Raw genomic sequence first — 72,089 nt, 5'->3', positions numbered from 1 at the left:
TTAGCTATGCATGTTACCTTGTTTGAATTCTACATGAGTTTTTTTTTTTAAATTTTTATCTCAGATGTGGTGAAATTAGTGGTGGTGGGTTTAGAGAAGGGGAGTCATGAGAGATGGTGATGTATGTGTTATTGGTCAGGGAAAATAGGTTGATCTCTCAAATTATCATTGGTAGTGTTATGGTACATAACGGTTTACAAGTGCAGATATAGATGAAGCATTTTGCAGACCGCTATTGATCTGATCAAATGGTTATGCAGGTACACAGTGTTGGAGTAATAGTTATGGTCTTTAGGGAACAATGCTGAAATTAAAATCCGGTGGGACAACTACATACAATCTGACTAACCCGATCAACAATGGGCAGGTGAAAAACTAGGATGCTCTGGAAAAGTTTTTGGCAACAATGATCCATGATGGATCATGGATCACTACATTTTGTTGATTGAGTGTCAATTGACTCCTTCCAGAGGGCACTCTGGTGAAATTACGTCTTGCGGGGATACACTACTTATAAGGTTAGTTGGTGATATCCTTAATCATTTTCATTTTGAGTTTAATCACTGTTTCGTAACTTCTTTTTTCTTTTTTTTTTTTTTTCTTAATGTCTACACCATAATTTTTTTAATTGATATATGTTTTCTAAAAACACACTTTAAATTTATACATGGGGCTGTTGACCGGTTCAATAGGTCACCAAGGTACCAAACTTGTATAAATTATTATATATAACAATTTAGGAAGCCTTAGCTATAGTAAGGTTTTTTGTTTTTCAATTTCTACCACTTAAGTTTCTTACTTTTACGTTTAGCCCCATCACACTCCCATAATAATTTTTTTGACTTTTATATGTTTACCACATAACTTTTGGGTTTTTTGCTTTGGGCACAAACTTAATTTTCTTTACATTTTGCACCTTATTTGCTTTTTAAAAATCTTTATCAAACTTTTATAACTTTTATTTTTGACACAAACTTTGTTTATTTTTTCCTTATAACTATAGGAAACTTGAATTGTTTAACATTTCTGTCATGAAACTTTTAACCTTTTTACTTTTGGCACAAAGGTTTTGTTTTATTTAGTTTTCAAACTTTTATTTTTCTAACTTTTGTCACGAAGTTATATTACCACATGAAACGGCTCAACCAGAAAAGACCTTTTTTTATACTTGACTAGTTCCAACACTTGGAAAAATATTGCCAAATTTCGCTGAAAATCAAAATGTTATAATTCAAGAAAGGACAAATTAAATGTTCTTACAATGGTATAATAAGACTAATTTACAAGTTTCAGAACTCGAGAAGTTCAAACGAAGGCTTGGTAAAAAGCGAGGTCGAGGACATTGAATGGAGGATGGTATGGCGGATGTCCGCTTTTACCAGCGGATGCTCTGGCGGATGTTACGCAGCCAGAGGCAGAGCTAGGAATTGATGTTAAGGGGGCTTGAGGACGAAAAATAAGCTATTCCCATATTTAATAATTTTTATCTACCGATATTACCTCTTAAAAACCTTTTAATTATTAATTTTAAATTAGAATTAGACGAATAATTATTATTTAATCTTTACCAATCAAGAACGATTAAAATTATTAGAGTTAAGTTTGTTTTTCACATGGATCATGGAGAACGTTTTGAACATTAAATTGGTTGTTATTATAAACTACTAGCGTTGAACCCGCGAGATGTAGTGGAGAATAAGATAAAAACGCCGGTGGTTTGATGGTGGTCTGTGGGGCGGCGGCGATGAAAAAGAAAAAAAAATAAGCCGGTGGCAGTGGATGGTGGTTTTTGGGGCGATGGTGGATGGTGTTTATGGGGGATAGCGTACATAGAAGGTGGATTGCGGTGGATGGTGGTATTTGGGGCGGTGGTGGATGGTGTTTATGGGGGGAGAAAATCAGAGAAGGGGGGAGGGAGAGAAAATCGGAAATCGGATGAACGTATGTGTGTGTAATGAGCGTGATGGAGAAAAAATAGGGTAGTGTAAATTAGGAGGGCATAAAAGACATTTTAAAGGTATAAGTGTTAAAAAGGGGGTGAGGTAGTTTGCTTATTAATGGAGTATAGATGATATGTATTTGTCTTAAAGTATATCGAATATGTAAAAAGCTACAAAGATAAGGACTAATGTAAAACTTAAATGGATGTATAGGGGGGTTTACACTGGGTAACAAATATCTAAAAAGTCTTATCTTCTCCATCGTATCCTATATTCAGTATTCACACATGAAGAAACCTCCATTAAAGGTACCTAACTACCTTCACCTTCACCTGCATCTTTTTCTTCTTCTTTAATTATTAGTTTAAACATAACATAAAACATACATCAATCACCATGAAAATTATTATAGATCTAATATAATCTTTAAATCACATCAAATTAAATCCCTAGATTTGGAGATTGGGGGTGGCTAGATTCGCAACATGTTTGAAATTGTGAACCTTGTAAAAGGAAGGAACGACAGTTTAGCGGGGGCTAAGCACCGGCCAGCCCCCCTGCTGGCTCCATTACTGTACGCAGCATCCGTAGTTTTTGCAGTAACACCAATTCGAAAACACTTCTTTAAAATATTCTTTTGACCAAATTGGCATACCTTGCATTTAGACATCTAAACAAGTTATGAACCAATATACCAACATCCCAAAATCCTCCATTTGATTAAGTATGCATTTTTACACAAAAAGATCATTTACCCAATTTACCAAACAACCAAAGTTACCTTATTTCATCAAGATACAAATGACCATATGACCAGGTTATAAGTACAAAAGCATACATATTTTACTCGCCAAAACACAACCAATGTATCAAGAGACATAATGAGCTGGGATATCTAAGTGTCTACCCAAAATACCATTCTTCCATGAATGGCAATACCTCAAAGCCTTCCAAAAGCAACTTCAACTTCAAATCAACAAATTCCTAGTTCCTTCTTCCGGAACCGCCTATAAAAAGGAAACAACTAAAACGTAAGCGAATGCTTAGTGAATATACTTGCATGCATTTATGAACACGAAGGAGGGCAGCGCACAAATGACTATTATATGTAACCTATGACACCATCGTGCCATACTTACATACTTACCTTTGTACTTTAACGCTATACATGGATCGATATAAGCAATTAAACACAACAACATCACATACTTGGGATTCTTAGGCCCCATTCACAAGAGGTTCTTAGGCCTCATAGACAAGGGATTCTTAGGCCCCATTTAACATAATGCCTCACATGGGCTTTAACGCCAAATCGATTTCCATACATGAAATCCATCATCATGTGGAAATCAACTCAACGTATACATAAAGGTATGCAGATATACTCACCTCCTCCGCGACTCGAACAACTCAATATTATTGGCAATGCACAAAAACAAGCTTTCAACCTATCATCATATCATAATATGCATATAAGCTAATATTCATGATCTTGACTAACTCAACTTAGTCATTCTAACATTTCACTAGCATTCTTAACCCATAATCAACTCACTTTGTCATTGAGTTGCTTTTCATTCAAATATTTTGTTTATTGAATTCAACCCATCATCAACATCATCACTTTTATCTTTCAATAATTTAACTAGTAATAATCATCACTTTCTTAAGATCAATATTTTCATCTCAACACACATATTCTTAGTTAAATATATTAAGCAACTCAATAACAAACTAGAATGAACAAGAATTTGGGGGAATTTATACATTAATCAATTTCTAACAAAAATCCCCAAATTGGGTTACTCCAAAAACCCTAATTTCTATACAATACTAAAACTAGGTTAAGGAAATCAATACCTCAAGAACGGAAAATAAAAGATTAGGGTTTCCAATCAAAATTTCTTCCCCTTTCTTTCTTCTAAATTTTGACCACCACCACACAAGCCCTCATTTTTTCAATTTCTAATATGATTCTTATTATTAATTCACTAGAAGAATTCTTTGATTGATTTTGATTAATTGCATGAGTGAGATTGATTTAATTGAAATGGAATGAGATGAAAGTTGAAGAAGGTTGTAGAGAAGACAATGGAATTATGAATCATTAGAAGAAAAATGGCTGGCACACTGTGGGGTTGCCACGCCCCTTTTTAAAATTTTGTGGGAAAATACCCACTATCCTTTAAAGTTCCAACTAAATTAACCCCATATCTAAAAATAAAATACTAAAAAATTATTTTAATGTCAAAACTATAAAAAGGGGTTAATTCTTTTACCTAAAAACTTTGGGGTGTTACAACTCTCCCCCACTTGAAACGTATCACGACCTCGTGATCCAAGCCATATGTAGAGATGGATAGTAAATGAGGACATCATGCTAGGATTCCCACGTGCAATCGGACATTTTTCTATGCTTCCACAAAATTTTATAGGTCCTCACCGTTTGTATTTTGAACCCTCCTAAGTTCTTCCTCTACTATAGCAATGGGCTCCTCAACATAATTTAACTTATTATCAACTTCAATTTCATTCAAAGGCACATAAGTAGATTCGTTGGCAAGGCATTTTCTAAGATGTGACACATTAAAAGTAGGATGAATTCCCGAAAGTTCATCGGGCAACTCCAAATGATAAGCAACTTTGCCAACCTTAGCTAAAATTTTAAAATGACCAATAAAACGAGGACTTAGCTTTCCACGTTTCTGAAATCGTACGACACCTTTCGATGGAGAGACTTTTAACAAAACACGGTTACCAACATTGAATTCAATCGGTCTCCTCCTTTTATCCGCTTATGACTTTTGAAGATCTTGAGCCGCTTTGAGTCTCTCTTTGATCACATCAATCTTCTCAATGGTTTTCAATACCACCTCCGTGCCTCCTATCTCACGTTGTCCCACTTCTCCCCAACAAATTGGAGATCGAAATTTTCTCCCATACAACATCTTATAAGGTGGTATTTGAATACTCAAATGGTAGCTATTGTTATAAGAAAATTCTACCAAGGGCAAGTGAATATCCCATGTGCCTCTAAAATCGTTTATACATGCCCGTAGCATGTATTCAAGCGTTTGGATGGTTCTCTCGCTTTGACCATCCGTTTGGGGGTGATATGCGGTGCTAAGGTTAAGCTTGGTGCCCATTTCATCGTGAAGTCTTCGCCAAAAATAGAAGTAAACCGAGTATCTCTATCCGAAACAATGGAGATTGGGACTCCATGTCTTGCTATAACTTCCTTTACATAGATCTTTGCCAACACCTCAGATGATGATGCTTCACGAATGGAGAGGAACAAGGCACTTTTAGTCAATCTATCAACTATTACCCAAATTGTATCAAATTGATTTCTCGGTGTTTTGGGCAGTTTAGTGATGAAGTCCATGGTGATATGCTCCCATTTCCACATTGAGATTTCCAATGGTTGCATCATACCACAAGGCTTTTGGTGCCCGGCCTTCACTTGAGCACAAGTCAAGCACTTCTTTACATACTTCACTACATCATGTTTCATTCCGGGCCACCAATATTCTACCTTTAAATCATGATACATCTTAGTAGCAGCGGGATGAATGAAGTAGTTGGATTTGTGAGCCTCATCAAGTAGAACTTGTTTTACCTCACAAGAGAAAGGGATCTAAAGAGAAAGGGATCTAAATCCTCCCAAAACGTAAGGTAAGGCCACGAGAATCCTTGGTAAAATATTGGATTTGACCTTGAATTCTTTCTTTCTTAGGATCTCGTTGTAAGGCCTTTTCCTAAGCTACTTTAATTTGGTCAAATAAATCATTTGTGATCAAAATCCACAAAGGAGAAACAACTAAAGAATGATGGGAACTCTTTCGGCTCAATGCATCCGCTACAACATTAGCCTTCCCAGGATGATACAAGATCTCACAATCATAATCTTTCAAAGGATCTAACCATCATCGTTGGCGATTGTTAAGATCTCTTTGTTCGAAGAAATACTTGAGGCTTTTATGATTGGAATAAATGGTAAACTTGACTCTATAAAGGTAATGGCGCCAAATTTTCAAGGCAAAGACAATTGCCGCTAACTCCAAATCATGAATAGGATATCGTATTTCATGTTCTTTCAATTGTCTTGAAGCATAGGCAATGACTTTACCTCGTTGCATAAGAACACAACCAAGGCCATTAAATGATGCATCACAATATACCATCATGTCTTCTAAACCGTCGGGCAAAACAAGAACCGGTGCTTGACTTAGTTTCTCGCGGAGTTGTTGAAAGGCCAATTCTTGCTCGCCTTTCCATTCAAACTTGATATTCTTTCGAGTCAACTTGGTCAAAGGAGAAGCTATTTTAGAGAAATCTTGAATAAAAGGACGGTAATAGCCCGCTAGACCAAGGAAACTTCTAATCTCCGATGAATTCTTAGGTTGCTCCCACTTTATCACCGCACTAATCTTGGCCGGATCTACCATAATTCCCTCACTATTAACATGGCCAAGAAATTGTACTTCTCTTAACCAAAATTCACATTTAGAGAATTTGGCATGGAGTCTCTCTTTGCGTAATGTCTCCAACACCTCCCATAAATGAACTTCATGGTCGGATGAACTTTTGGAATAAATAAGAATATCGTCAATGAAAACGATCACGGACTTTGAGATCCATGAAAGCCGCGGGAGCATTTGTGAGACCAAAAGGCATGACAACAAATTTAAAATGACCATAGCGAGTACGGAAAGCGGTTGTAGCAATATCTTCATCACGTACTTTGAGTTGATGATAACTTGAACGAAGATCTATTTTTGAAAAATATGAAGCTCCTTAAAGTTGGTCAAACAAATCGTCAATTCTAGGCAAAGGGTATTTGTTCTTTATGGTCACTTTGTTCAGTTCACGATAATCAATACACATTCGCACGCTTCCATCCTTCTTCTTGACAAAAAGTATCGGTGCACCCTAGGAGAATTACTAGGTCGAATGAAACCTTTATCGAGTAATTCTTGGAGTTACTTCATCATTTCTTGCATTTTTGTTGGAGCCAAACGGTAAGGAGTACCCCGGAATCTAAATCCTCCCAAAACCTTTAGCAATGGGGTTAGCCCCCGGAATAAGATCAATAGAGAATTCAACTTGCCGTTTGGGAGGAATACCCGGCAAGTCTTAGGAAAAAACATCGGCAAATTCACGAACAATAGGAATATCTTCAATAGATAAGGATTTCTTCTCAACATCAACGATGTGAGCAAGATAGGCTTGACGTCAAATAACGTTGAGCACGAGCAAAAGTACAAACGGATATTGGACGTTCTTTTCTATCACCATACACCACCAACAACTCCTTACCCTTAGAAGTCTTCAATCGAATAGCCTTTTCGTCACATACTATGTTAGCATTATGAGCACTTAACCAATCCATCCCTAAAATAATGTCAAACTCACCCAAAGGAAAAGGAATCAAATTGACTTGAAAAATATCCGAGTCAATTTTAATCTCACAATTACGAAACACATCATCAACCAATTCAACTTTACCATTTCCTACTTCAACTTGTAAGGAGCATCTAATTTAGATTTAGGACGAGTAATAGCACATGTAATTCTAGTAGCTACAAAAGATCTGTTAGCTCTATAATCAAATAAAGTCCGCATTGAAATACCATGTACTAAAAATATACCTGTAACAACATCATTGTCCTCCTTGGCTTGATCCACCGACAATTGAAATGCCCTACCTGTTTGATTTCCTTGAGTTTGAGCATTCCTCCTCTACGCCTCTTTTCGCCTTTCCTCTTGCCTTTCTTCCTCAGTCAACGATGGGAAAGAACTCTTCATGTGTCCGTCTTTAAAGCATTTGAAACACCAAAGGGGTTTGTTTGGTTTAGACTTGCAATCACGGCTCACATTTCTCCGCCGCCCTACATACCCCGAAGTAATTCTTCTTGCATTGACGACAAAAGGGAATGTTTTTTCTTGGAGAGTTATTACCAGAACCACTCTTTTGATTGAACCGCTTATTCGGGGAGTTATTTTTATCTTCATGCCTCCTTTCACATCTCCTTCATCGACTCTTAGATTGTTCAATTTCGTGGTCTCTAGCTACCTCCGCCAACATGGAGAAAGATTCTTTTGACGTAGACTTATCTTCTCCCTTATTTTCTTCCTCAATTTTAAGTAGAATTACTCATTGAGCAAATTATCTATTTCTAGAAATTCTGGACAAAATTGAGCTTTATCTAAGAATTGTGAACGAAACTCATTCACACTAAGATTCCCTTGACAATCATCGAGAATATTCACTTCTCAATTTGGTTACCTCCGCCTCCGATCTAAATTCTTTGAAGAACATGTCTTTGAATTCAGGCCATTCAACTCGTGCCATCACTTCACCTTTCACAGTCAACAACCCATCCCACCATCTTTTTGCACTATCACGAAGCATGCCCACCACAAATACCACCTTAAGATTCGAAGGACATTTGGCTAGTACGAAAAGCTCCTTCAATTTCCGATATCCATCTTGTGCAAACTATAGGATCACGGTTACCGTGATGCTTGGGTGGGTGACATACTTCAAAATCCCTAAAAGTGAATCTCTTCTTGCAAATCTTCTCCCCCGTCACTTCAACATCCCTCTCATCATCGGTCTTCTTACCCTTATCCTTGCCATCCCTTGTCTCGAATTCCCTTTGTACATTGATGGCCACTTCTTCCCTAATCATTTGAGCTATGTTATTATTCATAGCTCCTTCCATAGTATCATTAAGCTTTTTGAGCAACAAAGGAGTATATTTCTCCAAAGCTCTTCCAATTTGATCGGAGATATCCATGCTATCCTCATTAAATATTGGTTCTTCTTCATTGTTGTGCTGTTCAGCCATACTATAATAAGAGAAAGTAGTTGATTCAAACATAAGATCTACCTCTATAATCTATGAACCATTCGCTAAACCTACAATTTTATACTAGACCGTTCCAAAGTTTGATGTGGTCGGATTATAAATTTGTTAGTAGTTCAACCACAATAATGCCGGCCTTATTGTTCTTTAATACTAACAAGTTTATAAGCTAACACACCATCAAACACTCTTTTGGGTCCCATATAAAATTACCGACACCTAAGGTCAAGTCATGTCTAAGGTTTAAGTCTAGGCATACACTAAACAAGGGAATACCTAAATCCCTTAAACTTCGGCTTTGATACCACTTGAAACGGCTCAACCCGAAAAGGCCATTTTTTTATAGTTGACTTTAGTCGACCAGTTCCAACACTTAGAAAAATATTGCCAAATTTCGCTGAAAATCAAAATGTTATAATTCAAGAAAGGAAAAATTAAATGTTCTTATAAGGGTATAATAAGACTAATTTACAAGTTGAAGAACTCGAGAAGTTCAAACGAAGGCTCGGTAAAAAGTGAGGTCGAAGACATGGAATGGAGGATGGTATGGCGGATGTCCGCCTTCACCTGCGGATGCTCTGGTGAATGATACGCAGCATCCGCAGTTTCTGCAGTAACACCAATTTGAAAACACTTCTTGAAAATATTCTTTTGACCAAATTGACATACCTTGCATTTAGACATCTAAACAAGTTATGAACCAATATACCAACATCCCAAAATCCTCCATTTGATTAAGTATGCATTTTTACACAAAAAGATCACTTACCCAATTTACCAAACAACCAAAGTTACCTTATTTCATCAAGATACAAATGACCATATGACCAAGTTACAAGTACAAAAGCATACATATTTTACTTGCCAAAACACAACCAATGTATCAAGAGCCATAATGAGGTGGGATATCGCAGTATCTACCCAAAATATCATTCTTCCATGAATGGCAATACCTCAAAGCCTTCCAAAAGCAACTTCAACTTCAAATCAACAAATTCCCAAGTCCTTCTTCCGGGACCGCCTATAAAAAGGAAACAACTAAAACGTAAGCGAATACTTAGTGAATATACTTGCATACATTTATGAACACGAAGGAGGGCAACGCACAAAAGACTATTATATGTAACCTATGACACCGTCTTGCCATACTTTCATACTCACCTTTGTACTTTAACGCTATACATGGATCCTTATAAGCAAATTAAACACAACAACATCACATACTTGGGATTCTTAGGCCCCATTCACAAGAGTTTCTTAGGCCTAATACACAAGGGATTCTTAGGCCCCATAAATCACTTATCAAGAGGTTCTTAGGCCTCATACACAAGGGATTCTTAGGCCCCATTTAACATAATGCCCCACATGGGCTTTAACGCCAAATAAATTTCCATACATGAAATCCATCGTCATATGGAAATCGACCCAACATATACATAAAGGTATGCAGATATATACTCATCTCCTTCGCGACTCGAACAACTCAATATAATTGGCAATGCACAAAAACAACCTTTCAACCTATTATCACATCATAATATCCATATAATCTAATATTCATAATCTTGACTAACTCAACTTAGTCATTCTAACATTTCACTAGCATTCTTAACCCGTAATCATCTCACTTTGTCATTGAGTTGCTTTTCATTCACAAATTTGTTTATTGAATTCAACCCATCATCAACATCATCACTTTTATCTTTCAATAATTTAACTAGTAATAATCATCACTTTCTTAAGATCAATATTTTCATCTCAACACACATATTCCTAGTTAAATACATTAAGCAACTCAATAACAAACTAGAATGAACAAGAATTTGGGGGAATTTATACATTAATCAATTTCCAACAAAAATCCCCAAATTGGGTTACTTCAAGAACCCTAATTTCTATACAATACTAAAACTAGGTTAAGGAAATTAATAACTCAAGAATAAAAAATAAAAGATTAGGGTTTCCAATCAAAATTTCTTCCCCTTTCTTTCTTCTAACTTTTGACCACCACCATAAAAGCCCTCATTTTTTCAATTTCTAATATGATTCCTATTATTAATTCACTAGAAGAATTCTTTGATTGATTTTGATTCATTGCACGAGTGAGATTGATTTAATTGAAATGGAATGAGATGAAGGTTGAAGAAGGTTGTAGAGAAGACAATGGAATTATGAATCATTAGAAGAAAAATGGCCGGCACACTGTGGGGTTGCCATGCCCCTTTATAAAATTTTGTGGTAAAATACCCACTATCCTTTAAATTTTCAACTAAATTAACCTCATATCCAAAAATAAATTACTAAAAAATTATTTTAATGTCAAAACTATAAAAAGGGGTTAATTCTTTTACCTTAAAAACTTTGGGGTGTTACACCACATAACTTTGGTTTTCTAACTTTTGTCGCAAAAGCTTCATTTTATGTTGTTTTATACATAGCATTGAGTTTTCTTCGCAAATAACTTTCGGTTTTTTTAACTTTTCGCACAAAAGTTATGTTTAGTTTTTTATACCTTTTGTTTTATACTTTCGACACGAAAGTTTCATTTTCATTACTTTTTACCACATAATTTTGTCAACAAAGCTTCTTTTTTTTTTTAACTTTTTACCACAAAGCTTTAAGTTTTCAAGTTTAGCCACCAAATAAACTACAAATATTTGTTGCCAACAACCGGATAATCACAGACAAATAGAAGAATATGAAACGGTGTCTCTACTATAACAAAAAACTTAGCCTTTTATTATTGTTGTTGCACTACTTTTTATTGTTCGTTGTATACCTTTTAGCCTTGGTACACTTTTGTAATATACATTTATTGGTAAGAATGTATTACGACTTCACATAGTTACAAATTTTACGCATTCCTATGTTTCCCGAAAAAACTAGTTCAAAAAATTTGTAGGGAACATATACCATTATACCAATAAGAAAGTTTACGGTATAAGTGTATGCAACCATGAAGAAATAAAAAAAAAAGTAATGATGGATTGATTAAAAACTGGTATTTTAATCATACCGGTGTGAAAAAAAAATTCCAATATTACTTGAAATACCGGCTGGTAAGACGACTTTAGTTTATTTTGTTATTATTCAACAAAATTTGTTATAAATTGACGACAATAGTAAAAAAAACAATTATAATTTACTCAAAAATAATAACAAATAGGTATTTCATAATAAAATATAAGGTTTAAAGTTCACAAATAACAAAAATTAACATTAAAGTATCATAGAAGAATATTTAAAAAATTAAAAAAAATAATTAAAGTACACGAAATACCGGGATGGTAATACCGGAAAATATCGGGAATACCAGAAATACCAGCCGGTACGAAATAGGAAAATACCGGAGTTAAAATACCGGATATCCTCAAATACCGGTAATACCAATAATACCGGCCGGTATACACCGGTATTTAAAACATGAGCTACCATCCATATAGGAAATAACGTGTAACATCCTAAATTATTAAGCCAATGAAAATTAACCTCTGTTATAGTTTTGACATTAAAATAGTTTCCTACTATTTTATTTTTGAATATGAGATTGTTTTAGTTGGGACTTTAGCGGATACCGGGTGTAATACCCTTTTAATTTTAGTAAAAACGTGGCATGGAGATTGAGTGTCCAGCCATATCAAATTGTGAATCATCTTCCACTCCTAACTAACATCTCATTACAATATTCATATTTCTTCTCAAATCTTCCATGGAGTGTGTGTGAGTGATAAATTCATCTTCCAAACAAAATCTAATCTTCAATTCAATTAAAGAATTATTCAAGAACAATAATAATAATTATCTCATAAAATTGAAAAGTGAGGGCTTAATTGTGGTGGTGGTGATGGCCGAAATTAGGAAGAAGAGAGGGAATAAATTGTGAATTGAAACCCTAAGCTAATATCTTCCATTCATTGAGGTATTATTTCTTTAACCTAATTTTTAATTTCCTTTTTGTGAATTAGGGTTCATGCAAGTATGGAAAATTTGGGGGTTTTATTTATATTGAGTAAATTGATATAATATGAGTTATGGTTCTTGTAAGTTAATCAAATTAGGGTTTTAATTGGGTTGCATGATAGATTTTGATAAATACTAGTAAGAACAAAGTTGGAAATATTCTGTCCCTGAGTTTGAAACGAGTTAAACACCCCATGACAAAATTTTCACTTGTCGAGTCCTAAAAAGAAAATGTAGGTTATTGTGTTAAGTAAATTTTGCCACCGGAATGGGTTAAAAAGACGAAGTAGAGCTCTAGATATGAATTTTTGAATTCAGAGGCGCAATGCTGATTTTTCAGCAAAACTGATTCTATGTCTGTCAGGAAAACGGGTAAAACACATTCTTGCAAGTTAATTAATATCTTGCTCACTGAATATAAAATGTACCTAAATGTGTTAAGAAGAAGTGACCACTGGAATGAGGTCAATATATGGTGTAGAACTCAAGTTATGGTCATTTGAAGTCAGTAAGGTCAAAACTGTTTTGTTAATGAAAACAGCAGCAGTGTTGGTTTTTAAAACAACCAGAAGTCATCTTTGAAAGACAATTCACATGTTGGTCACTAAAGATAAAATGTAGATATATGTGTCTTATAAATTTGGCCACTGGAATCAAGTAAAAAGAGTAAGTAGAACTTGAGTTACGCTTGTTTGAAGGCAGCTTAGTCAAATATGAAAATGGTACATTTTGTATGAAAGTGAGTTTGGCCATATGAAAATGATGTAAGAGATACATGTTATGTGAACTAACCCAAGATTAATATAAGATTGTAAATGATGGGTTTGGTGCTAAGATACTATCGAAAGTGGCTAAGTGACCTTGTATGTGATTGATGACATTCTATTTATTTGTGAATCCTTGCTAGGTTGATGCATACATATTGTGTACTTGCGGTCTTGTTGATTTATGATTTTAGTTGTCGCGGAGGAGGTGAGTTTTCTTGCATACTTTTATATATGCCTTGGGTCAATTACCATTCATGTTGAGTGAGTCCATGGTGGTAATTGATTTGACGTTAAGTCTCATGTTTATGGTTGAGTTTGATTACAGGCCTAATTGGTGGCCATAGGCTTATGTAGAGCATTTGTTATTGTTAAATTTGATTGTGATGGTAATCATTTGCTTATATGGATCCATGTAATGCCTAGCCCAAGGGTGAGTATTATGGATATGACACGACGGTGTCATAGTCCATCTGCAACAGTCCCTTGAGCATTGCCCTCCTTCGTATGTATAACGTATGCAAGATTATTCACTAAGCTTTGATTACTTTTAGTTGTTCACCTTTTTTATAGGTTGTCCCAGATGTGGAAGAAAGTTAAGTAATCTAAAGATTGAAGTTAAAGTTGCTTAATGGATATGCTTGCTTTAGCTAAATGCGGATAATGGTATTGGTATTATGACCCTTAATGACCCCCTTTGAACTATCGACTCATTGTACCCTTGTTATGTCTTTTTGGGAAAAAAAAATATTATGATGTCTAGCGTAGACCCGAGTTTTTGGGTATTTTTCAATGAGTCGTTTTGTAGTAGTGATGTATTGATCATGATTAAATGTGTTTTGGTAAAATTCATAATCCGTAACAGGTTTGGATGATGATTATACGAATGGGTCATGCCGAAATTTCTAATTTTATTGTTTGACTTTGGTTATTTGGCAAAACGGGTAGATGACACATTTGGTTGTAAAATGAATGCTTGGTCAAACGGATACTTTTGTTATGTTTATTTCCGAGTCTAAAACTTATTTGAAATTAGAAATGTTGTATTATGAAGTTTGGTTTTGGGTTGGAAATTGTAAGTTGATCGAGTGTCAAAAATAAAATTTGGTGTTGTTGCTGTACAGGACTCCCACGCAGTGGGAATTTACGGTCCGGGTGATGCTTTGTTTCCACTGCGGTGCAGTGGGGAATGCACCCTCCCACTGCGGCGTAGTGGGATATCTCTCAAAAAAAAAAAATCTTTGTTTTTCTATTAGTTCGAGTTGAGTCGTTACAAGTTGGTATCAAAGCCGTGGTTTAAGGGATTTAGGTATTTTATTATTACACGGATACCTAGACTTAAACCATAGATGTGACTTGACCTTATGTGCATAGTTTGGTTTCTAGTGGCATATGGATGTATTTAACGCAGTTCACTTGAGGTGTTATAATAAGTAATCATGATAATGACTGCAACATTATTATGATCACATATTATAATAGCTTAAGTTAAGTCCGTTGAATATGGAAGTATGTTAGTGTGAAGCCATAGGTTGTAGACCATATTTGATAATGTGAATTGTTTTATGTTTTTACTAGGTGATATCTAAGTATGATTATTTATTAGCTTTGCATGTTAACTGGTTTATTGAATGGTTAAAATTGAAAAATTGAGATTGGTTTAAGAGTTTAATATATTGTTTGATGATAGTAAAAAAGAAGACATGATAAATACATGATAAACGTGAAATGTATGCCAATGTGATAGAGCATAAGTTTTGTTTGAATAATCGGCCATGAGGTCGTAAAAGTGAAAAGTTGAAGTGATTTATAAGTTTAAGAGATGGTTTGTCGCTTATAAGGAAAAAGTATGTTGAAAAGTTGATGAATGTTGAATGTATGCGAATGAAGTGTGATGTTATTTTGTGTAAGACCATTGGGTAGTGAGACCCGTGGCATATATATTGTGTTAAGAAGGCCATACGAGAGATGGCGATGAAAATCGGTTGTGAAGTGATGCGATTTAAATTGGTCGATTAATGTTATGAAGGCACATAATGTGTGTTAATATAAGATTGTAGAGTTGGAGACTCATAGTCTAAATAAATTTGCGTAGATGATATGTTGAAGGACCATGGGAAGTATAATAAAAAGTAATTGAGTAGTAACATGTTTAAATTGGCAAGTCTAATGTAATGAATGCATGTTACACATTGGTATAAAGTCGTAGAAATTAGAAATTCTAATATAACGATGATTAATTTATGTGTATGATAAAAGACCATACGAGTATGATGAATGTGATTTTGACTTTGATTGACCTGTTTTTATTGAATGAGTATTTGACTACTTGATGCATGATGATAGAAGTTAAGTTGAAATTGGCATAGTGAGAACATGGAAATGATATGGTAACAATGAATTCGTAAATGATAAGTATGGTAGTTATAAGAGTTAGAAACCTAATCGGGAATCCTTCGAGCCAAATTGTTTTTCTTTTCTTTCGCAAGCGTGTAGCGCAATGTTTTAGAATGGATTGGCTAAGTGTGAACGATGCCGAAATTCGTGGGAGGAAAAGGCGACTTAGTTGAATGTCCATATTTTAGTGAATGTAATTGTCTTTGGCGGTAGAAAGGAAACAGTCGACTTTTATTGGTGCTTTCGCCCGTACGTATTGATAATCGCTGCATGGTAGTCTAGTCTCATGTGTTTGGATCATCGACGCCGAATGGAAACCATGGTCTATGGAAAATGTTCTTGTTCAGGAAATTCCTCAATGTCTTTTCCGTTGATTTTATTCGTTCTAGTCATTTCCGAGTGGTATAAAGTATCCTTTTTGATGAAATCAAAGATGGCATTATGCGCATGTGTTTATCTTTCATGAGTTAAAAGAGGTGACAGTCGAAGAAGAGTACCCGTCGACAAGAATCATGTTCTACTCGATCTTCTTATTACTTTAAGACGAATTTTCATTCCTTTTAATCAACTTAAGACGAGTGATGAAGATGTTTCCGGAAATGCTATCTATAAGGTTTAAAGTTCACAAATAAAAAAAGTTAACATTAAAGTATCATAAAAGAATATTTAAAAAATTTTTTGAAAAAAATAATTAAAATACAGAAAATACCGGTATGGTAATACTGAAAAATACCGGAAATACCAGAAATACCAACCGGTATGAAATTGTAAAATACCGGAAAAATACCGGGATTAAAATACCGGAGTAGCCTCAAATACCGCTAATACCGACCGGTATATACCGGTATTTAAAACAATAGCTACCATCCATATAGGATATAATGTCCAAAAAGGTTGTGACCTGCTATAAAATTACAATATTAGAGAAACATATTATAGACACCATGATAGTTTTGTTTATAATAGTTATGTATTAAAAGAAATCTTTTTTAATGATTAAATAGATGGTTATATACATACTTTTTGGTGGATTGTGATATAGAAAAAAAAAAATAATGGGCGTATTGCTAATTTTATATTTTATTTTTTTGTTAATTTACTACTTTAGGATCGCTAATTATAACCTATATAAAAATTTTTCACGTGAATAGTGAAGCAGCTTGGCTGACTGCTGATTCAGCCGCCTGCCTGATTAGTTTTTTTTTTTTTTTTACCATTTCTTAACTAGTGTGTTGTGTGAATGTAACTTGTCTTCTTTGTGTTTTATTGATATCAGTTGCATTCTTAGTGTTTTTATTTTTTATTTTGATTTATATCATTACTGTTCAAGTAGTAATGTTTTAATTAACTGGTAACTTCTTTCTAAAACTTTTGTATTTTTACCATTAAAGTTTATTTTCGATGATTCATGGTAATACTGTTTTAGTTTTTTTTTTCACCGTCAAAAATTTTATCTTCTAAGAAAGGTTGCTGTAATAACACAATTTCTGCTATTGATTTGATCTCAACAATGGCGTTTCAAGTGTGTGTGTTCTTGGTGTGTTTAGTGTGTGTGATTTTCTAGAGAGAGAGAGAAAGAGACGATCTATATATGTTGTATGTGTAAAAATGGATAAAAAGGATTAAAGGTTATGATTTCCAAGGTGTTAAGAGACTATTTATACTTCAACTATACAATTAGGCTAATTAACACTCCTAGTCCCTAAACCTTAGAAATCATTTCACCATGTCTTAATCAACAACAATGTCCACTAACTTAAATTACAATTTATCTCTATTTTTGGATTTCTAACATTCTCCCCCTTAGTGATATATTGTAATGAATGAAGTACGTGTTATTTTGTCTTGTAGGAATTAAGTTGATGAGCCCGATGGTGAAGACAATCGGTGTGATGAAACAATTCTTCAAAGCTTTCTCATTGTCTCTGGAGAACTTGAATCAATCTTGGTCTTGGACTTTCTTGTAGTTAAAACATGATGAAATTCTCAATGTTCTGTTTGAACAAAGAATAAAATGAATGAGTCTAGAATCTTTGAAAATTGTAGAACCGTGAATCAGAGTTGTCTTTTGAAGTGCGGAAGGTATAAATTTGGTTCTTCAATCTTTGATTCTTGAATGAAAATTTGTTTTCATGGAATGAAGTATCAAAAACTTAAACTCTCCCCCTTGATATATGCATTGAAGCTTCTTGATTAAAGATCTTGAATGAAATGTGTTGATGAAGTCTCTTTCGAAGTTTTACTTCTTTGTCTTGAATCTTCCAATCAATCTTTTAACTTTTGTAGCTTTGATCTTTGTCATTTTGACTTAAACACTTTGGAGAGTAAACTTTTGAACAAAACTTTGAATTAATCATGCTTCCCCTCAATTCATGAGTGTAAGCATTTTGGAGCATCTTTGAACAATATCCTTATTTTCGATCTCATCCTTAAAATTTCACTTCAATTTCAATCACAATTACATTTCATTTCATTCCACCTTTACTTTATCAAATAATCTTTTTTGTTTCTCAATCAATCATAATCTTTTTCTCCCCTTCATAATAACAAAGTTGGGAACCAATGTCATTATGCAAACATTGATTGATAAAAAGCGAAAAGAAACCTCTTGCATGGTGGTTTTTGTGATTGTGAGATAAAAAATGAAAGACCGGATAAGGATGATCCGTTAACATGTTCAAAAATCAAAATGATTAATGAAATGACCGAAAGAAATGTATGACATTTTTCGGATTTCTTATGTATCATTGAATTATTGCACAAAGCAATTTTCTAACATAGTTCGGTCTTGTAGCTTTTCAACTACGAGATTGCTTCAAAGAATAGAAATCATGGTCAGTGTCACTTAAGGCGTTCGATAACCACAATCTATTATCCTTAAAGACTTTTAGGTAAGAACCGAGGTCACTGTTAGACTTCTCGTTTACTCAAAAAATACAGAAATGCAATTATGAGACATACGTTCAATGTTGAAAAATATGTTAGCATTGGTAGGATTTCCATTTGATCATGGTGGAATATCAATTAAGATATCACTACAAATGTTCCGGCTATATCACATAGATATGCAATAATATCACAAAGATATGACTCGAATGTGTCTTAAGAAAAAATAAAGATCAAATCAATGATCAATCAAGATCGCTCTAGACACAAAGTGATCAAATGAAGTCGGGGACCGGAGCAGAATGTCGCCCTTATTCAATATTAACATCTTCCAAATGAAGAGTCAATAGAAATGTGAAAATCTCCGTAAAAAATAAAACAAGTATTTGTTAAGAAACACTTGAGTGGTTTAGGTAAAGATGTGCATCGCTTCATTGGGTCTATGAAGTCTTAATCAAGATATGAACAAATGACATCCGATATAAATGTGTTTTACCCAACGATTTGAGAGTTTTAGGGAAGGGTATCATTTCTTTTAACCCTTTTCTCACAACATATCACCATAACCTCTCACTTTTCAACTTTACTCCCTCCATCCTAGTTGCACAAAATCATCACCACTCAAAATACCCTCACTATCTAATGAAAGAAGTGAATACTACGGGGTTAGAACTCATCGGCGATGATGAAGTCCATGGAGTAAATTTTGAGAAAACCTAGTTGCTCATGTGCAAACTAAACACCGAACTTCAATTGATGAAAATCATTTGAAAATCATCAAATGTATGTAAGAAAATGATTTGAAAACACATTTGAAGTTTTGAAATTTTTGAAATCACAAACTCCCCCTTAATCTATGCAAAGGTAGATCTTAAAAGTTTTCATAGAAAGGTAGAGCAAAAATTGGTTTTTGTGAAGTAAAAAAAAATAAAAGTGAACAAGATTTTAAGGAACACAAATTTTTCGTCAACAACAGTGTTCATAGTAAGACTACTCAAAGGCGTTCAATCCTTTGCATCTTACATCAACAAGTTGGATGCAAATAAAACATTTAAGCACAAATTTAATTCAATCAATTTGTTCAAAATGAGACAACTCAGGAGTACACAAAGGCGTTCAATCCTTTGCTTCTTATATCAACAATTGAGAGTTTTTTGAAACATGAAATTCATTTGAAAAATTTGGCGTTGTTTGTAACAAAATCAAGACTCTTGAAGAGAATTTGTTTGCAATTTTAAACAAATGAAAATTTGCTATTACACATATATATTCATATAAGACTTCTTGGAAGTACACAAAGGCGTTCAATTCCGCGTTATCTTATATCAATCTATATGTATAATAACACATTTTATACCATTTTTGAAATATAAATAATTTCAAATAAGAACGGATTATGCACAAAGTATGCAGAAGCCATTTTGAAATAAATAACTCAATGAAGAACGGGTTGCATACAGAATATATGCAAGCAATAAAGATATAAATAAAACTATGAAGCCCAGGCTACATACATAGCATATGTAAGCCACTTTGATAACAAAGAAAGAAAAGAAGAAACAAAAACTAAGAAAATCTTTTTGTTATTTTTCAAAATTTTATATTTTTGTATTTGATTTTTGTCTTTTCAAATTTTGTATTTTGTTTTTCAAAAAAAATGTACCAAGAACAAAATAAGTTAAGGTTCAAGATTTAACATGCCAAGCTTAGAGATAAGAAAGTTAAACCTTTTCTCATCCAGTGGTTTAGTGAACAAATCTGCAAGTTGATAGTCAGTTCCCACAAAGTAGAGCTCGATGTCACCTTTCTCAATATGATCTTTGAGAAAATGATATCTCACATCAATATGCTTTGATCGAGAGTGATTTACTGAGTTGACTGCAATAGCAATGACACTTTGAGAGTCACAATAGATGGGCATAATCAGTAAGTTGAGTCTTCATCCATAACACTTGAGCACAACAACTAGCCGCAGCCACATATTCAGCTTCAGCGGTTGATAGTGACACACAATTTTGTTTCTTGGAAGACCAACTCACAATTTTGTCACCCAAAAATTGTAAAGTACCAGAAGTGCTCTTGCGATCAAGCTTACAACCTGCATGATCTGTGTGACAACCGTCATCTGACCGTACTTTCCGAAATACTTTTCTAGTCATTTTTAGTTGTTTCGTTATGTACGTCGTTAGATTCTAAGACTTTATCATGGAATAAATGAAATTATGTTTGATTCGGGCTTTATGAGCATTTAGACTTTAGAAAAATTGTACGTGGACTTGAGAACAAGGGGAATACTAGTTGTCTTATGGAAATGCCAAATTAAGTGATATATATAAAATTTAATCAAATAAAGATTTATTAAACAAATATGGTCATGTTTATATCCGTTTGAAAGCTATTGAAAAGTTACAATCAAATATGTCGACAAAATGAATTGACGGGTCTCGGGGTTTCTTAAACTGTCGGGTCAAACGACTTATTAGAAAAGTCAAAGGGGTGAGACAAGGGAGTCTAAGACCTAACAAAACCTTAACTCTAGCCTACACACCCCTCCCCCCTCTCATTCTCACAAACCCTTCTCCCTCTCTTTCTTCTCTTCTCAGCCGCCCCCCCCTTTTTCTTCCTCTCAAAACCCGATCGGCCAAAGAGCAACCACCACCGAACCACCATCAATCATCTTCATCTTCTTATTTTCTTTGAGTTCGTGGTAAGTATGGCACGAATCAATGATTGATTTGCTTGTTCTTCATCAAAAAGTTAAGATTTTCGTATATATATATATATATATTCGGTTGTATAAACCCGTTTTTAGTCATATATGTATATATATACATGAGATTTTTATGTATATATATATGTACATTCCGGTTATAAATCTCTTTCTTCCTCTTTTTAGATCCGAATTTTTTCTCTATATATATATAATATATAATCGGTTATATATATATGTATGTATATATAAAAATAGATCCGAAAAGTTGTATAAATATATATATAAATCGGTTTCTTGAAGATTTTCATACATGTATCTATAATTTTCGGATTGTGTGTGTGTAAGTAGCCATAAATCCGATCTCTTTGACAAAATATATATATACTTTTCGGGTATATTTGTGTATGTATGATTAGATCCGAAAAGTAATCCGAAATCTTGCATTATCTTAAACGAATCGGATGTATATATGTATGTATATATATATAAATCCGAAATCTTCTAAACCTAAGAGCTATGGTTCGAAATCTTTCTAGATCCGAAAAGTATGAACCGAAAACTTTTAGATCCGAATACTTTGAATCCGAAATCCATGTTCTTGTCTAGATTTAAAGTGTGTTTTGTATTTTCGGTCATTTAGAACTTGTATGTAAATCGAAAAATTTAAAACCGTGAGTAAGATGTGATTTTTTGATTGTTTTCGGTTAGAATTAGCTTGGATCCGATCTAAAAACTTGATTTTTGGTCTTGAAATGGGTTATGGTTCATCTTAGTGACCGGAATCTCGTTTTTCGTTTCGGTCAACGCCGGTCAAAGTTAGTCAAACCGGCCAGAAATGTTTAAGTTGGTGATTGAGTCAAATTAAAGTTTTAAATAAAGTTAAATTACATTTTAAACAATTTGATCAATGTTATTAATCCCAAATTTTTATAATAATTAAATTAATATATATATATTTATATATATATATTAAAGACTAATTTAAGTGTATATATATATATAAATGTATTAAAAAGACGTTGAAAGGATCATTTATAAATTATACCTTCGTATAACGACAGTTAATGACTTATCGGACTTCTTATACCTTATAACGACTATATATAAAGGCAAAGATTAAAAGACTTTGTAAAGACGATGTACCAATTATATGACTTTCCGGACTTAATATATTTTATAATGACGTTGACACGAAGACTTAACGTATATAAACAATAAAACGTGACATTTTTAAATGAACTATTTCCTTGAATAACTTATAAGGACAAACGGCTATTATATGGATATATATATATATACACATATATATATTAAGACATTGGATAAGACATAATGGCATTTCCTAAGACACTAGTATAGGACATGGACTTGTGCAATTAAGTAAGTACTTTCTAGGATAATTGTGCTTGTGCTGCTTTCAGGTGAGTTTCGTAGCCCCTTTTTTTATAAGTTTTGGGGTGGAAAGTATACTTATTTATTTTAAAACAGTTTTGTCGATTTCTGTTTTATGTTCAATATTGAGCCTGTGCGTATAGAGTTACTTGTGCCATTTGACGTGCTTTGATCTTGTTTGTATGTGTGTGATTATGTGTTTGTTTGTTGTGCTTTGGACGTACTGATTGTATGAGTTGAGACTTGAGACTTTGGACTAAGGCAGGTACCGTAAGGCTGGACTTTGAGACATTAAGGCATTTGGACTTTTATGGCGTAACTCTGCTCGTTATATATTGAACTATTACTTGTTTAGACTTAAAAGAATCGACAAAAGACTTATTACTTTGACTAGACTTTGACATAAAACCTACGAACTCACCAACCTTTGTGTTGACACGTTTTAGTATACTTTTCAGGTGCTCAGGCTAATCAGGGATAAGGACTGCTATGCTAGACTGGACTTCGGAGATTAGTGCTCCTTAATAATTGTCAGACTTTGAGGCTACATGCCTTGGATTATTTCTTTATGGACTTGGTTGTAATAAGCTATTTTAGCACTGTTATGACTTTGAACTCATGTTTTTGGGAATATATTTATTATATTCTATTTCATTTAGCAGTATCTATATAATTCCATGTCGTGCTGTACTTTTCATGACACCTCATGTTTCCACCAACGGTGGGGTGTTACAGAATGGTATCTGAGCCGTGGTTGTAGAGAATTAGGTAGAAAAGCCTAGACTATAACCTAAGAACCCCGTATAGCATTTACGGTAGGAATCATAGATGCATTCTAGACGTGCTAACGTCGCTTATATTTTGAGTTCATATTCTATTTAGACTTATTATCCCTGTATCTATATTGACTATGGCTATTTTTGGGTGGTTGTGTGCTTCCGGTGTTATTGTGATTAATTATGTGTATTAGAGCAAGATGAAGTGATGGCGCTAACTAGTATCGCATAGCGATAATCATAGAAAAGCCTGATCAACTGTTCTATGATTACCTCCATGCCTTGCGACAGTTATTGACATCAGTGATTGCACTTGTAGTGAGAGTGTGGTAACTACTCTTAGATGCTTAATGGGTGTTGGTTAGGTGGAGGGTTAGTCGCTAGTACACCCTGTATACATACCCGACCAATACCTAGAGAGCATATCAGTACTGTGATCCGACCTTGCATTAGATGTACTAGGGGTGTGGAGGGTTAGCCGCTGGTACACCCTGTATACATACACCACTAGTGCAACGGATGTAGGTGTTAGATTTGGACCACATTTTAACTGCAATTTAGGGTTATATATTATTAGTATATATACGTATTGCATGAATAGTTTAGGTTCTAGATAGCAATCCTTAGACCATAAGACAAGAGAGCTTACTTAGAGTATCTTGTGATATTAACATCGTCGAGTATATTCTTCCCCGACTAATGATGCGTGGTTATAGGACAATGGCAAGAACAAGAACTAGTGCTGGAACTAGCGGTGGTCGTGGAAAAGGCCGTGGTGAAAACGAAGACTCTGGTCAAGGTCGTGGTAGTGGTCGAGGAACTGGACGGAGTGGAGGCCGTGGTATTGGTAGTGGCACTGGGCCTAAAGTAGTTCAAGGTGTTGGCCGCGGTGTAGGTCGTGGAAATGAACAAGCTGGAGGTCGAGGTACTGTTCGTGGAGTTGGTCGTGGTGCAGGCCGCGGTGGCGGCCGAGGTAGTGGTCGTGGACGCGGTCGTGGTGAAGCTAAAAATGAAACTACTAATGAGCAAACTGGAATGCAATCTGCATCTGAATAGGCAGTTAAATTGAATCCAATATCCCTTGGATACCAGAGACCTAAATTTGGGTGTACCCTTCAGATAACGAAATATTCGTTTCATAGCTTGAAAATGTAAATCAGTTGGAGCAGCTTGATACCTAGCACACATACATGTTGCAAACATTATATCTGGGCGAGATGCTGTAAGATACAACAATGAACCAATCATACTTCTATATCTCTTTTGGTCAAATGGTTTCCCATTTTTATCAGCATTAATACTTGTACGAGCAGCCATTGGAGTTGAAATTGAAGAACAAGTAGTCATATCAAACTTTTTCAACATGTCATGAATATACTTACCTTGTGATATGAAAATACCATTTGGTAGTTTGATTTGGAGACCCAAAAAGTAGTTCATTTCCCCAATCATGCTCATTTCAAAATGATTAACCATTAAAGATGAAAAGTTTTGACAAAATGTTTGACTGGTTGACCCAAAGATAATGTCATCGACATATATTTGGACAAGAAGAACATGCTTACCTTGTTTGCGAATGAATAGGGTAGGGTCAATTGTGCCTTTGGTAAAGCCACCTATAATCAAGAAAGTAGATAAGGAATCATACCATGCTCGGGGTGCTTGCTTAAGACCATAGAGAGCCTTCTCTAACCTGTAGACATGGTTTGGTCTTTTGGGATCAACAAAACCTTCTGGTTGTTCAACGTAAACTTCTTCTTTGAGATCACCATTCAAGAAAGCTGTCTTCACATCCATTTGAAACACAGTGAAGTTTCTGAATGCAACATAAGCTAAGAAGATCCGAATGGCTTCCATTCTTGCAACTGGAGCAAAAGTTTCGTCGAAATCAACACCAGGTTGTTGGCAATAACCCTTTGCGACTAATCTTGCTTTGTTCCTTACTACCACTCCATTCTCATCCTTCTTGTTCATAAAAATCCACTTTGTACCAATAGGTTCATTTTTCCTTGGGTTAGGAACTAATCTCCATACTTTCAGTCTCTCAAACTGAGCGAGTTCGTCTTGCATAGCTTTGACCCATTCTAGATCTCGAAGAGCTTCAGAAACAGTTTTGGGTTCAATGTTGCTAAGAGAAAGTGCAACAAGACACTCATTCACTAAAGTACGAGTAGTTACTCCGGCTTGTGGATCTCCAACAATGTTATCAACAGGATGATCTTTTCGCATACGTGACCATTTGCGATCATGAGGAAGAGGATCTTGGTGATTGACATCAACATCATCATCATTAAAACCAGACTTTTGCTGAGAGATGGAATCATAGCTTGGTAGAACAGCTTCCTCGTAAGATGGATGATCGAAATCAAGAGACACATATACATTTGGAGTGTTTATCGGATTGGTAGTCTGGGTAAATTGGGTAGGTTGTTCTTGAACATTCACTAGCGAAGAATTATCAGGAGAGGATTGAGAAGAAGAATCATTAGAAGAGGATGAAGAACTACTACTTGAAGAAGTAGCAACTTGCTCAGCAGAACTTGATGATGATTCATGAAGGTTGTCAGGAACTGGATCATTGTTCGGAATTGGTTCAATGATGACTTGAGGTTCCTCATCATGAATCGGTTTTGAATTGTAGAATTCTTCAAAAAGAATGTCTAACTCATCACTCGTTGGAGCTGGAAACTTCTTGAATTTGGATGCTAAAGTAGAAGTCCTTGATGAAGTACTTGAATTACTTGGACCATTATTTGTTGGTAGCAAACTTTCTTGCTCGAAAATCATGCCTGACATCTCATCAAACCAAACATTCATTGTTTCTTCAATCGTATTTGTTCGGCGATTGTAGATTCGATAGGCAATTGATGTCTTGGAATAACCAACAAAGTAACCTTCATCACCTTTCTTCTCGAACTTTCCAAGATTTTCCCGATCATTCAGAGTATAACAAACACACCCAAAGATATGAAAATAGTTGATATTGGGTTTCCGTTTGTTAACAACCTCATAAAGAGTCTTCTCAAAACGCTGATTAACAATGGACCGATTCTGAGTGTGACAAGCAGTGTCAACAGCTTCAGCCCACATATTGGAAGGTAACTTAGAATAAGCTAGCATGGTTCTTGCAGCTTCCACAAGCGTTCGATTTCTCCTTTCAACGACACCATTTTGTTGTGGAGTACGAACCGACGAGAATTGGTGAGTAATGCCTTTAGATTTACAAAATTCATCAAACACGACATTTTTGAATTCAGTTCCATTATCCGAACGAATGTATCGGACTGGAAGTTGAAGATTCACTTGAGTTGAAGTGATGAAATTGATCAGAATCTGAGTTGTTTCATCTTTTGAGGCAAGAAACTTGACTCAAGTGTATCTTGAATAATCATCAACGATAACCAAAATGTATCTCTTCCCATTTCGGCTTTAAACTTTCATTGGTCCACAAAGATCCATGTGAAGCAAATGAAGAGGTGCTAAAGAATTTGGAGATTTCTTCGGTTTATGAGAAGCCCGGTTTATCTTCCCAACGGCATAAGAAGGACAGACATGCTCACTTTCATACTTATAGTCTGGCAAGCCTTCAACAAGATGCTTATTGACTAAAGTATTGATGGTAGGAAAATTTAGGTGAGAAAGTCTTCTATGCCACAACCAAGAATTCTTTGAAGTAGCCTTTGAAATGAGACAAATATTATCGGTTGGTTGGTTATCATCAAGATTGACAGTAAAGAGGTTATCATTGCGGTCGCCACACAAAATGTCAACTCCATCTAGAGTTTGAACCTTGTAGAGAGATTGTCGAAAAAGAACTTGAAGATTGTTGTCATAGAATTGTCCAACACTGAACAAATTATGACTTAATCCTTCAACATAGTGAACTTTCTTAATGACAATTCCATTGCGTTCAATGTCGCCATAGCCTAAGATAGGAGCGAAATTGTTGTTACCAAACCGAACAGTTCCCATGAATCGTTCGATAAAGTTCTTGAGCAATGCTTTATTGCCAGTCATGTATTTTGAACACCCGGAGTTGAGTATCCAAACACAGATGGTTATTTCCTGCAATCAAATAGAATTAACCGACTTTAGGTACCCACTTGAAGACGGGTCCTTTGTGGTTAGTTAGCACAGGCAGGGTATATAACTTAGGTGATGCATACAAACATGCTTTCGAATCAACATACTTATTAACAAACAAATTATCAACAAGCACATTTAGATCAAACAAACGAATATTAACACACGAATCAAAAGTAACATGTCTACCACCATTCAAACCATACAAATGAAAGCGAGAATTAACATTGTTTACAACATCACAAGGCATTGCCTTGGCATCATTAACATTTGTTTTCAAAGATGACTTAAAAGATAAATTGTTCGAAACATCAGAAACAAACTTCTTCTTACTACCCGCTTTTCTCCTTTGCCTTTTCTTCTTTTTCTCAACTTTAGTGATCTTAGGTACTAATGACTTAGCTACCCATTTAGACTCACTAATCAAGCTCTTTCCACCTGTGGGATTGACACTAAGAAGATTAGAACGAGAATTTTGAAGAACTTTTATCTTTTCAGTCTCTTTTGAGGGTGCGAAAACTTCTTGTTTCTTAGGTTTATCATGAGAAAACCAGCCATATCTATCCCTATACCTAGTTGCACCATTTGAAGCATCCCTAGTTAGCAAAACTGAGCTAGATTTAGATACTTTAGGTAATGAACTAGATTGAGAGTTAGATGAAGAAACATTTGAGTTGATTTCCAGAAGTTTCTCTTTGTTGTATTTGATTTTGGGAATGGTCTCAACTTGTTTGGTTTTGACATGCTTTTCAGAGGTAGGACACTTTGTTTTTAACTTATTGATTCTTGGTTTTTTGACAGTCTTTGGTTCAGTCTTGACAAGTTTTGGGATGACTTTTTTTTTAGAATAATGTGAAGTTTGATATTTGGAAAACAATTTTGGAGATTCCTCTTTTGATTCAACTATGATTTTGGTAGATTCAATCTTTTTCTTAGTTTCAGAATCAAAAGCATATTCTCCCTCCATGAATTTATCAAAATCATATTTTGTGAAAGGTTCAACCGGAGATATTTTTGAAAAATCAGGAATCTTGGTATCCAACTTTACACTATGGGTAGTCTCAGGAATGAAATCAACTTGAACTGACACATCTTTGGTTTCATAAGAAATTAAAGTAGAAGTATCAACACCTTTACTAGCACTAAGCTTAGGGTGAACAACTAAACTATGTGCAAGTTCGTCATGAGATAAATCAGATTGCACATAATCATCAGCTATAACAGTAGCAGCATTTTGACATGAACACTCAAGAGAATCAGTCAAGGTTTGGGTGGAGGAAACAGTAGATGAAACACAAGTAGTCTGAGTGGAATGGTCTACTAATGCACTTAGGTCAGTTTGAGTAGAAACATCCATACAAACTTTCTTAGTATCCACAACAACTAATTTATCCTCTGAATTCAAACTTTGAGACTTAAGTTTATCAATTTCATTTTGTTGAGATTTCACCGTTTGTTACAAACCTTCTATTTGTTTTTCCAAAATGGTGGATGGAACATACATTTTAATAGGTTTAGGTGAATTACCAACTGACTCTTGGTTTTGAAAATTTGATGCTATTTCTTCTAATTTGAAAATTGAAGATTCTTTCGAGTTATTTGAAGCATTAATAACATCATAGTTAACCAAAAAATCAATTTGTGGTAATTTCTCAACTTCATTAGTCTCAAAATCGTCATCCAGTGGACGAATAAACTGTTGTACCATACCAAGCCGAAGAAATCTTTCATCATACAAGGGTTCGATTTGTTCTTTGGCTTTTTGTAATGGAGAGATATTCTCAAATCCCAACCCATGAAGAAGTTCCGATCTGTCAATCTTGGACTTGTTGAAATAGGCGGTAAAATCCAAAAGAGGATTTTGTTCGACTTTATATAACTTCTCTTGATAGAAAAGTATATTCTTTTTAAATTCCTCTTTTTGGTTTTGAAGAGTTTCAATCTCAACGCCTTTCAAAAAACAAGTATGATTTAAATCAGAAATCTTTCGTTCAAGCTCAACATTGTTAGGTTTGGATTCTAAAAGTTTCTTGTTAAGAATATCAACATCCATTTGTCTTGCATTGGCCTGAAGCCATTCATTGGTCTTTTGAATTTCAAGATCTTGATTAGCTTTTTCAAGATCATGAATGGTCTTTTCAAGTTTATAACACTTATGCAATAACTTAGAATCAGGAGATGCATTTAACTCACACTCTTTAACCAACATTTGATCTTTGTAGGTTTGAAAATCTTGTTTAATAGTATCATAATCAAAAAGTAATTTCGAATGTTCTTCAAAAAGTTTTGAAAATTCACTTTTAGAAAATAAAATACTTTTTTTCAACTTATTTTTGTTGGCTAAAGATGTAATATGAGTTGTCAAGTTAGATAAAGCTAAATCAAACGACTCATTATCTTTGATTAAAGAAAAAGTAGAGTGTAGATTTATCTCATCATTCGGGTACTCTTCATCAGTGCTTTCAGCTTCGAATGCTTTGTTCTTGGCCAACCTCGCCATGAAGCACACATTTGCAGAGAGATCTTTATCTTCATCATCTGATAGCAAAAGCCACTTGTCATCTTCAGCCAGCAATGCATGACCAGCTTCCACTTGCTTTGCTAAAAGCATCTTCTGCTTGTAGTACTCATAGTTTCTCTTACGAGGTTGCTTGCAATCAATTGCAAAATGACCAGGAATACCACAGTTGTAGCACTTTTTATCAGAAGCTTTCCCCTTCTCAACAACTTGTTTGTCATAACCTTCAACTTTCTTTTCCACATGCTTGGATCCACTTGATTCACCTTAACTATTATTCTTTGAATGATAGTGTTCCTTCTTGGGAAATGCACTTGTGGAAGAAACGGAGATTGTTGTTAGTTGGCCTCGCTTTGTAGTACTTTTTCTTGAAGTGTTTGGTAACTGCGACAAGAGCTTGATATAATTCGTCAGAAACACCATCTATTGGAGCCAACATATCATCTCCCTCCTCATTAGACGAAGAAACAACTACCATTTGCCTTTTAAGAGCTTCAGAGCCCTTCTTTTCAACAATTAATGCCAAAGGATCAGAAGATACAACTTCTGGCATTTTGTTTGATGAAGCTTTGTTTAGTACTTGATGTTCATTGGATTCATGAAGATTATGGATGGAGAACTTGGCCAGATTTTGATGTTGCTTAATCTGAGTTCCATACTCTTCCCACTCAGGACCAAGAGCTTTGATGAATTTGATGTTTAACTCCATCTCTGATTTCTTGACATTGTTCTTCCTAAGTTCATTTATGACATTGCAGAATCTACAGTAGACGACCTCTAGAGATTCATTTGGCAATTTGCTGAAGTTGTCAAACTCACTCAACACATTTGTCAATATAATTGTTGAAGTTAGGTCAGATCCTTCCATTTGTCTTGCCACCATCAAGAGTGAGTATTGCACCAGTGGTGGGATGGCGATGAACTGCAAGTCCATTAAGAATGGAATCTTTAAGAAGGTGACCATTTGGTTGACATTCCACATAATCCATGAATATTTTCTTCCATAGTCCATAAGAACCACGGTAGAGAACTGGAGGTCTTGTGTCAGAACCTAATGCCAAAGGTTCACGAGAAGCCATTAGAAAGAGATTTGATTTGGAACTTGAATTAGAATGAAAGTTGAAAATTTCAGAAGATGAAATGATCTTGGGAAGATCGTCTTAGGAAAAGATCGTCTTAGAAGAGATCGTCCTAGATGAATGAAAGTAAGAATGACTTGAAATAAATCGTCTTGAGTTTAATAAGAATGAGACAATTCAAAGAAGATCGTCTTGAATGAAATTTGATGAACTTTGGCTAAGTATTGAATGAAACTGAAATTGAGGAATGATTTTGAGTTTTGGAAATGGAAACTGAAAAAGGAATTAAAGGAAATTGAAAATGAAATTGAAGTATAAAGAACTTTGGAAATGAAACGATCTTGGATAAGATCGTTTTGGAATTTTTGATAAAGAAAATGAACGGTCTTGTGAAGATCGTCTTGGAAGACTTGGAAAATTTTTCTAAGTATTTTTGAAAAAATTGGACAAAGATTTGATTTGAATTGAAAGAAATTTGATTTGAGCAAAACCAATCAATAATGATCAGTTACCCAGGAAGTGTGTGATTCCCAATCACAACAACTTCAAATGATCAACCACACCAACTCAACAAACAACAGACACTAAGACGATCTTGGTCAAGATCGTCTTAGTAGTCAGGTAACTGAGACGATCTTGGCAAGATCGTCTTAGTTTCTGCCAATTTTTCAAAGTTAAAATACTTTGAATATTGACCAAACTAATCCAAAATGGATTAGTTAGCCACAAACAACACTTTTCCAACAACCACACTTGCTAGAACGATCTTGTGAGAATCGTCCTACAAGCCACAACACAGAATGTACCAAGTATGAAGAATCAAACACTGAGACGATCTTGTGAAGATCGTCCTAGTGAAGATCGTTTGAGGTCGTCTTCTCCAATAGAACACAAAGAAAAAACTCCATTGATGAATTTTCAATCTTCAATAACTTTCGATTTACTGAGTGTTAGAATGTGAGATTTACATGCAAAACGTTTGTAATTACGTCCACAACAAATCCTAATACACAATTCAGCTTATAATACAACAGAATCAAAACCCAAATTTTAGCGCCAAAAACCAAAAATTCAATCTAGAGATTTAGATCGAATTGGATTATAAAATTCAACAGGAATACATTTTGAGCTATGAGGAATCGATTGGTGAACAAAAACTAATGATTTTATGCGATTTGAATGAAGAATTATAATGAAACAGGGACGGTTTTTGAGGAAATGGTTTTGAATTGATTTTGAATGAAAATTGAGATCAAAAACAGTTATGGATCGATATCAAAGTGATGTTTTGCTCTGATACCACATGTAATAACATGATTTCTGCTATTGATTCGATCTCAACAATGGCGTTTCAAGTGTGTGTGTTCTTGGTGTGTTTAGTGTGTGTGATTTTCTAGAGAGAGAGAGAAAGAGATGATCCATATATGTTGTATGTGTAAAAATGGATAAAAAGGCTTAAAGGTTATAATTGCCAAGGTGTTAAGGGTTCTATTTATACTTCAACTATACAATTAGGCTAATTAACACTCCTAGTCCCTAAACCTTAGAAATCATTTCACCATATCTTAATCAACAACAATGTCCACTAACTTAAATTACAATTTATCACTTTTTTGGATTTCTAACAGTTGCAATTACTATTTCGTCACATAAGTTTTGTGTTTTATGATTTATTTTGTATTGTTTCACGATAAGTTTCCTTTGTCCGATGGTAACGGTTGACATATTAAAATTATGACCCGCATTAAAATATATGTCTGATTGTTATCCCCGGCCAACGGCCGGGTATAACACTAGTTAATACTACTCGCTTTTTGATCCAACCAGTAGTTCCGACCCATTTTAAATTTTGACTCTTTTTGCCTAAAACACAAATCATCGAGTCAATGGGTAACGACCCTTCTTATCTGGACTTCTAGATCTGCCACTAATGACGGCTAAGAGCGAAGTTCAGGTTGGTTATCTCAATACCAATCACCCCATCAACAACCATTTCTTAATACTCTCAAAGGCAGAGTCTGCTTCGAATCACAATTTTCGACGGCGGTGGTAGTGGCGGTGGCGGTGGTAGGGAAGAAGGTCATTGGTGGACTAGTGGTGTAGCGGCGGCGGTGGCAATGGCGGTAGTAGGTAAGAAGGTCGGTCATGGACTGGTGGCGTGGCGGAGGTGGTGGCAGAGAAGAACGATGGTGGCAAAGGTGGTAGAATGATGGTGGTTGTTCGCGGTTGTAAGGAGAACAAGGGGAGAGAGGAGAAATTATGTGACTGGAAGTTTATTCTTGGTTTTTAACATCTTTTAGTGTCCATTTGATTACCACCCAAGATTTTTTTTATTTTAAATAAAAACAATGCTACTTTTTCTAATTTTCAAGAGGAATGTTATAAAGTATAAGGAGTTTACGTGTGTCTTCTTTCACTAATCTTTAAAACTTATTCAATACTTATTATTTCATATGGAGCTTAATCAGCTCCAAAATGACAAAATGGTCAAAAGTGTTAATTGATGTTCTTGTAAAAAGTGTCTATATCTAGCCCTAAGACTACCCATCTATTAGGGGGAGTGAGTGAGAAAGGGAGATAAAAGGGAGTTCGCGAGCTTGGAGGTGATTCAGCCGCCACTGCAGCGAGATGGAGGAGGGCTGGAGGTGAGCGAGATCGGAGCTCGCTGAAGGTTTGGAGTGAGATTGGGGAAGAGTGAATGAAAGTGTAAACTTTTCGGACTGTTGCAGGGATGGAAAGTTGCAGGGACGCAAAATGTAACTTTGCACACATAGGGACCATAAATTGGCTGAAAGTTTTGTTTTTAATAAATACCCCAACACAATTTCTCACTCGACATGCTTTCGTATTAATATACATTCTCTTTTTATATTTTTCAATAATAAATCAAAAGGTTAAAAATATTTTTTATTTGTTAGATAAAATAAAATAACTAATAATTTTAATATCTGATATCTTAATAAAAGTGGCACAATAAGGTTAAAAGTTTTTTTATCTTATTTTTAAAATTTAAAAAGGTTAAAAAAGTTATTATGATAAATTGAATTTATATTTAGTTTTTTTTTTTGAATAACTTGAAATATTACGAATAACTTGAATCAAAGGTTCTTTTCTTAAAATTCAGTTTAAAATTTACAAAGTTTAAAAAATTATTATGAATAATTAAATGAGTTAATTATACAATGTTTATAATGTTAAGAAATAAATTATGAAAATTTGAATAAAAAGTTGAAAGTGATGGTTGTCATTAAAAAAGGTTGAAAAAAGATTGAAGGGTTGAAATGAGGTGAGATAGTTTGATTAGGTAATTTAAGGGAAATGGGGAGATGAGGATATATCACTCCCTCCCCCTTAGTGAGTGGATCGTGAGTGTTGTTAGACTCTTACGAGTCATGAGCTGATTCTTACGAGTCGAGTCGATTTAAATCGAAAACGAGGTGACTCGTTGTGTGACTCTTTTTCTCCTGACTCTTATGAGTCACGGTGTAAATTTGAAACGAGTCACTACGAGTCGCAAACTTATGATTATTTTAGTTTGATAATATGGTTATATATTATATATTATATTTATGGTTACATAATTTTGTATGTTATATATGTATTTTTTATTCTTTTAGTACGAATTTGAGATAAATTGTAAGTTTATTACTTAAAAGTTTTGTATATGTTATACTTGGTAATGTATTAAAATAATCAACTTATATTTTGTTTATAAATACGTCACATATGTATAATTATACAATATTATGTAGTAAATGTCCGGACTCTTACGAGTCAAGCAGTCACGTTTCGAGTCACGAGTTGAAAATTAGGTTTTTAAATCGAGTTAAAAGTTACGAGCCGACAATTATGGTCTTATATGATAATAAAAATAATAAAGTCTACAAAAAAATAGGCTCGAACCACTTGGGTGATCTAGATTGTGAGCATATCTTTTTAAGTTTTGTGGTACACATGTCACTTTGTTGTCGGATAACATTATTTATATATTTTCATGTTATTCACTTTCCTAATTTTGCTTCCTAATTTTTTCAAATGTCATGATACTATGATTAGGTTGATATTTAGGTATACAAATTAGATTGATTTATCATTATCCATCAAATATGTATATTTAATGTAAGATATATTGGGTTTGTTTAGATAAGGTTCATAATAATTAGTTTTAGAGTAATGATATATCAACCTAAAGATCAACTTAATAATCAACCTAAAGCTTTTATCACATGACATGTGTAATCCACTCATTATCTCACTCAATCTTTCTCTTTGATTATACCAAGTGTCATAATCATGTTATTAGGTTGATTATTAGGTTGTTTTGATTAAGTTGATTAATTATTTTCCTTAGATTTCATTAATATAAATAGAAATAGAATAAAGATATTGGTTTTAGGTAAAATAAAACAAGTATTAAAGTAAAACAAATAAAACAATAGGTTTCTTTTCCTTGAAGCTCACCGTGCTTCATAAAAATCATCGTGCATCAATTAATTCGTGAATCTTTATGCATTAATATAACCATGAGCTAAGAGTCAAAATTATTTTATTTGTTTTATTTTAGTATATTTGTTTTACAACATCTAACATTTAAAGATATTAGTTTATTATAGATTTGAGTTGGGTTAGTTTAAAGATGTAGACACTCTAACGTCATCTATGAATAATCCACATGTAAGCTTGTTAGTTTTTCATTAAGATATTGGGAATGACTTGAATGGGCAAAACGTCATCATCATCTATGAATAGTTCACATGTAGCTTAACACCATTGGAGTTTTTTGAAAACAATAATGTCACACATAATTAATTAACACCCCTAGTATTCAAATCACATTTTTTGGTATCCCAACTAAAAAATATGGACCCTATGTCTATAATGATATATATGATAAAGTAAAAAACAGTCCCTTATCTGGTCGGATTACTAAAATTATGGTCGAGATACCAGACGCCTTAATTAATAGGATGAAACAAAATAAGTAAATAGATATGAAGCTTCATCTATATATATTTTATTGTGATGTTATATCAATGAATTAATTAATATTTGATAATGAGAAATAAAAAATAATGAGACAACGTCCTCAATCAATGAATTTCCCCGATATCTCATTATCTCCTAGTGGATGCAAGAGGGGTTGTTGCGTTCTGCTTTATATAACCACATCAAATTTTTTTCTTTTCTGAGCTTGGTCTTCACTTATGTACTGATTCTAAACACATAAACAAAGTACTGTAGTAATAATGGCATCATCTTCATCTTTGTTATCTGGGTCATCGTCATGGAAATACGATGTGTTTCTTAGTTTTAGAGGTGAGGATACCCGTAAGACTTTTGTTGACCATCTCTACAACGCTCTTGGTCAACACGGAATCCTTACTTACAAGGACGATGTCACACTTGGTCGAGGTGATACCATCGGCCCATCCCTATTGAAAGCTATAGAAGAATCACAGATTTTGGTGATCATATTTTCTGAAAACTATGCAGATTCTTCGTGGTGTTTGGATGAGCTTTCACATATTATGAAATGCAGGGATAGCGAGACAGGGCAAATCATCTTCCCTATATTCTATCACGTGAATCCGTCTGATGTTAGGAAACAAGAAGGTCAATTTGGTAAAGCGTTTGCCAAACATGAGCAGTCAGAAAATTACAAGAAGAAAGTTGAAACCTGGAAAAAAGCACTCGTTGATGCTAGTAATATTGCTGGATGGGAACCCAAACACGTTGCTAATGGGTAATCATTTCTTCATTGTATTTGTATGCTTATACGGAGGATGATATATCTACGTACAACAACTATTAACCATTCACAAGAATGTATGTTTTATACGGTTATAAATTGTGCAGTAAAATATGTACATTTGTTGTAGATGTCTAAAAGTTGATGTAGATATATCACTTCCTAATTATTAACCATTCACAACAATGTATGTTTTATACAGTGGTAAACTGTGCAGTAAAATATGTACATTTGTTGTAGATGTCTAAAAATTGTTGTAGATATATCACTTCCCTACTTATATATATGCAATGTGTATAGGTACGAAGCAAAATGCATCCAAGAGATTGTCGATTCAATTTTAGGTAAATTGTCGTCGTTAAATCATGGTGTTGAGGATGAAGAGCTTGTTGGAATGGGAATTCGAGTGGAACAGTTGAAATTTCATTTAAGAGTTGGATTAGGTGGTGTGCTTATGGTTGGGATATGGGGGCTTGGGGGTGGAGGTAAGACCACTCTTGCTACTTCTCTTTACATGGAACTCTCTGGTCTGTTTGATGGTTGTTGCTTTCTTGACAATATTCGGGTGGAATCCAAACAACAAAATGGTTTAAAAAATTTGCAAGAAAAACTTTTGTCAGCTGTTTTTGGGATAAAAAAGGAAGTTGAGAGTGTTGATATAGGAAAGCACACTATTAAACGTATGTTATGTCGTAGAAAGGTGTTGATTGTTCTTGATGATGTGGATCATATTGACCAGCTAAAGACATTAGCTGGAAGTCATGCATGGTTTGGTGAAGGGAGCCGAATAATAATTACAACCAGGGATCAACATTTGCTAATAGCTAACAAGGTATACGAGGTTTGTCCTGTAATTTTATTATCAAAGGGTGAAGCTATTCAGCTCTTTAGGAAACATGCATATCATGAGAATAACCCTGTAGAAGATTATGAGAAGCTTTCCTTGCTTGTGATTTCTTATGTTAATGGGCTTCCGTTAGCGCTTAAAATCTTGGGATCTTTCCTCAATGATAAAAACAAGGATGAGTGGCTGAGTACATTGTCTAGACTTAAAGATCATCCAGAGATGGATATTGTGGAAAAGCTCAAAATTAGCTACGATGGACTTAAACCTGTGGAGAAAGAGTTATTCTTAGACATTGCTTGTTACTTCAGGGGAAGGCATGAAAAAGTGGCTATGGAGATACTTGATGCTTGTGGATTTCACCCTTGTATAGGGGTAAAGGTGTTGATACAAAAGGCTCTTATAACTGTTTCTTCCGATGGTTACTTTGGTATGCACGATTTGGTTCAAGAAATGGGACACTATATTGTTAGAGGGGAACATCCCAACAATCCCGAAAAATGTAGCAGGATTTGGCGATTCAGAGATATTGAAGACATATGTTCCAGGAGTGAAACAGAGGTAACAATTGCAAACTAGCTTCTAACGTTGCACGCACAATGAAGGACACGAACACACACAAGCACCTATAAGATATTGCAACTCCATCTTTACCAAAAAAAATTTCTTTCCTCTATTACAGGAAAATGATAAGATTGAAGTCATACATGATGCTGGCTATGGTTATTATTATCCAATAAACTTCATTATGCTCATTTCAAACATGAAAAAACTAAGATTCCTTGAAGTGACTACTTCGTTCCATGAAGGGCCTAGATTTTTATCAAATGAGTTGAGGTATATAAGTTGGAATAACTATCCTGCATGTTTATTCCCTGAAGGTTTTTCACCACCAAAGCTTGCTGTTATAAGAATGGAATATAGCTTGCAAAAAGAACTTTGGAATGGTTACAAGGTACTTCAGTTGTTTTGTTTATTATCATATAGAATTGAGAGGTGATAAACTTACAACCCTTTTTTATCCATCTATAGCATTACCTACTTCATACAGTTGTATGATGACGTAGGTTATGTTGTAGATGGACACAAAGCGTTGTAACTTTCTCGCTTCCCATAAATATAGTGCATAACAGCTTCCCATAAATATAGTGCATAACATGTTAAGTGTTTTGATTAAAATTTTATAGCTATTATTTTTCTGTTCACATATTCAATAGCGGGATGACACAAATCAAATTGGAAACAATAAACTACTTGCAAGTATTAGACTTGTCCGTTGTATTAGTAATATGAAGAGTGTATGTAATGTATTAGAATGTTATTCCATCTCTATGTAGGCATGCACGTATCATTAAATTTGACTTGTATATGCATCAGTATCTACCATCTTTGAAAGAGCTTCAACTCAAAAATGCAACAGCACTAGTGAGGACACCTGATTTTGGTGGACTCCCATGTCTTCAAAGGTTGGAACTCGATGGGTGTGAAAGCTTGGAAGAGATTCATCAATCACTTGGAAATAATAACAGTCTTGTTTACATACATGTAAGGAATTGTGGGAAGCTTGCAAGGTTTCCAAGCAGTATTCGGTTGGAAAAACTGGAGATTCTAAAAATAATAAGTTGCGGAGCACTTGTTGAGTTTCCAAAGATTGAAGCAAAGATGGATAGCTTGAGAGAGTTAACTTTGGAAAGTGTTGGGATAGAAGTCCTACCCTCATCAGTCGGGGAATATTGTACCAACCTTATTAAGCTAGTGTTGAGGGGGTGTGATTTAAAAGATGGAGGAATACCCAACCAGTTTGGTGAGTTATCCAGCTTAGAAGAGCTAGATCTAAGCGAGAATCCCTTTACACGATTAAATTTCAGCCTCTCAAGACTTACTAGCCTCAAAATTATTGAACTGAGTCGTTGCCCGTATCTTGTTGAATTGCCTGAGCTTCCATCAAGTCTATTTATTCTCGAAGCAGACTATTGCTCATCACTTAACACCATCATCAGAGATGATATTCCCATAAGTTTTAAATGGCTATGTCACGTATCAATGTGGGAAGGGAAAAAGAATAAAATTGGTGCAGAGAGATTAATAAAAGCCATACTTCAGGTATGTGCAGTTCTTGCTGTGTAATTTGTTTCGAAGTTCATGCTAATGTATATTTATATAGTATATACATATATATATATATAACTGAATGGGAAGTTTGTATTAATTTTATTAGGGAAATTTTGTTGAAAGTGGGTGTATGAGCCTTCACCTAAATGGGCTCGAGATTCCGAGAGTGTTTAAACCTTGTTTGGTCAGAGGGAAGAGATGTAGAATGCAACTTCTAGAGAACTGGTATAATGACTTCTCTGGATTCTTATTCTACACAGCTCTCAATTATAGTTTTATCCCGACGATAAGTATGAAGCATGAGAAACCCGAGGGAAGTTCGACGAGAATGAAGGATTCTCAAGATGACATGTATTTGGAGGAGAGTTATGAGGAAGACCTGGGTAAATGCACATGGCTGGGGTATATTTCATTTGGTTCATTGAGAAACACTTTGTGGTTCAACCAAATATCCGCTGGTATTGAAATTGAGTTTTACCACCGCTTAGGTGATATTTATGGGTGTGGATTTAAACTCATCCCCAAGAGAAGTGAAACAAGTATCAGAGATTTTTCCTCATTTGACGACGTTTATGCATGTGGATTGAATATCCTACATGATTCCAAGTCTGCTTTAGAATGCTATATTGCAATTGTAAGATTAAGATGATAAATTGTAGTAGTAATTAAAGATGATGTAAGCTTTTAACCTTAGTTTTACAACGATATGATTATGTAAGATAAAATTTTATATGTTGAATTATCATGTCCCCGCTTATCTTGTTACTATACCTTTACTTTTCTGATCATTAAAAGAATTTTGTAATTATAACTTTCTAAGTTTTGGCTGTTAACTAGGATGCTATGGAATAGTTCCTTGGCAGCAACGTATACATGGTTGGTTACATACTGTGTGATGCAGAGGATCATAAGATCATTAGCTAACTGAGAGTCCAATGACCTCACAAGGGAGTTGAATTACACTGGTGAAATTATGTTTTTTCTCTGTACATTTTCTTGAATATGTAAAGTTGAGCAGTTGACTATCAAGTTGACACTTTTATATATAATGAGTCAAGGAATGCATGATATCTATTAATAACATTTCTCTCTTCTTTCATCTAACGAAGTATAATATATATAGATCGGCAGCCATGTATTTGAGTCAAGTATTTTACTTCAATTTCCGTAACCTTTTGCTTGAGATGGGGGCACATGGCACCCATGTTATACTTGTTGCACAAGTTATCATGACTTCTTATCTTGGTTTAATTTGCATGCAGATTCTAGATTAAAAGAAAGATGACACAGCAATACCATCAGTAAGAACCACATCACAACTAATTTGGTGTTGATGTCTAATGTTATCTTTTTTTTTTTATTACTTTTACCACACATGTTAAGCATCAAGCACATGATGCATATGTGATTTTGTGACATTATCAGCAACTCACTCACGCTCCCATGGTTCCTTCTTAGGCACTACTCGAAGAATTACAAAATAAGATGGTTCTGTTCTTTATTATTCTGATTTTGGGGGTATTTTGTTATATATTGTTTTATTTTAAACGTAATCTTAGACGTAAGCGACAACCGTTTGACTTAATACGTAGGGCACCTTTTTATCTTATTACAAATTTTGTGTGTGTTTGTTGTTTTATAAAGGATTCTATTTGTTGCTGGCATGGCCACTGCTCCTATTGCAAACTTGTTATCAATAACCACATTGTGATTAATTCTTCATCCTTATCCAGTTAAAGAGCAGTGTCTTAGTCCTAGCAAAAGTCAACATTTGACTTTTGAGAGTCATATAGGCTAATTTCGGTTGTCAAATGTAACAAAGAATCATTCATATATTAACAACTGTACAAGAAGCTATGTCTCAATATATATGAAGTATTCCATTGACCCATATTGCTGGAAGGTGATTACATGGTTTTAGTTTTTAAAGTGAATGCTTACTCTTTTAGGACAAAGGAAGTGACATGAGGATGCTTTTAATTTGCAGGGGAATCATCTTTCTTGGGTCCTTGATGTGCTGCAAGAATTTCCTCTAATATCTTTGTAATCTTCTTGCCCTATATCCGTTTGCTTTTTTAATTGCAGACCCAAGCCCACGTATTGAAGATCAGACCCTTTTGTACTTAGAAGGTCAAGACAAAAAGAGGTCTTCACTAAAATGGTTGTAACTTTTGCTACATAGCTCTAATTTCAACGTATGACCAGTCGAAACGACCGTGGGAAAGAGGAGCATCAAGCAGCAAACGCCATAGGCGGTTTGGGTCAGTATTCGGGACTAAAAATGCTGTTTTCTAGGAGTTATGGACCTTTTTATATGTTTTTTCGGGTTTTTTGAATTTTCTTTTCGTTATAACTTTCGGCCCACTTGTTATTTAGGGCCTGTTTGAATTTTGCATGCTTATTTATATCACTGTAGCCATGGGAAAATGACCAGTTTATCATAAATCAAAATTTCATTTTTCCATACACGTATGTGTTTGTGTGAAAACCCTTAAACTTCGGTATTCTTTTAGAATCAACGAACTTTAAAAGAATTGTTTTTCGGTATTCTTTGAATCAACGGAATCAATTATTTATCCTAAATTTCCGTCTGCGTCAACTGGTATCAAAGCTTAAATTCCTGGTTGATATGCCTCCCAGGAGAACAAGAAATGTTAATGATGTCCATGAACAGAATTTGGAGGAGCGAATTACTGAAAGATTGGAGGGGCGATTGGAGGAGCGGTTGGATCGATTTGCTGATGACTGAATTAATCAGATGAATGCCTTGATGAATCCAAGGGGGCATCGTAATCGTAATCATCAGGAAGTTGAAGAGGAGAATCCGTTTGGTGGGGGTGATGGTTCATCTTCTGATGAACAATCAGAAGGAATTCAAAAGGGTGATAATAGGCGTTGGGAGTCTGGAATGAGGATCAATATCCCTGAATTTGATGGGGATACTTTGAATCTAAAATTTTTTATTGATTGGTTAGTTGTTGTGGAAGAAGTTTTCGAATTTAAAAAAGTTCAAGAAAACAAAAGGGTTCCATGGATTGCTACCAGATTAAGTGGGAGAGCATCTGCATGGTGGCAACAATTGAAACTGACTCGACAGAGGGTTGGAAAGTCAAAGGTCACATCCTGGAACAAGATGAAGAAGTGTATGAAAACCAACTTTATTCCCCATAATTATCAGCGTTTAATGTATCAGCGGTTACAGAACTTGAAGCAGGGGTCTAAGTCTGTTGAAGATTACACCACTAAATTTTATCAATTGATTGCAAGGAATGATATTCAAGAAACTGATGAACAGCTTGTCTCTCGTTATATTGGTGGCCTACGGGTTCAGATCATGGAGTTCGTTAATATGTTTGATCCTGTGACACTTTTGGATGCTTATCAATGAGCTTTAGCATTTGAAAAACAGAATCGGTGTGTTGGTGGTGCATCTTCTGCTATGACAAGAGGAAGTACAGGTTCGGGTCCCTCGACATCTCGTTTTGCCCCTAATTAAGCAAAACAAGGTGGTGGCAGTACTGGACCAGTTTCAAAAGCGCCTAGTACTAGTGGTTTGAAGTGTTTTAACAGCGGAGAGTCTGGCCATCGTCAGTCTGAATGTAAGAAGGCTGGGAAAAAGAACTTGTTTGTTGAACCAGATGAGTGGGAAGATGGTGACGATGAGGCTGATGGTGATTATGAAGAAGCCCCAGTGTTTGATGAAGCCCGAATATGATGAAGAAGAGGTGGCTGGAGATGTAGGAGTGAATTTGGTGGTTAGGAGATCATGCTATACACCAAAGGCTAATGAAGATGACTAGCTTAGCCATAACAACTTCCATTCAACATGTACCGTGTTGGGGAAGGTTTGCTAATTTTGTTGTTGATCTAGGAAGCTGTGATAACTTGGTTTTCGATGAGGCTATCAAGAAGTTGTCTTTGAAAACAAAAAATCACCCTAAGCTCTACAAACATCAATGGCTCAAGAAAGGAGGCGAGGTAACAGTATCTAAATGTTCTCTTATTCCTTTTTCTGTTGGTAAAACATATAAGGATGATGTCTGGCGTGATGTAGTTCCCATGGATGCATGTCATTTGTTTTTAGGTAGACCTTGGGAATACGATCATAATGTAGAACATAATGGGCGGAAAAATACTTACAGTTTCTTGTTTGATAATGTGAAGATTACTTTGTTGCCTAGTAAGCCTAAGGTTGTAGCCACCAAACCGACTGGTACCATGTTAACTCTTTCTCAGTTTGAGGATGAGTTGGAGGAGGACAATGATATTTTTTTGGTGATAGGTAAAGAAGTAGTTGAGGATGGTAATGTTCTTGATGCCATGGTTCCTTTACTTGAGGAATATTCTGATGTTTTTCTAGATGAGTTGCCTGATGGATTGCCACCTTTGTGTGACATCCAACATCACATTGATTTAGAGTCTGGTTCACAATTGCCTAACAGGCCACATTATAGTATGAGCCCAAGTGAGCATGAGGAATTGCGTAGACAGGTTGAAGAGTTGATTTTTAAAGGCTATGTTCATGAAAGTATGAGTCTTTGTGTTGTTCCTGCTTTGTTAACTCCAAAGAAAGATGACACTTGGCGTATGTGTGTTGATAGTCGAGCCATCAACAAGATTACTGTGAGGTATATATTTCCTATTCCTCGGCTTGATGATTTGCCTGATCAGATTAGTGGTGCTACTATTTTTACTAAGTTAGATTTGAAAAGTGGGTATTTTCAAATTCGAATTAGGCCAGGTGATGAATGGAAAATTGCCTTTAAGACTCGTGAAGTATTGTATGAATGGTTGGTGATACCTTTTGGTTTATCAAACGTACCTAGTACTTTTATGCGTGTGATGAATCAGTTGCTCAGGCCTTTCATTGGCAAGTTTGTGGTTGTGTACTTTGATGATATTCTTATTTATAGTGCTTCTTTTGATGAGCAGGTCATGCATGTTAGGAAAGTTTTGGCCTTACTTCGCAGGGATAATCTTTATGCAACAACAAAAAAGTGCGTGTTCATGACCCATAAAGTCCTGTTTTTGGGGTATATTGTTTCTGGTGATGGGATACAGGTGGATGAATCTGAAGTAGCAGCGGTTCAAAACTAGCCAACTCCTACTACCATTACTAAAGTTCGTAGCTTTCATGGACTTGCTTCGTTTTATAGGCGGTTCATTCCCCATTTCAGTACTATTATGGCTCTAGTGATAGATTGCATAAAGGGGAAGACACTTGTATGGACTGAAGAGGCAAAGTTGGCTTTTCAAGCTATCAAAGGCAAGCTTACTACAACACCAATTTTGGTATTGCCTGACTTTTCTCAAGTTTTTGAACTTCATATTGATCCTTCAAAGGTTGGAATTGGTGGGGTTCTAAGTCAGGGTGGAAGGCATGTTGCTTATTTCAGTGAAAAATTGACTGGACCAAAATTGAATTATAGAACTTATGATCTGGAGTTTTATGAAGTGGTCCAAGTTGTAAAGCATTGGCGTCATTATTTGTTCCATAAGAAGTTTGTTTTGTTCACTAATCATGATTCTTTAAGGCATATAGGCATGGTCGTTGGTTGGCATTTCTTGAGAAGTTTACATTTGTGGTTTAGCACAAAACTAGTGTTTCTAATAGAGTTGTTGATGCTCTGAGCAAAAGGAGTAATCTACTTGTTGCTATGAGAGTTGATGTGCCGGGTCTTGATGAAATTCGTGAGCAGCTCATTACTGACCCATATTTTTCAGTTGTTATGCAGGATGTGCAATCTGGCGAGAAATCCGACTTTTTGATACATGATGGCTTTCTTTTCAAGAGCAATCAATTATGTATTCCTGATTCTAGTCTTCACTTAAAGATCATTAAGGAGTTACATGGTGAAGGGCATGTTGGTTGTGATCGTACTTTACAATTGGTGCAAGATTCTTATTTCAGGCCTACTATGAGGAAAGAAGTTGATCATTATGTCAAACGGTGTTGTATTTGTCAAGTTTCTAAAGGCACAGCTACTAATGTCGGTCTTTATATGCCTTTGCTTGTTCCTTTACAACCATGGGTTGATACTAGCATGGATTTTGTGTTGAGGTTGCCTCGTACTGGAGAGAGGTAATGATTCTATATTTGTTCTTGTTGATCGGTTTTCAAAGATGGTTCATTTTATCCCTTGCAAGAAGACAACTGATGCTGTTAATGTTGCACAACTTTTCTTTCGTCATGTGTATCGATTGCATGGTTTGCCTACTTCTATTGTTTTTGATCGGGATACCCGGTTTCTAAGTCACTTTTGGCGTAGTTTATGGAAGATGGTCAATACTCAGCTTAATTGCTTATCACCCACAAACTGATGGGCAAATTGAAGTTGTTAATCGATCAATTGGTAATTTATTGAGGTGTTTAATTGGTGATCATGTCAAGGCATGGGATCAGAAGATGTGTCAAGCAGAGTTTGCTCATAATCATGCTGTAAATCGAAGTACTGGGTTTAGTCCATTTCAGGTCGTTTATTCGTCTCAACCTCGAGGGCCATTTGATTTGATGATAGTTCATGTTTCTGGCTCTATTCCAAAGAAAGTTCAAGATTTTGTTGAAGGGTTACATGATGTTCGCAAAGCTGGTCATGATAATTTGGTCCAAGCCAATGCCAATTACAAGAAAGTTGCTGATCAAAAGAGAAGACAAGTCGATTTTGAAGAAAGTGACTTTGTTTGGGTTGTTTTGACTAAAGATCAATTCCCAGTTGGAGAGTAAAACAAGCTACCAGCCAAGAAGATTGGGCCTGTTGAAATTATGCAGAAGATAAACCCCAATGCTTACCGTCTCAAGCTACCTAGCCATATTCGTTGTTCTCATGTGTTTAATGTGAAGCATTTGTTGCCTTATCACGGTGATTCTTCCGATGATGATCTTGGTGCGAATTCGAGGACGACTTTTGTCTACCCAAGTGGGAATGATACAGGCCCAAGCCCACGTATTGAAGATCGGGCCCTTTTGTACTTAGAAGATCAAAACAAAAAAAGGTCTTCACTAAAATGGTCGTAACTTTTGCTACAGTGCTCCGATTTCAACGTATGACTAGTCGAAACGACCGTGGGAAAGCGGAGCATCAGCGGTCTGGGTCAGTCTTTGGGCCCCAAAACGCTGTTTTCTAGGAGTTATGGACCTTTTTATATGCTTTTTCGGGTTTTTTGAATTTTCTTTTCGTTATAACTTTCGGCCCACTTGTTATTTAGGGCCCGTTTGAGTTTTGCATGCTTATTTATATCACTGTAGCCATGGGAAAATGATCAGTTTATCATAAATGAAAATTTTATTTTTTCCTACACGTGTGTGTTTGTGTGAAAATCCCTAAACTTCGACATTATTTTAGATTCAACGAACTTTAGAAGAATTGTTTTCCGGGTATTCTTTTGTAAGTCCCAACTATATAATAGTTGAGTGCTGAAGACACCTCTATGTCGATGGTGAGTGTACTTTGCGACACGTTCACTTAATCTGGATGTGACCAGTTAGAAGTGAACAGTGTACCAGGTTAACTGGAATTATACTTATTAAGGTGACAATCAAATAAGTAAATACAATGCAATAAAGTAAAGTACAAGTAAGTAAATTGGTGAGACAATATGTACATTTTCAAGTGTATTTTATTTATTGATTGTTAAATAAAATACAAGGTTGTTATGGAACCAAGATAATACATGAATGTAAATATCCTAACAACCTATGAAATACAATTGATCTATACTTAGAAATTCTATTATCAATCGAAACACTTAAAGTTGTGAAATGTTCCTTTTTTCGATTGAGAGAATATTGCACAAGTTCACCAACAATATTGCAGAATGTATATGTTTGCAACGTTGTTTAAAATGCTTGTGCAAGGACCTCTATTTATAGTCGAAGGTTGAGCATTGGGATCTCAACTTCGACGTACAAATATGGTTGACAGCACACAAAAGTATTAATAAATAATTCTTTGTGTGTGCTAAATAAAGTAAGACAAAAGGTTACTTTATTCAACCACTCTACATCTTTGCATTTTTATCCACAGACAAGATTATTATCCAGGTAAAAAGATGTAGTTTAAAAGGTCCTCCTCGTAATCAGTGTTAAGCTTTGTAAAGGCATTTACACTGGAGGATCTCCAGTTGATTAATCTAATAGAATGTCAACTGGGCTTCGTTGCCATTTCCATTCTCTTTCTTCCACTTGTTGTCTTCGACTCAACTGGAATATCTTCAGATGTTGTTCTTCAGATCTCAACTGGAGGAGAAATTTGTACGGATGGGACAAAAACTACCTCAATTGGTGTAACTAGGAACAAGACTCGATATATTTGTAAAACTAGGAAGTTCAGTTTTGTAGACACCGAACTTGTCCACGTAAATTGAAGTTCGGTGTCTCCTAAACCGAACTTGTCCTACAAAAATATGAAGTCTGGACAAACTGTTGCAGCACTAGAAAAGCACCTCCACGTGGGCAAGTTCGGTGTTGTAGACACCGAACTTCAATGTACGTGGACAAGTTCGGTGTCCACAACACCAGACTTCCTAGTTTTACAAAAATATGAAGTCTGGTTCCTAGTTACACCAATTGAGGTATTTTTTTTCCCATCCGTATAAATTTTTCCAACTGGAGGAAGTCATCAGTTGCATAAACTGTACATTGCAACTAGACTTCAAATATTTCGGACAATCCTTCAATTTCTCCAGATGCAACTGGAGAGCTCCAGTTTTCCGCAAAACTGGACCTAACAAATTCCCCCTAATTGTCTTGAAATATTGCCAAGTATTTTCAAACTTGTTTCTATACAAGTATAAGTTTGAAATACTTGAGTTTGATAAAACCTTTTAATTTTTTAAGGCATTTTTAGAGTTCTATCTTGTGGGCTACAATCTGGCAACTTGTATATACAAAAATTTTACAACAGTTACAAGAAAGTAAATAAAATTACAATTAGATAGACAGAAGGAAAACTTAAACAGATGGCCCTTCGCCAGTTTTCCTCCTCTTGGCAACAGATGAAATCGGCTGCTTATCTTCCAGATCAAAGTTCAATCTTTCTTCAACATTTTCCTTGAACTTGATTAGGTTCTGCAATACATATTCCCAACCTTTTTCAGCTTTGTTCTTGTGTTGCCTTTTCTCCAACAAGCTCAACATCTCCACATGCTCTCAACCACAAAGTGTTTGGCACCAGGTTTAATCGAAACCTTCACATCAGTGATCTTACCTTTATTGTGCCTTCGACGCTGTACATCAGATAAATATGTTCGAGCCTCAGATTCATTGGTTAGTTTGATCTGGCTCGTGCTCAGTTTGTGAGTAGCAGCTCGAATGTCTTCATTTGTGGGTTCAGATGGTTCTACCCAAGTCCTCAGGTTTGCATCCCTTGGCAAAGCTTTTTGTTTTCTTCCCTTGGACTTGGGTGGATTCAATACTTGTTTGACCACCTTCTTAACTTGCTCAGTTCTCTTGCAAATCCCTTCAGTTCGTAAATATGCAGTAGTAGAGGTATGCACTGACCTTTCCCCCTTGGCAGCATCTAAACCCAAACGAACATTTTCAAAGTCTTGATGACTTGAAGGTAAATTAGCTAGAGGCTGCCACGACTGCATATCCTTACACTGCTTGAAGGTTCCACAAACCAACCTCAAGGTCCTCCATAAATGATTGACTTCCCTTGACTGAGTCATTACATTTTCAAAAGTTTTAGCTTGACTCGTCTGGATTTCATTTAACAGTTTTACCTCATCTGGAGAGAGACCTGAGGGAACCATCTCCTTAACCACTTCCTTCATCATTTCCTTTAATCCTTCATTCTTGTCCCTGCCAGCTTCAGTTTTTAGATTGTTTATGGCAGTTGAATGATCAGATACCTTGCTGGCTAAAGTGTCTAGACTGCACCTCAACCGATCGATCTCAGAAGTAATGGGAGTGAGATCAACCTGGGGTGCTGCAGTCTTGGTGATCTCAGATATCACCTTTTCCAGAAACAATTGTTCTCTAGCAGCCAAGGTTTCTTCTATCTTATGACCAACTGAAGAGGCCAACTGGTTACCAAGATCAGTCACATCTAGACCAGGTTTTTCAAATAACAACTTCACCTGTCTTTTAAGCTCCTTCAAATCCACCTCTGAAGATCTGACAGTTGTATTCAGCAGGTTGGTGATTGAAGATGTGACACCAGTTTCAGTAAGTGCAAAAGCCTCCCTTAAAAGATGTTGCCAGTTGATTGGAGTAATTGACCAACTCATTGAGCTTGTTAAATACCAAGTCCTCATTTGCAGGGAACTTATTGATCCCTAGGTCTAACCACTTCGACGTTTGTAATGTGTTCTTTCTGGTACTTGGAGAGGGACTTGGCATTTTTATCAAGTGTCTTTTGAATCTCCTCCACTCTCGTAAGGAGGTTTGAGAGATCGGTTTGGAAAGACACGAACTGGCTATCCAGTGACGGAGGGGAAGATGTCACTGGACCGGCTCTAAAAGCTACAGGTACAACTGGAGGAGGTAATACAAGTGTTGGTTCTCCAGTTGTAGTAGCACCAGATGAGATAAGAGGAGTTGTTGAAGAAAGAAAGGGAAGAGATTCAAGTTGTCGTTCAGGCTGTTGATCAAAAAAGGAAGGGAGTTGATCATGTATAGATGCATCAGCCATTTCCTTATCAGATTCTGTCTTAGATGAATCTGAAGACTCAAGCTGAAACTTACCCTCATTTATGCCTAGATCCATAAATGTTGAGGGTGACTGAACAGAGTGTTCAGGCTCCTAATGACCAGTTTGAGTTTCCTCAATGGTTTCATCAGTTCTAGAATCCGTTGTCGAAGCATCTTCTCCCTGGAAAGAGGTCACTGGTGCCTCAACTACAACTGCTCTTTCCTCAGTTGCAATATCATGGGCCGTAGAGTCTGGAACCTCGATCTCCAGCTGTGAATGGCCAGAGACTTCGTCAATTTGTGCAAGAGTGTCAGAATTTTGGTTCTCCAAGGTAAGTGCTAACATGGACTCTATTCTGGGTTGGGCTGACCCAATATCATCTTCACCACCCTCACCTAGAGAAGTTTCGAGGGTGGTTGATTGCAAATTTTCCCTTTGACTTTCTCCAGGTGCTTGTTGGGAAACACCTAAAGGGCTGGCTGGTGTACTATCATCAGTGGCAAGTGCTGATGCTTTAGGAGCCATTTTAGAAACATTGGAAACTGAAATTGAATGTTTTGGAATTAGGGTTCTTGATTTATTAAGAAGGGAGAGAAAGGAAGCGATTTTGATGATTGGAAGAGTAAATGAATGTAATTTTTGTGTGAAGTAAATGGGAAAAGATTTTGGTGTGGGTATATATAGACAATAAAATATTACCAAAATATATACGAAAAGATATTTTAATTCCCAAATTTTCGAAATCGTTTATTACTTTGCGTTTTAGAAAATTTGAAATTCAAAAATATTTAATGCCAACTTGTCAACCATTTAATGCTACGACGACTGGTATTCCCACGCGCCCACTACCAGCAACAATCCCTATAAAAAGTGCATCTTTTTATCAAAATGGTTTTGACACTTCATATGACGACTGGGAGTGGGATAAAACACTCGAGTACCATCACGTGTCACAAATATTAACCAAGTATCCTTATCGTTATGAAAATCTGGTTGACCACCAGTTTGAGATAAGACTAAACGTGTACACTGGAGATTATCTAGTGCCAGTTTCAACTGGAGAGGTTCTCGAGTTGCAGTTTTCAAAACAAAAATAAATATTAGTCAGTTTCAACTGAAGATTTTTTCAGTTGCATATTTGAGCAAAAATGAATTTTAGTCATAAAAACATTTTGAGTTTTTTCCCCTTAGAATGATGATCCAGATATCAGTTAGTGCCAGGATAGTATCACAAAGGAGGCGTTCGATAGCCTGACGAGCAAAGATCATCTGGACCTCCTTAACTGGAGAACTTCATCAGTGTCACTAGTTTCCAATTTCAAGGATTTAGCATACCCAATTCGCTAATGAGATGTTTAAAAGTCTTTTCATCAAGAGGTTTTGTAAACACATCAGCTAATTGTTTATCAGTGGGGATGAAGTGAATTCAATATCTTCTTTCATAACATGATCTCGAATAAAATGATACCTGATGTCAATATGCTTTGTCTTTGAGTGCATCACCGGGTTGTGAGATATAGCAATTGCACTGGTGTTGTCACAAAAGATTGGGGTTCTTGTATATTTCATACCATAATCGAGCAACTGGTTCTTGATCCAATGAATCTGGGCACAACAACTAGCCGCAGAAATGTAATTTGCCTCAGCAGTTGACATTGAGACCGAAGTCTGCTTCTTACTAGTCCAACTTACCAGTTTCCCCCATAGGAAGTGACAACCACTAGTTGTAGACTTTCTATCTATCTTACAACCTGCATGATCTGAATCTGAATAACCCATTAGATCTAACCCTGAGCCTTTGAGATACCAAAGACCAAGGCTAGGGCACCCTTTTAAGTACCTAAAAATGAGCTTAACAGCGTGCAAATGAGATTCTCTTGGGTTAGCCTGAAATCCTGGCACATAAACATGTTGCAAACATTATATCTGGTCCACTTGTAGTTAAATACATCAGTGAACCAACCATTCCACGATATTCTTTTTGATCCACTGGTTTTCCATTTGGGTAAGGATCCAAATTTAAAGGAGCTACAATGGGTGTGTTTTTCGATGGGATTGAATCAAATTTGTATCTTCTTAACAAATCTCTGACATATTTTTCTTGGTTAATAAAAATACCATCCATGGTTTGTTTAATTTGTAAACCTAAGAAAAATGTTAATTCACCCATTAAACTCATTTCATACTCAGTTGACATGATTTTCGAAAACTTTTCACACATTGCATCATCAGTTGATCCAAATACAATGTCATCAACATAAATTTGTACTAGCAAGATATTACTTTTTTCTTTCAAGATAAACAAGGTATTATCTATTGCACCTCTTTGAAAACCATTATTAAGAAGATGTTTAGTTAAAGTGTCATACTAGGCTCTTGGGGCTTGACGAAGACCATACAAAGCTTTGTTCAGTCTGTATACCAAGTGAGGATGCTTCTCATTAAGGAAGCCTGGAGTCTGTTTAACATACACTTCTTCTTCCAAGGTTCCATTCAGGAACGCACTTTTAACATCCATTTGAAAGACTTTGAATTGTAAATGAGCAGCATAAGCCAAAAATATTCTAATGGCTTCAAGTCTTGCAACTGGAGAAAAGTTTCATCAAAATCGACACCAATCTAGCTTTGTTCCTTAGACCTACCTCATACCAATGGGTTCTTTCTTTAACCATGGGGACAAGGAACAAGTTCCCAAACATTGTTCCTTTCGAACTGGTTGAGCTCTTCTTGCACAGCCTTAACCCAGCTTGGATCTGCCATAGCCTCGTCAATCTTTTTTGGTTCAATCAGTGATAAGAAGGTGACGTTCAAGCATTGTTCACTTGTGGCTCTTCTAGTCTGAACCCCACTATCTGGATTTCCAATAATTTGTTCAATTGGATGAGCTGCAGTCCATTTAGTGTATTGATTAGGTTGATATAGCACAACATCAGTGCAACTCACTTGGCGATCCTCAACAGTTGTAGCAACTGGAGAAGGATCAACCCAAACTACTTCAACTTCATCATCAGTGTCAACTGGAGTGAGAACATGATTTTCTTCAAATAAAGGCATATCTTGAAGAACTGGAGAGGTTTGAACTGGTTCTGATGTTGTTGTGGCACGTACATCTGATCCAATCACCAGTTTATATGGTAAATTAAAACTGATGGAGGGATAGAATGAAGTGTCACTAGAGCTTTTCTTCTGTGCAACTGGTTCCATGTCTTGATGACTGGAAACATCTTTTGGGGCAACAATTGATTGATGAACTTGATCAGATACACCAAAATCAGCTGGGACAACTGGAGATAAATCAAGGCTTGGTTTTTTATTGATTGCTTCATTAGATTCATCAAATGTGACATGAATTGTCTCATGTACCTTTTGGAGTCTATAAATATAAACTCTATAGGCTTTTCTAATATCTGAATGTCCCACAAAAACACCCTCGTCAGCTTTTGAATCAAACTTTCCCAACTGACTGGAATCATTCAAAATACTAGCATGGTACCCGCGCTTTGTGGCGGATACCATGGTTCGAGCTTCTCATGTTGCGATTACCAAAAAAAGTAAGCGTGGACAATTAATCAAGCAATACATACGATGGATAACATAGCTGCAATAGCGGCCAATGTTAAACTAAAAGTACAAGAAATCAAAATAAATGTAACCAATTGTATACACAACTTGCAACTTAGATGTAAAATTAAATATATATTGGAAAACTCATGCAAAACCCGGATCTTTGTTTCAATAATATAACTAACTCAGCTCAATGTAAGGAGAAGGAATAATATCACTGAAAAGACAAATAAAATATTACATTAATTAGTTGAAATTAAGCGACCGAGATAGTGAATAAGAAAATAATTCCAAATGTAAAGTTTAAAGAACCTACAAATACAAATTATGTACCGTGTAATACTTCTCTGTGCACTACATTTGGCGTGTATACTTCGGGTCAATGGAAGTCTTTCACATGCCTAACCAGAACCTGTAGGACTAATAGACAATACAATAACAATTGTTTGGTAAGCTTCAAAGTAGACAATGCAATAATTTAACACTTTAGTAATTGTGGATGAATATTCACGATACACTTGGACAATTTTTCTTAATTCTAAGAGTGATGCTGCTGATGAAATTATCAAATTCATTAAGAAAATGGAAAATCTCAACAGCATAAGGGTTAAAGAACTCAGAAGTGATCATGGCACTGAGTTTAGAAACCACACTCTTGAATCTTTTTGTGCTGATCAAGGGATCTCACAAAACTTCTCTTCTACTAGAACTCCTGAGCAAAATGGTGTTGCTGAAAGGAGAAATAGAACTCTTATTGAGGCAGCACATACGATGCTCAGTGAGTCCTCACTTCCCAGTAGGTTTTGGGCTGAAGCAGTCAACACTGCTTGTCACACTCAAAATCGATGTCTCATTGTTAAAAGACATGACAAGACAGCATATGAAGTGTTAAGAGGAAAGAAACCTCAAATCAAAAACTTCAATATATTTGGTTGTCCTATCTTTATTCTTAATAATAAGGATCATCTAGGCAAATTTGATCCTAAAGCTGATGATGGTTATTTTGTTGGATATTTTGCCATTAGCAAAGCTTTTAGAGTATCTTTTAGAGTATTTGATACTCGACTTCAAAAAGTGGATGAATCCGTTCATGTCACTTTTGATGAAAGCTCATATGCTCTTAAAGATATCCAGCCATCTTCTACTGAAGAGATCTTCAATGAGTTCACTAATCCTCCTACGAAGGATGCTGACTCATTTGTTGATACTTCTTGCTTATCTCCTCTTGATCAGCAACTCACTGAGGACAGTTCAGCAGATCCTAAGCTGGAGCAAGATGCTGCTCATATCTATACGATTGAGCCAGTTGAGCCTATCTTAAGGTCAATCCATGCTGCATCAGCCAAACCTAGATCACTGGCTGATAATGTGCAAGCTGATGACTTTGCTGATGATGAGTTTCATGATGCTTCAGCTAACGCTGAAGACATGGAGTCTGCTGATGACCCCATCATTGATAACTCAAATCAGTCAAATCAGTCAAATGGTTCATCAAGTGTCCCATCACTTAAATGGACTTCAAGTCATCCTGTTCACCAAATTATTGGTGATCCTCAGCAGGGCATTGTGACTAGATCAGCGACTAGAAACACATGGGTTGCAGCCATGGTTGACCCATCGTGGGTTGCAGCCATGCAAGAAGAACAAACACAATTCCAAAGACAGCATGTTTGGTTCTTAGTTCCTCTTCCTCCTGGCAAAGAACCCATTGGAACTAAATGGGTTTATAGGAATAAAATGGACGAAGATGGTGTTGTTATACACAACAAGGCTAGGTTAGTAGCTCAAGGTTACCTTCAAGAAGAAGGTGTCGACTATGATGAAACCTTTGCTCCAGTGGCTAGACTTGAAGCAATACGCTTATTCTTGGCACATGCTGCTTATCGAAACTTCACTGTATATCAAATGGATGTCAAGAGTGCTTTCCTAAATGGAAAACTTGAAGAAGAAGTTTATGTGGAGCAGCCACCTGGTTTTGAAGATCCAACCAAGCCAAACCACGTCTTTCGTCTTTATAAAGCATTATATGGTCTTAAATAAGCTCCTAGAGCTTGGTATGACACTCTTTCTAAATTTCTTCTTTCTCATGAGTTTCAGCGAGGATCTATAGACAACACCCTCTTTATTTATAGAAAGGGTGCTCATGTTCTATATGTGCAAATATATGTCGATGACATCATATTTGGATCCTCCAGCAAGAAACTTTGCAATAAGTTTAGCTCACTAATGTCTTCTCACTTTAAAATGAGTATGATGGGTGAGCTAACCTTCTTCCTTGGTCTACAAATTCGTCAACTTACTAATGGCATCTTTATAAACCAAGAAAAATATATACGAGACATACTAGCCAAATTTGATATGTCTAATATCACCACAAAGCCTACTCCCATGTCTCCTCCAAACAATCTCTATGCTGACCTTGATGGTAAGCATGTGAACCCCACCTTTTATCGTGGGATGATAGGCTCGCTGATGTATCTTACAGCGAGTCGTCCAGACATTATGTTTGCTACTTGTCTTTGTGCAAGGTATCAAGCATCACCTAGGGATTCTCACCTTCTCGCTATCAAGCGTATCTTCAAATATCTCAAAGGGACTTCCTCTCTAGGTCTTTGGTATCCCAAGGATTCTAACTTTAACTTAGTTACATTCTCTGATTCTGACTATGCTGGTTGCATGTTAGATAGGAAAAGTACTAGTGGTGGATGTCAACTATTGGGGGGAAGGCTGACTAGTTGGTCTAGTAAGAAACAGCATATAGTTTCCATCTCCACTGCTGAAGCAGAGTATGTGTCTGCAGCGAGTTGTTGTGCACAAGTCTTCAGGATTAAAAATCAACTCGCTGACTATGACTTAGATTTCTCTAAGATCCCAATTATGTGTGATAATACCAGTGCTATTGCCATCACACACAATCCTGTTCAACATTCCAAAACAAAACACATTGATATTAGATATCACTTCATCCGTGACCATGTCATGAAAGGGGATGTTGAAATATACTTCATCCCCACTGATGATCAACTCGCTGATATATTCACTAAACCACTAGATGAAAAGAGATTCAAGGATCTCGTTAGTAGGTTGGGAATGCTAAATGGTGATCCTACAAGTTCAGCAACATAATCACTCATGTTTTCCTGCCCATCTTCCTCTTATGAAGACAAGCAGCGACTTTTTAAGTCAAAGTCATCAGCGAGCTCTTCCTTTTTACTCACTGATCCCTGTTGCTTCAGCGAGCTCTTCCTTTTTACTCACTGATCCCTGTTGCTTTGGGAAAAAGCAAAATAAAGGCAATGGAAAGACAAAAGTTTCCATCCAGTCCACAGCAAACGGCTGTGGTAACGACACATAAAATCCGTTGATCCCTGATGTTTTAGGAAAAAGCATAATAAAAGTAATAGGGTGGTGAAAGTCCCTGTAAGTCCCAACTACACGTAGATGGTACAACTGGAGACACCTCTATGTCAATAGTGGATTTCTTTGCAATACACTTATCAAATCTGGACGAGACCAGTTAAGATAAGTGGTATACCAGGTATATCTGGAGGGTATACTTATTAAGGTGACAATGCAAATAAGTAAATAACAATGCAACAAATAACTTAAGACATAAAGTAAATGGTGAGGCAATATGTATTTTTCATATGTATTTTATTTATTGATGTATAAACAAAATACAATTGATCTGAAATACAATTGATCTGAACTTGGAAATCTCTAAAACAATCGAAACACTTAAAGTTGTGAAGTCATTCTTTTTGCGATTGAGAGAATTTGCACAAGAACACCAATATATATTGCAGAGAGTATTTTTGCAAAGATATATTTTGTGTGTGCAAATGGCTTGTATTTATAGGCAAAGGTTGACATTGGGATGTCAACTTTGCCGTACAAATATGGTTGAGATGCATTTAAGATTGTTATGGAAATCCTTAAAAAGCTATATAAAGTATGTCAGAGAACACACTTTATTCAACCTGCTTTTGTACTTTATACAAGGATAATTGGTATTATCCGGGTAATAGTACACAAAGCAATAAAGCCATTTTCCTCGTATTCAGTGTAAAGGTTTGTAACTCCTTTATACTGAATATCTCTCCAGTTGTTGATCTGGTTAAACTGGTCACTAGGCTTCGCTACCATGGCCAGTTTCTATCTTCCATTTGATGTCTTTGACTTCAACTGGACGGTCTTCATTTCATCAGATCTTCAACTGGAGGAAGTCACCAGTTGCATTAACTGTACGCTGCAACTTGACTTCACATATTTATGGACAAATCAAATAGTCTCCATATGCAACTGGAGACTGGCCAGTTTTTATTAAAAACTGGCCCTAACAAATTCCCCCTATTTGTCCAAAAATATGCACAAGTCTTTTCAAGTTGGTATATATACAAGTGTTAACTTGAATGGACTTGGTTTGACAAAATCTATCTAAATTTTCCAAGGCATTTTTATAGATCATTAAATGCCTTAGAAATATTTTCTTTTATCTTGTTAGATTTTATCACTTATCTATCTTGTGGGTTTCGAACTGGTTGAGCTCTTCTTGCATAGCCTCAACCCAGCTTGGATCTGCCATAGCCTCGTCAATCTTCTTCGGTTCTATCAGTGATAAGAAGGTGACGTTTAAACATTGTTCACTGGTGGCTCTTCTAGACTGAACCCCACTAGATGGATCTCCAATGATCTGGTCAATTGGATGTGCAGCTGTCCATCTGGTGTAATGTCTAGGATTGTAAGATACAATATCAGTGCAAGTTACCTTGGGATCCTCTTTTGTTGTAGCAACTGGTGGAGGATCTGCCCAGACTACTTCAGCATCTTCATCAAAATCATTTAGATCACGATTTGCATCATGAAATACTTCATTTAAAGGCATTTCTTGAAGTACAGGTGAATCTGGAGGATTTTCTACAGCAATCTGGATGTCTTCAGGTTCTAATATTGGAGTAGCACGAACATCTGATCCAATCACCAGTTTATGTGGTAAATTAAAACTGATGGAGAGATAAAATGAAATGTCACTTGAGGAATTCTTCCTTTCCTTGCTAACTGGTTCCAATCTTGGTTGATTGGATACATCTTCTAGAGGGCTAACCGACTGATGAACTTGGTCAGATATTTCAAAATTAATCTGGGAAGCTTGAGAATTATCAAAGTTTGGTTTCTTGTAAATTGCATCATTGGATTCGTCAAATGTAACATGAATTGTCTCATGAACTTTTAAAAGTCTATAATTATAAACTCTAAAAGCTTTTCGGATATCAGGATATCCAAGAAATACTCCTTCATCTGCTTTGGCATCGAACTTGCCAAGTTGACTTGAGTCATTTAAGATGAAAACTGGACAGCCAAATACATGAAAATAACCAATATTTGGTTTCCTCTTGCGAAGCACTTCATAGGCAGTCTTCCTATGTCTCTTGACATAAACAGATCGATTCTGGGTATGGCAAGCTGTTGACACTGCTTCTCCCCAGAAACTGGTTGGAAGATTAGATTCCGATAGCATACTTCTGGCAGCTTCAATTAAAGTTCTATTTTTCCTCTCAACTACACCATTTTGTTCAGGTGAGTGAGCTGAAGAGAAATTCTGAGAAATGTCAGTGTCATTACAAAATGATTCAAGTACTTTATTTTGAAATTCTGTACCATTATCACTTCGTTACTGACAAACTTTATGAGAATATTTGAGCTCAATTCTTTTGATGAGTGAGATGATTTCAGCAGGCGCATCACTTTTAGATCTGAGAAATACCACCCAGCAAAATCTGGTGTATTCATCCACAACGACCAAGGTATATTTCTTGCCAGCTTTAGTTTGAACATTCACTGGACCAAACAAATCCATGTGGAGCATGTGAAGAGGTTCAATGATGCTAAAATTTTGCCTTGTCTTGAAACTAGCTCTTTTCTGCTTGCCTATCTCACAACCAGGACATGGCTTCTCCTTTTTAAAGGAAATCTGAGGAATCCCATCAACGAGTTGTTTTCTAGACAACTTATTAATATTTTTGAAATTTAGATGGGATAACCTCTTGTGCCACAGCTAGTTGGTGTCTTCATCAGCCTTGGTATAAAAACATTGCTCTTGAGGGGCAGTTTCCATATCCATGACGTATACATTTCCCTTCCTTGGTGCAACCATAACCACTTTCCAATCTTTGTTAAATATGGTACCTTGAGCAATATCGAATAATACCTTATATCCGTCGTCATACAGTTGACTGACACTTATCAGGTTGTCTTTCAAACCATTGACAAAGGCAACTTTAGTGAACTCGATCTGTCCATTATTGATTATACCATATCCCCCAGTTTTCCCACTTCCATCATTTCCAAATGTCACCGCCGGTCCATCTTGGACGGTGAACTCTTCCAGCACGGACTTACATCCGGTCGTAGTCTGTCCAGCTGTGCTGTCCAGATACCAGGTATTCTTTTTACGATCGCCCTGCACACCCACAAAAGAAATTAGTTTCCTTTGGGAACCCATCTCTCGATGGGTTCACTGGACTCACAATGGGAATCCACAGTTTCCTTCTGGGGTTGTGAACTGGAGGCTGAAGCTGGTGATTTTCCAATTTCAGGAGTAAAAGTTTTGGAAATAACAGGAGTTTTACCCTTTTTCTTCTCAGATTTTGTTCCAGATTGAACAATTTGTTTCTTATTTTTCTTTGAAAGGGGTTTTTCAATAACATTTTGTTTTGCAACTAGAGGGGTTGAAGTTCCTTCCAAGTTTTTGATTTTGGTAGTGCAACTCTGAACCTGTCTAGACAAAAGTTGGAGTTGCTCTTCCAATCTTAACAAAATATTGTTATTTTCATTAGGCAGCTGAGCCTTGGACTAGGGCTCGGCAGTGGTCTTGGTCTTTTGAGTCTTGGGCTCTTTAGACTTTTGAGGCAAAGGCTTTTCACCAGCAGCCTTCTTACCTGGAACTTTAGCCTTTTGGGCTCCAGATTTAACCTCAACAGGGGTGGTCTCAACCGATTCAGTTTTCTTGGAACACTCAGGTTGGTCATAAGGGGTCTTAATTCGGATGCTTTCTGGTAATTCATGAATATCAGGAATTGCAGCTGCCATCTCTTTATCTCCAGCACCAATTGTTCTAATTTGGGCAGAAATGGTCTTAGTGCAAGCATCATAGTTCCTCCCAGATGCCCTTACCCAGGTTTTGATAACCATTTGTTCTTTTTCAAGGTCAGATTGCAATTTTTGGTTATCCAGTTCCAAAGCCTCATTCAAGGCAACTGACTCATTGAGAGCCAACTGGACACTTTGGAAATCATTTGCCATGGTTTTTAAATTTTTTAATTCATTTAAAACTGTTTCCAGATACATTTCACCATCGGTTCTAACAGTTTCAACAAATAATAAATCACCATTAAGTGATTCAACAATGTCCAGTTTTGATTCTGTATCCTGTTCAATATCATAATCATATACCTTTTTCAGTATGATATCAACCCATCTTCCTGAGACAACATCTTCCATCACCAGATGTTGAGTTTGCTTATCTTCCAGTGCCATAAAACATACATCTCTGATCTCCTCTTCATCATCAGATGATTCATCAGAGAGTTCCCATTTCTCTTCAACATTAGCCACTAAACATTTATTTTGCTCATTTTCTTTTTCAAGAGAAAGGAGAGCAATTTGGGCCTTTAATTTCTTATATTTGTTCTTATAAGAATCATCAGATTTATGGTATGTAATGGCAGGGGGACCAGTTTGATTGTTCATCTGACTAGATCTGCATTCCTTCATAAAGTGACCTTTCTTACCACACTTATAGTAGGTGAGATTGGCTTTATCCAGAGAGTTGGAACTGGAAGCATTGTTTGAGCCATTAAATCGATTAGATTTATGCTTAAACCTATTAAAGGTTTTAGCAATCATGGCTACTAGATCATCATTGTCAGTTTCATCACAATCTTCACTGATTTCAGTGGTCAGTCCTGAGTTCAAGAAATTGTTTAACATCTCCTTCATCGAATGTGGCTGGACATTCTCAGCAGACATTAAAGCAGCACAAGGTTGGCCGGTCAAGCTAGCAACCTTTGAACTCTGGGCATGATTGATAGCATCTTGTTCAGCTACCAGTCTTGCAGCATTATTATCTTCAGTGAATCTGAAGGCTCCATAGAGAGATGCAAGAGTGTGACTATGCAGGGTCTTACCTTGTCTAAGGACAAGAATCATGTGTGCCCACTTGGTTGGAAGAATATCACAAAATTTTTCAAGAAGAATATCTTTATCTTTTTCAACACCCAACCCTCTCAGCTAATTAATGAGGCTAGTAAATCTGGTGTATGTACCAGTTAAACTTTCATTGGGCTAGGCAAAGAAGGTTTCATACTTCTTGTTCAAAGAAACTTTTCTGGTGGACAAGGTGTCATTTCCTCCTTCAAACTGAAGAATTAATTCATCCCACATAGACTTAGCACTGGGAAATAACACAAGTGTTGGAATTAAGTCTTCAGGGACAGCGCCTAGGATCATGTTTTTCAGTCTGGTATCCAAGTCAACCAGTCTGCGATCCTCATCAGACCAATGGTTTCAGGCTTCTCCCTAGTACCTCTTCTACCAGTAGGGTCAAGAAGAGGACTAACACCAGAGGACATAGGTATATATGGTCCATCTTTTAAGATTTTCAACATATACCTGTCTATCCCACCAAAATGCAAAAGCATTCTGGCCTTCCACGTGCTAAACTTGTCATTATCCCCATCGAATTTAGGGACAGGGGTGTTGGAATAATGCACGTGGACATGGCTAGGAGTAGGAGGGGTAGGAGGAGGAGGGTTATTGTTAACAACATGTTCAGGATTAGTTTGAGTTGTTTGATTAATAGGTGGTGTTTGATTACCAGTTTCGAAATTAGGACCAGAACCATTTCCACTTCCAGTAGTAGCCATCTGAACAGATCTAGGTTATAGAATATAAAATTCAACCTTTCTGCTCTGATACCACTTGTAAGTCCCAACTACACGTAGATGGTACAACTGGAGACACCTCTATGTCAATAGTGGATTTCTTTGCAATACACTTATCAAATCTGGACGAGACCAGTTAAGATAAGTGGTATACCAGGTATATCTGGAGGGTATACTTATTAAGGTGACAATGCAAATAAGTAAATAACAATGCAACAAATAACTTAAGACATAAAGTAAATGGTGAGACAATATGTATTTTTCATATGTATTTTTTTTATTGATGTATAAACAAAATACAAAGGTTGATGTGGAACCAAGATATTACATGTATGTAAATATCCCAACAACCTATGAAATACAATTGATCTGAACTTGGAAATCTCTAAAACAATCGAAACACTTAAAGTTGTGAAGTCATTCTTTTTGCGATTGAGAGAATTTGCACAAGAACACCAATATATATTGCAGAGAGTATTTTTGCAAAGATATATTTTGTGTGTACAAATGGCTTGTATTTATAGGCAAAGGTTGACATTGGGATGTCAACTTTTCTGTACAAATATGGTTGAGATGCATTTAAGATTGTTATGGAAATCCTTAAAAAGCTATATAAAGTATGTCAGAGAACACACTTTATTCAACCTGCTTTTGTACTTTATACAAGGATAATTGGTATTATCCGGGTAATAGTACACAAAGCAATAAAGCCATTTTCCTCGTATTCAGTGTAAAGGTTTGTAACTCCTTTATACTGAATATCTCTCCAGTTGTTGATCTGGTTAAACTGGTCAGTGGGCTTCGCTGCCATGGCCAGTTTCTATCTTCCATTTGATGTCTTTGACTTCAACTGGACGGTCTTCATTTCGTCAGATCTTCAACTGGAGGAAGTCACCAGTTGCATTAACTGTACGCTGCAACTTGACTTCACATATTTATGGACAAATCAAATAGTCTCCATATGCAACTGGAGACTAGCCAGTTTTTATTAAAAACTGACCCTAACAGTCCCTATCTAGTCCAGTAGTAAACGGTTGCTGGGAAAGACATCTAAAATCCGTTGATCCCTGATGCTTTGGGAAAAAGCATAATAAAAGTAACAGGGTGCTGAAAGTCCCTATCTAGTCCAGCACCAAACGGCTGCTGGTAAAGACATCTAAAATCCGTTGATGGCTGACAATTTGCCAAAAATTGTTTAATGCTCATCAGCATCCACTCTTTCTTTCCTTGTGGTGCTGATTAAAACTTGGTAACCATTCCTTTTTGATAAAATAAACTCTTCAGTGGATACCTCAATATATATGAGTGTATTCCACTACTTATTTTGTTAATATTTTATTATATATATCTCAAACGGTTACCTCGATTTTCTCCCAAATGGGCAACTTGTACACTGTACGCGCCGTATGAACTTGAGTACAGTTGAAATCGTGGTTCATATAGTCACATCATACCTCTCTGATACGTAAATACAAACATTGTCCTATAATTTTAAAATAATATTTTTATGCCACGTATGAAAGAGAGTACATGTGACGACTAACTTTTTGCAATTATAGGGCCCATATCCATGTCATATATATTCACAATCCCTTCCATATTCCATCTTTTACGTTCATTTTTCTTCTCTATCAATTTCAAATATCTCTTATCATTCAAACTTCTCTCTCAAAATCTTTCAAACATCTCTTGAACTTTCCAATCATCTCTAAAACTTACCAAATGGCTTCTTCTTCTCAACAAGAAATCACTCCAACATATCTCATCTCTGAGAAATATGATCCAGAAGGGATCCCCTCCTCTAATCTAGTTTCATTCCAGGCCTCTAAACTCATTATAAAGGCCAACAACTATCTTGCTTCTCCTAGTATCCCAGAAAATGTAGAGGGATACTTCTCCATGTTAGACTTCATCAAAGGGTGTGACGTCAGAAGGACGATTTACAGAGATCCTGAAGAAATGCCTCTTCATCTCTTGAGAGAGTTTTGTTGGACTTGTGACTATGACAAGGTCAATGATGTCATCACTGGATCGGTGATGAAGGGGGAACATAAAATATCTGTTACTGTTGATTCGTTGAGGCGTGCTCTTCGTCTTCCTCAACAATCTATTGAGCGTCCGTTTGTTGGTTTGGTATCCACCCAAGTATGGAAGGAATGGCTGGCTACCATTGAATATGGCACCAATGTTGAACCTGTGCAAGCTGTGCACAGCAACCCCCAAAAGAAGTTCTTGCCAGGGGTGTGGAGGTTGTTGTTCACTCATGTAATACAATGTCTTGGTGGCAATAGTGGATCATTTGATCAAGCCACTGCTGGTCAGATGCAGATGATATATGCACTGGCAAATGATCGATTCCTTGACTTTTCCAGTGTCATTTTTGAAGATCTTAAAGGGAAAGTAACCATCAAGAATAGATCAAGTTCAGTGCCATTTGCAAGATTTCTCTCACTGATCTGTAAACAGGAATTAAAGGAGAAGTACATGCCTCCTGGTGCTCAATACATGCTGTCTCCCAGAATTGCCAATATTGTATATAAGACTCCAGCATGTGATCCAGAACAATTTGAAGCAAGATTCGTTGAGCTTACTCCAGCAATGAATCAGGTACTGATCACTGTTTTTCCTGAACAATATGCACCAACCCCTCTGGAGCTGGTGTGCTGGTAATCCCCCCAGCAGCCTCCAAAGCTCACAAGAAACCCAAAAAATTAAGGAAATTAAAAATTCTTTCTTCTTCCACTTCACCTCCTGCTGCTGTCCCAACACAGCAGCAGCGAGTACCAAAGGGTCCAACCACTAAGGTTAGGAAGTCCTCATGCCCAAGGACATTAGAAACCCAGCTAGCCCATCAGCAGTCTCCCAACAGACTGCTGACGAGAATATGGGAAACTGTCAGCAGCCACCTCAAACTTTTGTAGGCGAGGTTGGTGTAGAACATGGGTCACCCCAGCCCACTAGAGTTGAGTCAACCACTACTATAATTCCCTTTTCTTCTCAACCCTCTGAGTCGCCGACAGCAGCCAGATCACAGGTGTTGCTAGAGTCAGCAAATTCTACGGCCGATGATGAGTTGGTGCAACAAGACACTGACTTTGAGGCACCCGGTTCCCCTGGCCCTTTAAATTTTTCAGTTGAAGCAAGAGTTGGTATTCAGGATGTTGAGAATATGGTGGTGGGATCTGGTGCTGATGAGGTCTTAAACGAACAAGAAAATGTGCTTACTGAAGGTGCTGGAGATGAATTGGTCGATAATGTTGTGGAAAGTGGTGGTTTTGATGTTGGTGATGATGTTGAGTTTGATGACGAAGAGAGTGATCTTGAATTGGATGATTTTATGGTTGAAGATTTCCAGCTGGATTTCTCCACCCAGGCTGATGTACTAGTTAGTGATATGGAGGATGATGCTGATAAGGAAACTGCTGCTGATGATAGTGCAGCAGTCACTGAAAATTTTGAAGATGTTGCTGCTGACACTCACACTAAAATTGTTAATATAGCACCACAAGCAGCCACTTCAGAACAAGTAGATGTACAAGCACTGGGCATGCCCTCCTTTAGCATGCCTTCTTCGTTCTCTAGTGCTTTTGGATGTACCTCTAGCAAGCCTGCTGATGTTCCATTAACTGCCAAAGAGTTGGGACTTTCCTTCAATACCAACTCCGCTGACAGGCTTGCCAGAATTGAAGAAAACCTAAATGATCTCACCAAGGCTGCTTCTATTGCAATTAAATTGAAAGATGTTGAAGACGATGCCTTGGTAAATACATTAAAAAGCTGGTACCTCATGCAGAAAGAAAACTCTGCCAGCATCGATAAGATCAAAGACAAATCTATCTCCATGGCTGCTGATCAAACTAAGTTGCACATATTTTCCTCCTCTATTAGAAGAGATCAGCAGGCCATCCGGGGAGTGACTAGATCGCTGTGTAGAACTGGTAATGCCACCAGAATGCTTGCAAAGAAGGCATCCTCTAGCAGTAAAGCTGCTGTTGCTAAGGTTAAGAAACTTGCTGACCTGGTGTCTCCCCTTATCACCCAGGTTGAGAACAATTCTAAGGCAATCAGTGCCTTGGAAACACAAATGGCCAGTCTTCCTCCTCCTCAAGTCTCGTTCACTAAGGAAGATCGTAAGTGCCAACAGAAGCTAGAGGCGGAAGTTGGGGAAATCAAGAACTTGCTCACCCAACTTCTCAACAAGAAAGATGCCCCGACAGCAACTATGGAAGTTGTTATTAATAATACAACCTCCAAGGGGGAGAAAGCTGATGCTGTCATCTTGGATCTTGTATCTGAAGCAGTAAAAAAGGCAGTGGGTAATATGTTTGAGGAAACTGCTAACAAGGTCCTTGATGAAGATGATAATAATGCTACAGCCACTGAAACAACAAATGAAGAAAGAGCATTAGTGGTTGTAAAAGGAACAAGTCCCCCTGCTGAAGCTGAGGGGGAGACAGATGCAAATGCTAAGGGGCAGCAGTCATTGGCTATGAGTGATGCTCCTCAGGATCAGAACGTGCTTAATGAAGAAGAGGAAGCAAGTCCTCAAACATTAAAAGCAGGATGGGAAGCCGCTCGCATTCAAGAAAAGGAGACGGATAGATCCAGAGAGATGCTCCCTATCTTTCATCCTCGCTATGTTGCAAATGCTCAAGTTACTCAGATAACTGAAGCTGGAAGGCAGCAGCTTGTAGAGGCAGGCATTCTCAGCAGACCATCTTCCTCACTCACTGCTCAAAACGTATCCATCACTTCCCCGGCAGGCAATTAATTTCAGGTGATCGATGTTCTCTCTCTTACTGCCGAGGGAAAAACTCAAGAAGAGGCACTGGAGGAGCTTGACAGAATAAAGTTGAACCAGGAAAATGAAAGGAAGAATCTGCAGTTCATTTCCCAGTTGGCCCTCTTCGAGAAGGATCAGATGGATGCTGAACAGAAGATGCTACTGACCACTGGTGGGCCTCAAGCTCTTTATAGACAAAAACAAGCTGATGTAGAGCAACGATTGAAAGAGAAAAGAGAAAAGTTTGAGAGCGAGAAGGCCAAGTGGATAAAGATCATGAATGATAGAAAGAGGAAGGAAAGAATAACTGCTATTGAAGTTCACAAAGCAGCTTTGGGAACCAAATCAAATCTGAAGTTCGTAAGGGAAGGGGACACTGCGCCAACAAGAATTGAAGATGTGAAGATCACTAACCTTGGAGCGTTAGAATGGTTTGAAATTTATATGCTGATAAAGAACAAAAAGGCTGCCAGTTATGTACACCTTCAGAAGATGCTGGAAGAATATTTTGATAAAGCTCTGAAGTTTAAAACAAAGTTTAAGGCAGACCTCCCATTGTTGAGAGCTGTCTTTGGGACCCCCAGCAGCTGTTACTTTGTCAGTAGGCAAGCGTGTACCTAAAAGGAAGCATGCTGAAAGACTCTTGCTTGCTGATCTTCCTCCTATCCCCACTGATGTTGGTCTGAACCTGAAGCTACCCCCAGAGCCTTCTTTGAAGAAGGAAGAGTTCTTGAACAACCTGCTGGCATCTTCTTCAACAACTTTCAAAATGATGAACTCTTCATCCGCATTGCTGAAATGGAAAAGGCATCCACGGGATTTCCGATTGGCCTCATGAAAAGGTTTGTCAAAGTGTCGAGTGCCAGATCGGTCATCAGCATGATAGATGAGGAGCTGACTAAGCCTCATAGAAGAGATGATCCGGTGCTAAGGATAGCCAAGCAAGAAGAAGCTTTTGAAATAGAAGCAGCAATGGCCTCAAATGTCTTTAATATTTAATGTATATTGCTTGTAACATTTTTTTAACGTGAAATAAAGACATTTTTCTCTTCCCTCATTTGTATGTCTTAAGTACTATTCATTCAGCAACTCTCCTCAGCAAATAGGGGGAGATTGTTAAGTCTGGGATTCGTTGAAAAAGACTTGCTCGCTGACGTGTGTCGTCAGCAAGTATTCAGCAAGTCATCAGCAGGTGAAGTGACCTCTTCAGCAAGTTGAATGCTCCAACATGTTGGTCATGGCAGAAAGAATTCAAATCAAATAAAGACAAGAAGTCACATGGTGGTTAACCAACTGTAATTTGCCTTGAATGGCAAAGGTACATGTTGGGACCAAAGCAAGGGTTCTCTCTCTCATACCCGATTTGGTATAGAAGACAAGGGCACATGATTCAAGTACCATGAGCCAATGGGATGTCGACAACCACCATCAAGTCACCATCAAAGAAGACTGTGTTGCCCTAATCCTTCTCTATAAAAGGCAACACAGCCACATTGTTACAAGTGTGTTAGTCACCTTGAAAGTGTGTATCACTTGTAATTGTTCAAGTTTTTAGTGTATCTAGACTTAGCAATTACCTCTGTTCTTTTGTATTCCTGTAAGTCAAGTGTGTAAGATCAACCATGTATTCATCGTTTAATCAATGATACATTTGATTATCCTTGCATTGATTTATTACAATTGAACTTGTTATTATTCTTGTTGTTTACCTGCTTATTTACTTTCTTGTCTAATTTAAATAAAACATAAGTTGTGCATTCGTGGACCATCAATTAGGGACATGTTTCATAAGTTTGACTTCACCCATGTCACTCCCAAACGCACTCCTATGTCTCTTCCAAATAACCTTCATGCTGACCCAAATAGGAAGCATGTAAATCCGACTTACTATAGAGGTATGATTGGGTCGCTCATGCATCTTATGGCGACTCAACCTGACATTATGTTTTCCACATGCCTCTGTGCTCGCTATCAGGCCTCTCCACGAGAGTCTCACCTCCTCGTTGTAAAGCGAATCTTCAAATATCTTAAAGGTACACCCACCTTGGGTCTTTGGTATCCCAAAGATTCCAACTTTGATCTTGTTGGATTCTCTGATTCTGACTATGCTGGATGTATGCTTGATCACAAAAGCACCAGTGGTGGTTGCCAACTGCTGGGAGGAAGACTTACTAGTTGGACCAGTAAAAAGCAACATACTGTCTCCATCTCCACAGCTGAGGCAGAATATGTCTGTGCAGCGAGTTTTTGTGCTCAAATGCTTTGGATGAAGCATCAACTCGCTGATTATGATTTGGAATACTCTAAAATTCCAATCATGTGTGATAATACAAGTGCTATTGCTATTACACAATCCTGTTCAGCACTCCAAAACCAAGCATACTAATATTCGATATCACTTCATTCGTGATCATGTCATGATCTATTTCATTCCAACTGATGATCAACTAGCTGAAATCTTTACAAAACCTCTGGATGAAACTAGATTCAAACTGCTTGTAAGCAAGTTAGGAATGCTGAATGGAGAATCAGCAACATGATTGTCATGTCTGCTACTCAGCTAGTGAGTTTGTCTTACTCGCTGATCCCTATTGCTTTGGGAAAAAGCAAAACAAAGGCAATGGAAAGCCAAAAGTTTCCATCTAGTCCAATAGCAAACGGTTATTGGTAAAGACCTCTAAAATCCGTTGATCCCTGTTGCTTTGGGAAAAAGCAAACAAAGGCAATCACTACAACAAAATTGGCTTGACAAGACGCCTAAAAGTGTCCTATAATGTTACTTTATAGGACACATGAGATGATAGGACCACTAGTAAAAGCGTCCTTTCTAAGAGGGTCCTATAAAGTTTAAGTGTCCTATTAAACCATAAAATAGGACACTTTATAAGGTCCTAAGATGCATACTAGGACACTTTATAAGGTCCTAAGATGCATGCTTTTATGACACATATTAGTGTCCTAAAAATCGGTAGATCACACACAAATCACCCCTATAACGACACCACACAAAGGGGTCCTAATACAAAAGGGTCCTAACATGTCAAATGATGGGACGTTTTATTCATTTATAAAGCTATATGAGCAAGCACATAATTATATTAAGAACGACTGTCAAATGATTTTCATTAAACCCAAGACATAGATAGAAATAAGTCATCGAAATAAGTCATTCCATAACAAAAGCACTAGACATAAGTCATTACATCATTATTCAAGATCTTCAAACATTAAACATCAAACTAAAAGTAACAAGAGAAACAAGAACATAGTCTTCGGCATCATGCATCCTTCTCACTCGTGACAAACTACCTACAAATTTATCATCCATATATAAGCTTTAGCGTAAAGCTTCGTCTTATAAACTTAATAACATCAAAAGTTAAAAATGTTGACATACCGTAATTAAAGAACATGGCCATGCGATAGATGCACCAACAGGATGATCAAATGTGTCTAATGACCCATATGGTCTAATCAAACTTTCATCTCTTTTCACAGCTACTTCAATATATACCTCACACCAATCACGCCCAATTTCTTTGCCCCCAACTTGTTGATTTGGATCCAAGCTATTTACCCTTCCTCTCGCTACAACCTCAAAGTTTAGAATGCTTTTAAGGAAAACTTCATCTCCAACCTGATATTAGTTTGGTCCACATTTATCAAAAAAGAGATATCATAAGTAATGTAAATAATGTAAATGTTTCCATAAAGTAAAAGAGCAACAAAAAGTTTGAAGTATATTGGCTTACATGGACAAAAAATTTTAAAAAGAAAAAGAAACACACAAGTAATGTAACTAGGGGTGATCACAATGTATGTTGGCCCAAAAAAAGCCCCAACCTGAAGTCACAGATACATACATTGCTATAGCCTATAACTAGACATTCGATCTCATTCCAACATTACACCATCGAAAGAATGATTCTATAATTTGTAGACGATACTTAAAACTCAGTCACAAACAGATACCCATCCATCTATGATCTATCTTATAAAAAACCTGATCAAACTCTTCAAATGTATGTTCAGATTTACAATCTGCTACTTTTTTTCACACCAAAAAAATGTGTTATTTTTT

At 36.4% G+C, this 72,089-nt stretch overlaps 3 protein-coding genes across 3 annotated transcripts; 2 read left to right on the top strand and 1 right to left on the bottom strand.

Moving 5' to 3' along the window:
- The first annotated feature begins 24,420 nt into the window (after positions 1–24,420).
- On the top strand, positions 24,421–24,756 carry LOC122585455 (period clock protein-like). The gene has a single exon (XM_043757584.1). It carries the CDS (start codon positions 24,421–24,423, stop codon positions 24,754–24,756), a length of 336 nt encoding a protein of 111 aa, XP_043613519.1.
- Positions 24,757–36,626: 11,870 nt separating this feature from the next.
- On the top strand, positions 36,627–42,834 carry LOC122585451 (disease resistance protein Roq1-like). The gene is made up of 7 exons (XM_043757581.1): positions 36,627–37,123; positions 37,430–38,534; positions 38,656–38,928; positions 39,288–40,076; positions 40,192–40,719; positions 42,291–42,346; positions 42,726–42,834. Exons 1-7 carry the CDS (start codon positions 36,627–36,629, stop codon positions 42,832–42,834), a joined length of 3,357 nt encoding a protein of 1,118 aa, XP_043613516.1.
- A 17,504-nt stretch (positions 42,835–60,338) lies between these two features.
- LOC122585419 lies at positions 60,339–63,207 on the bottom strand. The gene is made up of 6 exons (XM_043757552.1): positions 63,005–63,207; positions 62,271–62,420; positions 61,829–62,042; positions 61,185–61,711; positions 60,824–61,091; positions 60,339–60,743 (listed from the first exon to the last, which is right to left on the bottom strand). Exons 1-6 carry the CDS (start codon positions 63,205–63,207, stop codon positions 60,339–60,341), a joined length of 1,767 nt encoding a protein of 588 aa, XP_043613487.1.
- Between the last annotated feature and the right edge of the window lie 8,882 nt (positions 63,208–72,089).

This window comes from Erigeron canadensis, chromosome 1, assembly GCF_010389155.1.
Source record: "Erigeron canadensis isolate Cc75 chromosome 1, C_canadensis_v1, whole genome shotgun sequence".
Lineage (NCBI taxonomy): Eukaryota > Viridiplantae > Streptophyta > Magnoliopsida > Asterales > Asteraceae > Erigeron > Erigeron canadensis.
The sequence above is the reverse complement of the archived record's forward strand: the minus strand, read 5'-3'. Positions and strand labels throughout refer to the sequence as shown.

Excerpts from the sequence above, each read along its gene's own strand:
- LOC122585455 (XM_043757584.1), top strand. The coding sequence starts at position 24,421 with ATGGCAAGAACAAGAACTAGTGCTGGAACTAGCGGTGGTCGTGGAAAA.
- LOC122585451 (XM_043757581.1), top strand. The coding sequence starts at position 36,627 with ATGGCATCATCTTCATCTTTGTTATCTGGGTCATCGTCATGGAAATAC. Across the intron at positions 37,124-37,429 it reads CCCAAACACGTTGCTAATGG|GTACGAAGCAAAATGCATCC; the intron begins GTAATCATTTCT and ends CAATGTGTATAG. Across the intron at positions 38,535-38,655 it reads GTTCCAGGAGTGAAACAGAG|GAAAATGATAAGATTGAAGT; the intron begins GTAACAATTGCA and ends CCTCTATTACAG.
- LOC122585419 (XM_043757552.1), bottom strand. The coding sequence starts at position 63,207 with ATGGCTACTACTGGAAGTGGAAATGGTTCTGGTCCTAATTTCGAAACT. Across the intron at positions 62,043-62,270 it reads CCACATTCGATGAAGGAGAT|ATCTAGTCAGATGAACAATC; the intron begins GTTAAACAATTT and ends GAAGGAATGCAG. Across the intron at positions 61,712-61,828 it reads ATGAAGAGGAGATCAGAGAT|GATACAGAATCAAAACTGGA; the intron begins GTATGTTTTATG and ends GATATTGAACAG.